Source organism: Rhinoderma darwinii, chromosome 1 (assembly GCF_050947455.1).
Source record: "Rhinoderma darwinii isolate aRhiDar2 chromosome 1, aRhiDar2.hap1, whole genome shotgun sequence".
In the NCBI taxonomy this organism is placed as follows: Eukaryota; Metazoa; Chordata; class Amphibia; order Anura; family Rhinodermatidae; genus Rhinoderma; species Rhinoderma darwinii.
In genome coordinates this window covers 24,681,187-24,742,995 of record NC_134687.1, presented here as the reverse complement: position 1 = coordinate 24,742,995, position 61,809 = coordinate 24,681,187, and the positions used below count along the sequence as shown (strand labels likewise).

At 42.2% G+C, this 61,809-nt stretch overlaps 1 protein-coding gene and 1 non-coding gene across 3 annotated transcripts; one reads left to right on the top strand and one right to left on the bottom strand.

The window, feature by feature from the left end:
• The first annotated feature begins 20,414 nt into the window (after nucleotides 1-20,414).
• On the top strand, nucleotides 20,415-34,996 carry LOC142748985 (MICOS complex subunit MIC60-like). Of its 2 annotated transcripts, XM_075856472.1 has the most exons (11): nucleotides 20,415-20,543; nucleotides 21,676-21,795; nucleotides 22,101-22,237; nucleotides 22,370-22,473; nucleotides 23,885-24,020; nucleotides 24,723-24,852; nucleotides 27,853-27,867; nucleotides 31,789-32,012; nucleotides 33,318-33,449; nucleotides 33,529-33,658; nucleotides 34,070-34,996. In XM_075856472.1, exons 3-11 carry the CDS (start codon nucleotides 22,223-22,225, stop codon nucleotides 34,675-34,677), a joined length of 1,494 nt encoding a protein of 497 aa, XP_075712587.1. In that variant the 5' UTR covers nucleotides 20,415-20,543; nucleotides 21,676-21,795; nucleotides 22,101-22,222; the 3' UTR covers nucleotides 34,678-34,996. The 2 variants fall into 2 exon arrangements, with proteins under 2 accessions (XP_075712587.1, XP_075712578.1); XM_075856463.1 differs by lacking the exons at nucleotides 20,415-20,543; nucleotides 21,676-21,795; nucleotides 27,853-27,867 and having other exon boundaries at nucleotides 22,122-22,237.
• A 20,460-nt stretch (nucleotides 34,997-55,456) lies between these two features.
• TRNAL-AAG (transfer RNA leucine (anticodon AAG)) lies at nucleotides 55,457-55,539 on the bottom strand. The gene has a single exon. It is a non-coding gene; the product is annotated as a tRNA-Leu (tRNA).
• Nucleotides 55,540-61,809: the final 6,270 nt, after the last annotated feature.

Genomic DNA, 61,809 nt, shown 5'->3' with positions numbered 1-61,809 from the left:
TGATTACAGGCACAGCCGTGTGCATGAGGCCCAAGGCTGAAGTCACACGAGCACATTACGTCCGTAATGGACGGACGTATTTCGGCCGCAAGTCCCGGACCGAAAACTGCAGGGAGCCGGGCTCCTAGCATCATAGTTATGCACGACGCTAGGAGTCCCTGCCTCGCTGCCAGACAACTGTCCCGTACTGTAACAGGGACTCCTAGCGTCGTACATAACTATGATGCTAGGAGCCCGGCTCCCTGCACTGAGTTCGGTCCGGGACTTGCGGCCGAAATATGTCCGTCCATTACGGACGTAATGTGCTCGTGTGAATCCAGCCTAAGAGTTGTCCTGTATTAGAACAACATGGCTGCTTTCTTCCATTAACAGTGCCATACCTGTCTGCAGGTTGTGTGTGGTATTGCAACTCCTCCACAATCATTTGTAGTTGGAGGCAGAGCACGGTGACAGTCTGTGATGTTACCTTACAGCTTCTGCAGGGTTGGACAGGCAGACAATCAGCTGACCCTTCTACTTTTAAAGAAAAGTTTAAAATAAACAACAAATGTGATATATATTTTGCTTATATTCTGGAAGTTTTCAGTATCGAGCAGGAAAAAGGCTCCTTCAAGATCTTATTCACAAGAGATCTAGTAGGAATTGCGCAACAACTATAATAGAACTATAAATCACCAGTGGAATTAAACCGGAATGTGGGGATTCAGCGTCCAAGCATAACCAGATCCGTAGGGAAAACACCGTAATCTAGGAAGTCAAAATGGCCGAGTGGAACTGATACATCTTACCCATCAGGAAACCTATGGGAAGGCTGGAAGTCCTTATTCACACGAGCGCTGCACATCTCGGACGTGAAAAACTGCCGTTTTTCGCATCCGTGCTCAGCGCTGCGGGACGCAATGTCACGCATCCACCATAGTTGAGTCTATGGAGGGATATGTGATGTGTGAAATGATAGGACATGTCCTATTTTCCCACGGACCCTTCACACGGTCCGTTGAAACAACGGCTGTGTTAACGGCCACATTGAATAACATAGGTCCGTGGGACGGCCAGTGTTTCAACGGCCTTCCCACGGACGTTTAACACGTTTGTGTGTATCAGGCCTTCGAGTAAGCAGGAGACAGCCATCAGAATCATGGTGGCTGTTGTGGACGACTTCCAGAGGGAGCCGAAGAGAACACAGGTAGCAGAGGAGGTTAGATCCAGCGCTTTGGTAGAGGTAAAATAGAAAAATATTTTCCAAGTTTAATTAAATAGTATTAAAAAGTCCATTTGTAGTATGGTCCCGGTGTGTGAATAGAAGGAAGGAATGATCCTATAAGCCTACGCGTTTCGGACGATGCAACGTCCTTAGACTTGGCTGTGGTGTATTTTGAAACTGGCGCTCTGGTCAATTTATACTATGTCCGGGGTGACAGCTGAGTTCTGATTGCGTTTCACGTCTTGGCGTGTCACATGGAACGCAACCCGGAAGTGAGATGGTGCCGGCGTATGGAGCGCCCACTTTGATGTCTCGTGAATTCTCGTCTCTTATTAAACAACATTCCCTGTAAAGCGATGTATATTACTTTGATAGACTATGTTATAGGTTTGTCTTGTGGAGTATAGTATTAGATTGTTGAGGACGCTTGTGGAGTAGATTATGATGTGTGGTCACGTGTGCGTTCCAGATCACATGGCTATATGGAACGCAAACAAGCTGGACGAATCAGCGACGTGTAGTCTGGACGAACAGATGTCATCCTATTTCTACTGCACATAATGGGTAAGCGTTTTAATTCTTCTGTAGTTAACAGAACTTGTATTTGGATACTGCTTTCTAGGAAATGTCAGTGTTAATATATCTATGGCTATAAATTCAGCTGGTTACCGTTCGGATCACAATTATTATAATATTGGTATGACAAAAAGTGGCCAGATTGGGACATCTTGCGCATCTAAAGTTCAAATTACATTAGTTAGAATGATTGGATCATAAGTGCACAGGTAAGGAAAGTGAAGTGCTAGTAAAAACTGAAATGTGAGAGTGTAATGCATGTCAATCAGCATATGTTATGCATGCACCACAGGGGGTGATTGTTAAAAACATGACTATATGGAAAAGTTCCTGTAGGGACAAGATATCAATATTGTTATATTAGATCATGTGATAGTTTGTTGGGACTGTATAGGGTGGGGTGATGGCATGTAGGTACCCTCACTCATCGACTTAATATTGGAACATGAGTTCCTTTCTCAAATTTAGACCATCTGGAAATCTTGTATTTAGTCTATATATCCAAAAGGCTTCTCTTAGGTGAGTTTTATTTTTTATGTCACCTCCTCTTTTCGGCAAGTGAATTTTCTCGATAGCGTAGCAACAAAAGGTTTTGGTTGTCCTGTTGTGTTTGTGTATGAAGTGTTTTGATGCGTTGGAGATGTTCACAATATTTGGATTTCTGACATAACTCAGATGTTCTAGTATTCTAGTTTTTAATTTCCGGTTAGTGCAGCCCACGTATTTCAAAAGGCACTCTGTACACTCAATAATATAGACAACAGATTCCGTGTTACAATTAATATAATTTTGAATGATGAAGGTGTCCGTTTGAGTAGAGTTGCTGAAATTTTTGGTGGGGTGTGCATAAGAGCAAACTTTACAGGGGTGTTGGCCGCACCTGTAAAAGCCTTTGGTTTCTAACCATGTGGTATTTGTTTTGTCGTGTGAACTGAAGTAGGACGGAGATAGGACGCTGCCTAGGGACGGTGCTTTACGGGCTACTATCCTAATTCCTCCTGCCAAGATGGTACGCAAACTGTCATCCTCCATGAGAATTGGTAAGTATCGATTTACTAAGTTTTTGATTTGAGAGAATTGATTACTCTGTTGGAGGATTAATGTAGGCTGGCTTTTGGTGTTTTGCTTAATGATGGTTTTCTTATGGTACTCAAGTAATTGTGTTCTGGGTTTTTTGGATATGATATCACTAGCTCTATTCAGTGTCCACTGTGGATATCCTCTTTTGGAGAGTCTTGATTTTATCTGCTCTTCTTCTAATATGAAGCGATTGTGTGAACTGCAGTTCCGTTTCGCTCGGTGCATCTCCCCTACTGGTATAGCTCGAATGGTTGGTTTGGAGTGGTTACTTGTGGCATGGAGTATGTTGTTTGATGCTGTTGGTTTGCGATGTGTTTCGGTAGATATGATCTGACCCACTTTGCCACTTAGTTTTAAATCTAGAAACATAATCTCAGTGGTATTATGGTTGTGAGTAAATTTAAGGTTGCAATCGTTATGGTTTAAACTCTCAACGAACACTGGGATGATATTAATGTCTCCTTTCCATATGAGTAAAATGTCATCAATGTATCTACCGTACCATTCAATGCAATAGCCGTATATGTTATTACTGGAAAAAATGTGCGACTGCTCCCACCATGACATGACCAAATTCGCCACTGAGGGGGAAAACTTAGCCCCCATGGATACACCCCTTAATTGAAGATAATATTTTCCATCGAACAAGAAGTAATTATTGGTCATTAGAAACACCAGAACTTCCAGTATATAGATTTGAAATTTTTTATCATAATTACTGTGTGTAAATAAGTGTTCTTCCAGGGCAGTGTAGGCTATTTGATGGGGGATTGAGGTATACAATGAGACTACGTCACAAGTGAGCCATGTGTAGTTTTCTTGCCACCGTAGGTTGCATAGTGAATTTAGGACATGTTTAGTGTCACTTAAAAAACCAGGTGTTCTTTGTACTAGAGGTTGCAGCAGTGTATCCAGCCATTCTGATAGTCTCTCTAATATGGATCCAATGCCTGAGACGATGGGTCTCATCGGTGGAGGAAAAATTTCTTTGTGTATTTTTGGAAGTGCGTGAATTATTGGAGTGATAGGTTGATCAATATATATAAAATCCAGCTGTTTTTGAGTGATGAAACCTTGTTGTAGGCCATCAGTGAGTAGTTTTTTCATGTTAATTTTGATGTTGTCCACTGGATTTTTATCTAAATTCTTATAAGTAGTTTTATCTGATAACATGGTCAGAATGGAAGATTTGTAGTCGTGTTTATTCAGGACCGTGACATTGCCGCCTTTATCTGACATCTTGATAATTACTTCTTTATTATCATGTAACGATTTGGCTGCTTTTCTCAGACCTGCTGTCATATTAGTTTGTTGTTTCTGAGATTTTGTTGTATCTGCCAATATTTGTAATTCCTTTTCTAACACCATCTGGAATTGGTCCATGGAATCTGTACGTGAACCTATTGGGTAGAACTTGGGGTTTGATGTTTCAAAGTTGGTAGCAGTCATAACTGTTTGATTAGGTTTTTCAGTGCACAAGTGGTCCAAGCATACAATGGTTGTGAGTTCACGAAACGAGAAATTGGATTGGATATGAGATATATCAACTGGTGATTCTTCAATGACGTTGGTTGTGTTTGGTGAAGATATCACGGTGTTGATGGCCTCTGTGGTATTTGCTGGTGCTAAGAAGTGTTTTTTGACCGTCAAATTGCGGATGAATTTGTTAATATCAAGTATGGTATTGAACAAGTTAAAATTATCTTTCGGGGCAAAATTGAGGCCCAGTGATAATACTTGATTTTGTTCCTTGGTTAACGGTATGGAAGATAAATTTGTAACATTCGATTCTAATAATGCTGGAATTTTCGGGGGCGGAGGCGACGATTTGGATCTTGATTTGGTCTGTTTGTGCTTCCTACCGCCCCTCCTTCCTCGTTTTTTGACTGGTGACCTGAAACATCTTGTCTGTAGGTGGAATAAGACCGTGTTCTCATATTTTCATCTTCTGAACAGCCTTCTGCTGAGTCTGGCTCAGTGGAGCTGAAGCTAACTCTGTTGGGTAAATCTTTGTATTGGTTATGTTGATAATTCCGTTTTTTGAGAATAGTTCTTGGTCTATTGTAATTTCTTTCTTTTTTATTCCAGGTGTATATTTCATTTAGTGCATAATCCTTGGTATCTCGTTTGAACTTGCTCTTTTTCGTTTCTGCTATAGATCGATCAAGTTTGTCGATCGCTGATGATGTACGTAGATGAAGAAAAGAAAAGGAAGGTGAGCTGGAAAATGCCTCTAACTGTTTCCTACTGTCTGCTATTTGTGAGTCTAATTCCAAAAGTTTCAGTTCCTCCTGTTTTGTAATCAATTTCATTAGTTTTGTGGAACAGTCAGATAACGTTTCGTTCCATTCCTTGATGAAATCTTCAGTGTAAATGAAAGTGGGTGTTTTTCTCAGTCTTAAACCTCTTGGTATCATGTCCTTTGAAATATAATTTTTGAGAGTGGTGAGGTCCCACCAAATTTTGGCCTGTTGGGCCAGTTGCTTTTCCAGACTATGGAAAAGATCCTCCATGTTGGATTCATTTTCGGTTAGGTTATTGTTGCCACCAAACACTTTCTCTGCTAACTCCGTTCGAGTTAGCTGGATCTCATTTGCCATATGGAATGGATTGTGTGTACAGTCCCGTGTGTCCAACAAGAGTCTCCAAAATGAGTAATGTAGCTGCGGTGGATTAAAATCAGATAAGCAGAAATAGCCAACGTATAATAGATATTAAGCTGTAACTTGCTGTTGAATTGAAATCCAGCGTGATCGTGGCGTCACGGGTACATTTAGAATATGCTTTTTCCTTAATTAGAGCAGACTTATGTCAGTTTCTATCACACACTGTTAGACGTAGAGGGAAATGGCAACAGTATAAACAGATATTCTGTAGAGCTCACTGTTGTTCGATTATGGACATTAATGACAGATGTGAGCACGTGAGAAACACCGATATCATAGTAGTAGAAAACAAGGGGAGAAGTTCTCCAGCTCACCTGACACGAGAATTGGGTGTCGCTGTCAGCGCCCGGATTTTTTTCGTGTCGGCACACGATGCAGAAACACAGGTAGCAGAGGAGGTTAGATCCAGTGGCAGGAGGAATTAGGATAGTAGCCCGTAAAGCACCGTCCCTAGGCAGCGTCCTATCTCCGTCCTACTTCAGTTCACACGACAAAACAAATACCACATGGTTAGAAACCAAAGGCTTTTACAGGTGCGGCCAACACCCCTGTAAAGTTTGCTCTTATGCACACCCCACCAAAAATTTCAGCAACTCTACTCAAACGGACACCTTCATCATTCAAAATTATATTAATTGTAACACGGAATCTGTTGTCTATATTATTGAGTGTACAGAGTGCCTTTTGAAATACGTGGGCTGCACTAACCGGAAATTAAAAACTAGAATACTAGAACATCTGAGTTATGTCAGAAATCCAAATATTGTGAACATCTCCAACGCATCAAAACACTTCATACACAAACACAACAGGACAACGCATCAAAACACTTCATACACAAACACAACAGGACAACCAAAACCTTTTGTTGCTACGCTATCGAGAAAATTCATATGCCGAAAAGAGGAGGTGACATAAAAAATAAAACTCACCTAAGAGAAGCCTTTTGGATATATAGACTAAAAACAAGATTTCCAGATGGTCTAAATTTGAGAAAGGAACTCATGTTCCAATATTAAGTCGATGAGTGAGGGTACCTACATGCCATCACCCCACCCTATACAGTCCCAACAAACTATCACATGATCTAATATAACAATATTGATATCTTGTCCCTACAGGAACTTTTCCATATAGTCATGTTTTTAACAATCACCCCCTGTGGTGCATGCATAACATATGCTGATTGACATGCATTACACTCTCACATTTCAGTTTTTACTAGCACTTCACTTTCCTTACCTGTACACTTATGATCCAATCATTCTAACTAATGTAATTTGAACTTTAGATGCGCAAGATGTCCCAATCTGGCCACTTTTTGTCATACCAATATTATAATAATTGTGATCCGAACGGTAACCAGCTGAATTTATAGCCATAGATATATTAACACTGACATTTCCTAGAAAGCAGTATCCAAATACAAGTTCTGTTAACTACAGAAGAATTAAAACGCTTACCCATTATGTGCAGTAGAAATAGGATGACATCTGTTCGTCCAGACTACACGTCGCTGATTCGTCCAGCTTGTTTGCGTTCCATATAGCCATGTGATCTGGAACGCACACGTGACCACACATCATAATCTACTCCACAAGCGTCCTCAACAATCTAATACTATACTCCACAAGACAAACCTATAACATAGTCTATCAAAGTAATATACATCGCTTTACAGGGAATGTTGTTTAATAAGAGACGAGAATTCACGAGACATCAAAGTGGGCGCTCCATACGCCGGCACCATCTCACTTCCGGGTTGCGTTCCATGTGACACGCCAAGACGTGAAACGCAATCAGAACTCAGCTGTCACCCCGGACATAGTATAAATTGACCAGAGCGCCAGTTTCAAAATACACCACAGCCAAGTCTAAGGACGTTGCATCGTCCGAAACGCGTAGGCTTATAGGATCATTCCTTCCTTCTATTCACACACCGGGACCATACTACAAATGGACTTTTTAATACTATTTAATTAAACTTGGAAAATATTTTTCTATTTTACCTCTACCAAAGCGCTGGATCTAACCTCCTCTGCTACCTGTGTTTCTGCATCGTGTGCCGACACGAAAAAAATCCGGCCGCTGACAGCGACACCCAATTCTCGTGTCAGGTGAGCTGGAGAACTTCTCCCCTTGTTTTCTACGAGCCGAAGAGAACTTTTGGTGTTTTTGACGTTGCCACATAGGAGAAAGTGGTGTCGGTGGCTCCATCACACGTGGAGAATGAGGTCCCGTTTTAGGTAAAAGCCTCAATTTAGCGAGGGTATTTTCTCCTCCTTGAAAAGTTGAAAACCTGTGTTTGTCTGTTGTCATACCTGAACCAGTGGCGGAAAGGACGTCATGTGAGGATAAGATTTGCAATAGTGGGCGCAATGTCCGTCTTTTCTGGATAGTAGATAGAGCTTTATCCGCAAACAGTTGGATCTCATTATTCATCAATAGAAGTCTGGGATGTTTCCTCGCCGTTTCCATCACCTCTTTAATAGAATAAAAATGAGGTTTAACAATTGTGTCCCTTGGAAGGCCATCATTGTGTATTGCTGTCAGAGATCTATGAGCACGAACAATTTCTAAGTAAGAGTCATGGACTTCTGGTATCATAGTTTTAATTCATTTTCAAGCCATGTCCAGAGCATCGGTAAAGGATTCTGGTAACCCCCTGATACGAAAATTGTACCTCCTTGAGCGTTTTTCCAAGTCCTCTATGTGTGCCGCAGCCATATCTAGCTGATCTTGCACGCATTTCAAGTTTTGATTAACTCTGCTAACTGTCTAATCCAGTTTCGATTCTGTGGCTTCCATATGTGAACCCGTTTTCTGGAGATCATGATGCACCACTGATTTAGAGCACGACGTGTCCATCTCACCTTTCAAGGTTTTGGATATGCAGGCGACAATCTTATCAGTCAGGGTTGTCTGTGGGGGCATAGGTGGTGGCAGATCTCGTGCCTGTGACGAGGAGGGTTCCAGCACAGAGTCCCCCTTATCCTCGGGTAGGGAGTGGAGCGATGAGCTGTTGGTTCGCTGGCCCGAGTCCGGAGGATCTCTGAGGGCAGCTGGAAAGTCCTCGGAGACCAGTGATAGGGTCTCCATCGGGACGGCAGCTAGGGGAGGCGGTAAAGGCGCCACTTCATTTGGCGCCAAAGTCAGAATGTCGGCTACTGAGCGTTATGCTGCTGCCTGTTTCCCTCTTTTAGGGTTTCCTCTTGCCATTTATGGTTCACCTGACCTTCCGCTGTCGTGCAGCTGTATAAAAGGCTTCAATGCCCGGCAGAGGTGCGGAGTTGAGCAGTTCTGCAACCGTCATGTCCAACTTCGTGCATGCGCCTTCTTTCAGCCGTTTTTAAAGCATGAAACTTTATTTGATCAATTTTTTTAGCTGTTTTTCTATCGACACAATGAAAAACCGCTTCAAAAACGGCTCAAGAAGTGACATGCACTTTTTACGGGGCGTTTTTTTTCAAACGACCATGTAAAAAAATGCCCCATCTCAACTAAACACAGTTTTTCCCACTGAAATCAATCGGAAGATGTTTGTAGGCGTTCAGCTTTTGTTTTTTCAGGTGTTTTTCAAGTCGTTTATGCTTTGAAAAACGCCTGAAAACGCTGCGTGTGAACATACCCTTAGGATGACTGTTTTTGCATCCAATTCTGAAAATGTACCCTTTCTCGTAGGTCAGGATGGCCAGACGACATGAGGCATCGTCGCTGGGGTTTAGAGCGTTGGTTTTGTATGTCAGGGGTTGTGAGTTGAAGTCTCACTGGGGTGTTGCTTGTTAGTGCAAACCAGGGGTGGGATCCGGCCGGTTCGCCCCGGTTCTCCCAAACCAGTTGTTAAAATGACAGCCGGTTCGCAGAACCGGGTGAAGCAGGGTTTCAGAACTGGTCCCCTGCACTCAATTGTATCCGTGTCCTTAAGACGCGGATACAATTGAGTTGACTAGCGCTGCCTTGGCGAGGCACATGACGCCTCGCAATTCAGCGCTTTAGTGATGATGCAGTCGGCGCGATGACGATGATGTCATCGCGCCTCTGCATCGTTCCGATGGAGAACTGACGTCGCTGGAGGATGGCGCGGCAACGGGACACGTAAGAAAATTTGTTTTTTTTCCTTCTACTGTGGGCACTATAGGGCACTACATAGGGGACTATACAGGGAACAAGAACTACAGAAGACTATATAGGGAACAGTAACTACAGGGGACTAATTACAGGGGACTATATAGGGAACAGTATAGGGGACAGTAACTACAGGGGACTATAGGGAACAGTAACTACAGGGGACTATATAGGGGACAGTAACTACAGGGGACTATAGAGGGGACAGTAACTACAGGGACTATAGGGAACAGTAACTACAGGGGACTATATAGGGCACAGTAACTACAGGGGACTATATAGGGAACAGTAACTACATGGGACTATATAGGGAACACTAACTACAGGGAACTATATAGGGGCCCTTATCTACAGGGAATGCCTTGAGGGCCCTTATCTACAGGGAACACCACAGGGGGCACTATCTACAGGGAATGCTACCTACAGAAGGCTCTATGGGGAGAACTATCTACATAAGTCTCTACTGGGAGCACTATCTACAGAGGGCTCTACTGGGAGCACTATCTACAGAGGGATCTACTGGGAGCACTATCTACAGAGGGCTCTACTGGGAGCACTATCTACAGAGGGCTCTAGGAGGGGCACTATCTACAGGGGCCACTGTGTCTGGTGCATTACTTTACAGTGTTTGACACAATTTTATTCAGGGTCACAGTGTATGTTACTATTATATTCAGAGGCACAGTGTGTAGCACTATTATATTCAGGGACACAGTGTATGATACTATTATATTTGGGGGCATAGAATGGGGTACCATAAGAATTTGCTCTTCGTTTATAGGTGCAGAAATGTTGAAAAAGTGAGCTTCCGAAGACTTCTGTGCAGCGAATTTACCCATTTCCGCAGAAATGGGTCATAGCCAGGATGCATCATAGAGTTCTGGACCAGATGGAAAAGTAAAGCGAACGACTAGAATCTGAGAAGTCGTCACCGGTGAGACACTAAATGTAAATGTTTATTCTCCCTGTGATTGCTCAGTACTGTAGTCACTTTATGATCTGCAGCGAGATGATGTGTGTATCGTTCTTTTTTGTGAAACAGCAACTCCCAGCATATCCTAACCATTGTTCTGGCTATACTGGGAGCTGTAGTTTTATTCTGTATAAACTTATATGGCAAGGGTTAAACTAAATTAGCAAATTATCTCTGTACTGAGCTGTATTTTTACTGGTGCTGTATATATGTACTGAGCTTTGTTCTGGTGCTGTGTATGTGTATATATATATATATATATATATATATATATGTATGTATGTATGTACTGAGCTTGGTTCTGGAGTTCTATTCATCATAACATCCAAGCTCAATACATATATACAGCACCAAAGAGAAGCTCAAAACATAAATACAGCACCACAACAAAGCTTAGTACATAAATACAGCACCAGAACAAAGCTCATACACATATAGAACACCAGAACCAAACTCAGTACAGATATACAGCACCAGAACCAAGCTCAGTACAGATATGCAACACCAGAACCAAGCTCAGTACATATATACAGCAACAGAACCAAGCTCAGAACATATATACAACTCCGAAACCAAGCTCAGTACATAAATACAGGATCAGAACCAAGCTGAGTACATAAATACAGCCCCAGAACAAAGCTCAGTACATATATACAGCAACAGCACCAAGAACAGAACATATATACAACTCCGAAACCAAGCTCAGTACATAAATACAGCACCAGAACCAAGCTAAGTACATAAATACAGCACCAGAACCAAGCTTAGTACATATATACAGCACTGGAACAAAGCTCAGTACATATATATCAGAACAACCAAGCTCAAAACACACACACATATATATATATATATATATATATATATATATATATATATATACACACTGAGATTGGTTCTGGTGCTGTATACTAGTCCTGCTCAATGAATTCAAATATCAAAAAGTAAATTTATTTCAGTAATTCAATTCAAAAAGTGAAATTTATATATTATCTAGATTCATTACTCACAGAGGGATCTATTTCCAGCATTTTTTTTCTTTTAATGTTGATGATTACAGCTAACAGTTAATGAAAACCCAAAATTTAGTGTCTCAGAAAATTTGAATATAAAATAAACCCAATTTCAAAAATTATTTTTAATACCGAAATACTTGGTCGGGGCTCCGACTCTGCATGAATTACTGCATCACTGCGGCGTGGCATGAAGGCGATCAGCCTGTGGCACTGCTGAGGTATTATCAATGCGGCGTGGCATGGATGTGATCAGCCTGTGGCACTGCTGAGGTATTATCAATGCGGCGTGGCATGGATGTGATCAGCCTGTGGCACTGCTGAGGTATTATCAATGTGGCGTGGCATGGATGTGATCAGCCTGTGGCACTGCTGAGGTATTATCAATGTGGCGTGGCATGGATGTGATCAGCCTGTGGCACTGCTGAGGTATTATCAATGCGGCGTGGCATGGATGTGATCAGCCTGTGGCACTGCTGAGGTATTATCAATGCAGCGTAGCATGGATGTGATCAGCCTGTGGCACTGCTGAGCTGTTATGGAAGCCCAGGTTGCTTCATCACGGACTGTGGAAACTTCACAAAGTAAAGTTTGCATTTCATTTGGAAATCTCGGTCCCAGAGTCTGGAGGAAGAGTGGAGAGGCATCAATCCAAGTTTCCAGAGGCCCAGTGTGAAGTTTCCACAGACAGTGATGGTTTGGGGAGCCTGGTGTTGGTACACTGTATTATATCAAGTCCAGTCAGCGCAGCGTCTAGCAGGACATTTCCAGCACTTCATGCTTCCCTCTGCTGACAAGCTTTATGGAGATGCTCATTTCATTTTCCAGCAGGACTTGGCACCTGCCCGCACTGCCAAAAGTACAAATACCTGGTGTAATAACCACAGTATCACTGCGCTTGATTGGCCAGCAAACTTGCCGACCTAAACCCCTTAAAGAATTGATAGGGTATTGTCAAGAGGAAGATGAGAGACACCAGACCCAACAATGTAGACGGGCTGAAGGCCGCTATCAAAGCAACCTGGGCTTCCATAACACCTCAGTAGTGCCACAGGCTGATCGCCTCCATGCCACGCCGCATTGATAACCCCTCAGCAGTGCCACAGGCTGATCGCCTCCACGCCGCATTGATGCAGTTATTCATGCAAAAGGAGCACCGACCAAGTATTGAGGGCAGATACTGGACATACTTTTTAGTATCTTAGACACTATGTCTCCAAGAGGTTTGAATGAATCTCAAAGCTTTGCATCCTTCTTGTAAGTATTGTTCTATGTTTTTAATTATATATTTTTTATATTCTGCTACTACTTTGACTAGATCCCATATGACTACTTCTGACCTGAGCTGAGTTTTGATGAATCGAATGATTGAGTAACCACACGTCCTGGGACATTGAAGAAGTCGAGAACAACTACAACTATGAATTTATATGTGCATGATATCTGTTTATATGAGGGTTAATACCCGCTTTTGGTGATAGCATGATAAATCATATGTCTTGATAGTCATGTAATTAACTATTTATTTGGTTTATGTATGCTTTATATTTTTTATTTTATTTATTTATCATTATTATATTATTTATTTATTATTTTTTTCATTCATATATTTTTTATTTTAGTGAGATTATGTGTAATGTATTTTTGCTTTTATTATTACTATATATATAAAATTATTTTTTATTATTATTTTCATATTTTCACATTTTTCATATATATATATATTTTATATATTTTTACTTTATTTATTTACTTATCTATTTATTTATTATATTATATATTTTATTTATAACATTTTTTATCATTATTATTTTTTCACTCATAACAATAATATTTTTTGTATTTTGTTATATAACTTGAACACAATTGATACAGTATAAAGTTATTTTACTGATCCTTACCTATTAGTGTTTTATTATACTAAGTACACATTATTCACCATTAACACTTAATATTATTTTTATATTCATCTTTATTTTATTTTATATTGGCGGGTTATTGTCTGGGTGATTGCGGGATTGGTTTAGTGTGTGGGTTGGACCCGATGTGCCTTCTTGAGTGGAGGGCCCCCGCTCGTGTGGTGCATCTGGTGTCCGCCCCGTGCTAGGCCTTTACCTGCTCTGACCTCGACACTTACCTGTTTATTATTCTAAACACATATGTGTGTGTATATGTGTATATATATATATATATATATATATATATATATATATATGTTTTTCACTTGTATGAATTATTTATAACATACAATCTATTCAATTATTAGGAATTATTTATTATTTATTTATGTATACTACATTATTATTTTATTGTTTATTTTTTATATGGGGAATTTATTTGTTCATATTTATATATATATATATATATATATATATATATATATATATATATACACGCCCTTTACACTTTATATTTTGCACAGTATATTTACACAATTTTTTGCACTGTTTATATGTATATATATGTATATATGTAAACATTATATGTGTACATATGTATACAATAAAAATCATGTTCTAGCACATTTATATTTGTGTAATGTTATGTAAATACTATTTATGAGTTGGTGTCATGAGTATATGCATCAATTTAATTTAATTTAATTTGTTTGTCATTTATTATCATCATTTTTTGTATATTTTTATATATTTTGTCTGATTGTCGTCTTTTTTCTGTATCTGTATTGAAAAACATATCTTCAATGCACCTTATAGGATGTATTGGTCATTTATCAACAATATATACTCAGTTTGTTTGTGGTGAGCCTTTTTAAATCTATGTCCGACTGGGTGTTATGGTTTGACATGAAGATTTGTCTAACTGACTAAGTCTTCATGTTGATCCATGCCGGCGTTGATGTGTTTGGGCGTTGTCATGGCTACCCGCCTGCTGTCAGGATATGCCGCATGGTCACTGATATGATTGAGGGGCGTGATTCGCCCCTCTCCAATGGGTGAACCATATAATATCAGCGGTCATGTGTTTGGGCGTTGTTATTGTTACTCGCCTGTTGTTAGGATATCCTTATGGTCACTTATGAGATCGAGAGGCGTGACCCGCTCCTTTCTTATGCGTGAACCGCATCACTCCCACGGCTGACACTCATCTTTGCGCGTCATGTTAACGGCGCGGCGCTGGTTACTTCAGTGGGAGGGGTTTTCTCCTGCTGCACACCATTGGTTATCTGCCTCTGGGTTTATAGTATTTAAACTTTGGCTGTCAAGGTAGTAGCACACCTCCTGACGAAGGTTGCGAAACGCGCGTCGAGGTGCTGTTTGTCCAGGTGTAATATCTCTCCATCATGTCCTCTGCAGGTATAGTCGACTTTTATACTCATTGTAGTTGATGTTTTTCATTGCTGACTTAGTGCTCCATGCTTTACTTATATCATTGTACTCTGTACTCTGGTATTGGAGCGACCTGTCTTTGCAGCGTTATCTATATCAGGCCCCCTGTGTTCTGATGCTGCTATTGCATGTTGATACACTATTTGGTCTCTTATCCTTTTTTAAAGGTACATGCTTTTGTGTATGAGGACTTTCCACTTGATTACATATATTTACCATTTTTTCATTATACTGCACCTGGTATATTTTATGATATTTTAATTGTCTATAGTATATACTTGGGAGGGGGGGGGGTTAAATTTTTTTGTATCTCTATTTTTGTATTTATGTGTAATAAAGTATTATGATAAATAAAATTATTTTGATAAAATAATGCATCAAGATTTATCTTTGGTTTAATGGATATGGATATATGATTTCTTGAGTATGATATATTGGCTTAGTAAATAAATATATAGGTTATAATACTTTTTGGTAGGACAACATTTCGGTATTAAAAATCATTTTTTGAAATTGGGCTTATATAATATTCAAATTTTCTGAGTGACTTACATTTTGGGTTTTCATTAACTGTTCCCATAATCATCAACATTACAAGAAAAAATGCTGGAAATAGATCCCTCTGTGTGTAATGAATCTATATAATATATGCATTTCACTTTTTGAATTGAATTACTGAAATCAATTAACTTTTCATGATATTCTAATTCATTGAGAAGGACTAGTGTATATACTGAGATTTGTTCTGGTGTATTTATGTACGGAGCTTTGTTATGGGGATGTATATATGTATTGAGCTTTGTTCTAGTGTTGTATTTATGTACTGAGCTTGGTTCTGGTGTTGTATATATGTATTGAGCTTGGTTCTGGTGTTGTATTTATGTATTGAGCTTTGTTTTGGGGATGTATATTTGTACTGAACTTGGTTCTGGTGCTGTATATATGTACTGAGCTTGTTCTGGTGCTGTATATATGTACTGAGCTTGCTTTTGGCACCATATCTGTGCATTAGCCGGGAGAGTTGTCGCGGCTTACTGTGCACGCCGCACTGTACTCCACCCTTCTCATGTACAAAGCCTAACTAAATGGGCTGAGCATGCTTTGGATATTGAATGTGCACATATAGGTCTATACATAATGGGTGAGTTTAATATAATGAGCGTCGGTAGGTAGGTATGTACGCTTATGTAATTATATACATAGTATGAAAAATCCACACTAAAGCATTCTGGACAGGGAATTTATTTAGAGTCCACTTTAATGTAGGGGGTATTGAAATATCGTAATTGTTTTATTTTATTATTAGAATCATTTCCAATGGCGCGATACACCGCAAAACACCATGACCCCCTCCCCCGCGCGTTTGTCTTTGTCCGCAAAACAGGGAACCTGTTGTTAAAAATTTTAATCCCACCCCTGGTGCAAACTAATAGGAATATCCGGACGCTTACATTCTCAAACAGTTTTCAGGATCAGGCAAGAAAAATAGACTGTCAAAGTGTCTTCTTTTCAACCCTAAACTAATAGCTACAACGTAGAAGTCCTGCACCCCATGATATCTTCAGTCCTTATCAAAAAATGCAACAAACATCTGTGTCAAGCACTGTGCCTGTTCTCACCATGTTTTCTGTAAGTGGCAGAACAACGCCAGTTTTCTGGCCCATACAGTGAAATCCGCATGGGAGGTACCCAGCAGTAGTTTAGTGGAGTTCCATTCTCTATAACATTCACATAAGTAAGCAGAGGAATCTGTATTGTTTTACATAGTTTACTTATATTTAGGGTCTGGCCAGAGATATGGGGATCATGAGAACTCAGAGTAGGTAGAGAATATGGTCAAGGTTCAAAAAGTTGTCAGAAAGGGGTTTTGTGAAAGTTGTGGTACTGAAAAGCTATCTACTGCACCTGAGTGTATGGAGTGGAGCACTTCTCTTTATCAGAATTTAGATTAAGCCGCGTAAGTGGTTGGGGCTGCAGGTGTTCGCCATGTAAAAAAAAAAGTATACAAAAACAATAGTAGAATTGCTGTTTATTAGTCACCACGCCACCTAAAAATAGAATAAAAACTGATCAAAAAGCCGCATGCACCCCAAGAAAACTACAATGGATTCCTCAAGGGGTCTAGTTTCCAAATTGGGGTCACTTTTGGGGGGTTCCCAATGTTTTGGCACCACAAGACCTCTTCAAACCGGACATGGTGCCTAATAAAAAAGAGGGCTCAAAATCCGCTAGGTGCTCCTTTGCTTCGGAGGCCGGTGCTTCAGTCCATTACCGCCCGAGGGCAACATGTGGGATATTTCTCTAAACTGCAGAATCTGGGCAATACGTATTAAGTTGCGTTTCTCTGATAAATCCTTTTGTGTTATAAAAAAAATTGTATAAAAAGAGTAAATTTCACCTCTACTTTGCTCTAAATTTCTGTGAAACACCTAAAGGGTTCATAAACTTTCTAAATGCTGTTGTGAATACTTTGAGGGGTCTAGTTTCTAAAATGGGGTATTTGATAGGGGTTTCTAATATATGGGCCCCTCAAAGCAACTTCAGAACTGAACTGGAACCTAAAAATTTTTATAAATGAGGCAATACTTCGCTTCTTACATTATACTGATAATGAGCCGTGCCCACCCCGAAATGACCCCAGTTTTGACCGTTTGTATAAACGGAGACCCCTATTAGACCGTTTCAGTGCCCGGTTTTCCCAAGCATTCACCCCCGAGAAGTGTTTTTCTATTGAGGAGTCCCTGGTACATTTTAAAGGGAGGGTTCAATTCCGCCAGTACCTGCCAGGTAAGAGGGCAAGGTATGGCGTGAAGATGTATAAGCTGTGCGAGAGTGCATCAGGGTATACCTACAGATTTAGGATATATGAAGGAAAGGCCACCCCCAAACCAGACTGCATCCTGGACTACAATAGGTACATGGGAGGGATGGACTTGTCAAATCAAGTCCTGAAGCCCTACAGCGCCATGCGGTGTGGTAGAAGAAGCTGGCCGGGCACATCATACAGATGGCTTTGTACAATGCGTACGTGCTACGTCGATGTGCAGGCCAGAGGGGAACTTTCCTGGAATTTCAAGATCTAATCTTTAGGGACCAGGAAGGGGGGGCACCCAGTACTTCTGGAAGCGAGGCCACACGCATCGTACCAGGGCAACACTTTCCAGGAGAAGTTCCCCAAACCGGTGGAAAGGGAAAGAGTCAAAAGAGGTGCAGAGTCTGCTATAAGAGCGGGATAAGGAAGAACACAATATACCAATGTGACACGTGTCCCGAAAAACCAGGGCTCTGTATAAAAGATTGTTTTAAAATGTATCATACATCCCTTGATTTTTAATTTACCCTGATGCACTCCGCACAGCTTACCCCCCTCATCTTTCCCTTCTGAGCCCTGCCGTATGCCCAGGCAGCTGATAACAGCCACATATAGGGTATTGTCGTACCCAGGAGAACCCACATTACAATTTAAGGGGTGTATATCTCCGGTGGCGCATGCTGGGCACACTATATTGGACACTGAAATGGCATATATATATATAAAATTGCAAATCTCACTCTGCACCATCTGCTGCGCATTATCTTTTACACAGTACCTGTGGGGTCAAAATGCTCACTACACCTCTAGATGAATGTCTTAAGGGGTGTAGTTTTTAAAATAGGGTCACTTCTCGGGGGTTTCAACTGTACTGGTACCTCAGGGGCTTCTGCATACATGACTTAGCACCAGAAAAGTTCCAGTAGGCCAAATGGTGGTCCTTTTCTTCTGAGCCCTCCCATGGGCCCAAACGGCAGTTTATCACCACAAATGGGGTATTGCCGCACTAAGGACAAATTGGGCAACAAAATGGGGTATGTTGTTCCCTGTGAAAATAAGAAATTTTGATCAAAAATGACATCTTATTGGAAAAAATATCATTTTTTTCATTTCACAGCCCAATTCAAATAGGTTCTGTGAAAAAACTGTGCGGTCAAAATGATAACAAAAACCATCAATGAATTCCTTGAGGGGTGTAGTTTCCAAAATGGGGTCACTTCTGGTGGGTTTCCATTGCTTTGATACCTCTGGGCCTCTGCAAATGCGACATGGCACCCGAAAACCAATCCAGCAAAATCTGGACTCCAACAAACACATAGCGTTCCTTTCCGTCTGAGCCCTCCCATGGGCCCAAACGGCAGTTTATCACCACAAATGGGGTATTGCCGCACTAAGGACAAATTGGGCAACAAAATGGGGTATGTTGTTCCCTGTGAAAATAAGAAATTTTGATCAAAAATGACATCTTATTGGAAAAAATATCATTTTTTTCATTTCACAGCCCAATTCAAATAGGTTCTGTGAAAAAACTGTGCGGTCAAAATGATAACAAAAACCATCAATGAATTCCTTGAGGGGTGTAATTTCCAAAATGGGGTCACTTCTGGTGGGTTTCCATTGTTTTGATACCTCAACACCTCTTCAAACCTGGCATGCTGCCTAAAATATATTCTAATAAAAAAGAGGCCTCAAAATGCACTAGGTGCTTCTTTGCTTCTAGGGCTTGTGTTTTAGTCCACGAGCGCAGTAGAGCCACATGTGGGACATTTCTAAAAACTGCAGAATCTGGACAATACATATTTAGTAGTATTTCTCTGCTAAAACCTTCTCTGTTACTAAAAAAAAATTGAATAAAATTGAAATTCAGCAGAAAAAATGAAATTTGCAAATTTCATTTCCACTTTGCTTTAATTCCTGTGAAATGCCTGAAGGGTTAATAAGCTTTCTAACTGCTGTTTTGAATACTTTGAGGGGTCTAGTTTTTAAAATGGGGTGTTTTATGGGGGTTTCTAATACATAGGCCACTCGAATCCACTTCAGAACTGAACTGGCACCTTCAAAAAAAGGCTTTTTAAATTTTCTTAAGAATATGAGAAATTGCTGTTTATGTTCTAAGCCTTGTAACGTCCAAGAAAAATAAAATAATCAAAAAACGATGCCAATCTAAAGTAGACATATGGGAAATGTGAACTAGTAACTATTTTGGGTGGTATAACCGTCTGTTTTTCAAGCAGATGCATTTAAATTCTGAAAAATGCTATTTTTTGTAAATTTTCTCTAAATTTTGCAATTTTTCACAAATAAAGACTGAATATATCGACCAAATTTTACCACGAACATGAAGCCCAAAGTGTCACGAGAAAACAATCTCAGAATCGCTTGGATAGGTTTAAGCATTCCGACGTTATTACCACATAAAGTGAAATATGTCAGATTTGAAAAATGGGCTCTGAGCCTTAAGGCCCAAACTAGGCTGCGTCCTTAAGGGGTTAAGGGGTAGGAAATTCCACAATGTTATTGAAATCCTTCCCTTGACATATTCGGAACTGTGAGGAGTTCAGGAAGTTTTTGTTTTGTGCTTTTTTTTCACTTCAGATTTTCTTGTTGTCTTGTAGCGTCATCACATGTAGCTCAGATCATTTCTGCCACTGGGGATGTACTTTCAGTCCCAGCTTCAGTGGTGCATGAAGAGGTTCCCAAGGTGGCCGAAACAGGAGAGCAAAAGCCGAAACATCCAGCAAGTTCAGGTAAATGCACAACATCTGGACTGATAATTGACATAGTACGAGTAGGAACTTCCCAAAATCAGTCACCCAGCAGCAGCTATGTCATTCAGTGTTACCCGCCAGTGTCGCTCCAAGGACAGCTCCAGAAACCTGAATATCATGGGTTAAAGGGGGTGTCCAGAAATCAGAACAACATGGTAAGGCCTTGTTCGCACAGATTTTTGCAGGCAGAAAAAAATCAGCCTCAAACAGTGTGCAAAACAAGCGTCCGAGGTGGAAACTACTCAAAAAAGTATTATATTTTTTTTCTCCCCGCAAGCGGCCAAAATCCACCAGGGGAAAACCACCTCCTCTGCCTCCTATTGAAATCAATGAGGGGCGATTTGGGCTGTTTTTTTGGCGCTTATTTGACGTGGAAAGCGCGTCGGAAATCAGCACCAAAAAACTGTGTGAACTGAACCTAAGGATATGTGCACAGTGTTTCTTGCCAAACAGGAGAAAATCTGCCTCAAAATTCCGTTGAATGTTTTTTGATAGTTTATTTTCGTGGGGCGTTTTTAATGAAACAAATGCAAAAGCTGCGGGCGGTTGTTGGTCAAAAATTGCGTCCAAAAATCTGCCTTCCATTGATTTCAAACCATACAGGAGAAAAATGCCTCTACCTCCGATTGAAATCAACGGAGGGCAGTTTATGCCACGCCTGTTCTCAGGTTGTATTTGGCATTGCAGCTCCGCTCTAGTCACTTAAATGGCACAACCCATGCACAGGTGAAGGTGCAAGACACTAGATCCTGTATATGAAGCCAACCTCCCCTGGCCAAAGGTCGTACTATAGAGGCATCTCATGAGGCCTGTAAAAAAAAGAGGGCCCCGGCACAGGCTAGTCAGAAACTCCTGAGCTCCATCTACAAAATCACAGTAACATTAGATGTGAGACAGGAAAATGAAACGAGCCATCAGGCCGTGCCGTCCTCTCCTACAAGCAATATGAATGGGGTGGGGGAGGCCAACAAGTACCAGACCATGCCTTCCCAAAATGCTAGGGTGGGCTCGATTTTTGATTATTATTTTTTTTTGCTGGATGTCCATTAATTGTAGTGTTCTGAATTGCCCGCCTGACTTTTCGCTCTTGTTTGCTTTCTCCACCTGGTAGAAGCCGAGCACTGTAAGGAGTGTGAGCATGAGGAGTCTCACCACCTGAAGGAACGTCCCGCAGAGGAGGTAGCCGCGCGCCTCGTACAGCAGGAGAAAGAAGAGAGAGAAAAGATTGAATGTAGGTCATGACTGAGGGAAGTCGTACAATTTAGGGTTTATCTGGAGGGTAGGACTACACTGGTCCCGCTGCAGAATGTTTGTGGGAATTAATGTGTCTGTGACATCACTCCTAGTTATTTCTATAAGATACGTGAGGTTTTTTTTTGTCTGCACGTGTCAATACCTCCCTCAACCCCCATTCTCCCGTTCACCGGTCCACTGTTTACTTTACTGTAGTGACGTGATGTCCATGAACCCAATGTATCCTGCACTAGGCACATGTTGGACGAGTACATTGTATTTATATCAGCCTTTTTTCCACAGCTATAGCAGTGGTACTAGAGGAAGCACTCGGCAATACTGCCCGCGTCACACTCCAGGCCATCACCTCGCAGGAGTCCGCTGTGCAAGCTGTGAACTTCCATGCTCAGAAGTTACGTGAAGCAATGGATGACACGCAAGTGAGCAGATACCCAGCTCTGTCCCACATAAAAGCTTGTGGGACTTGCATATGAAGAGCAACCCTATGTTTTAAATCATAGATTTGACGTTCTGTTCCTGACTGGTGGTCGTAACTCCCTACTGTCTCTTAGATCTCCGCTGAACCGAAGTCCTTGCAGTGGCGGGATTTGGAGGATGCCTTGAAGGTGCGCAGCAAAGCTGTGGATGAGGCAGCTGATGCTCTACTCAAAGCAAAGTTCGTATTATCGTGTGTTCTGTGTGAGCTTCTCGCGTCTTGCCGTCCTGGCTGCATCTATCTAGACATACAGTAGTAAACGGTTACCTGCATGATCTGTATGATTTGCCGATCTGTTAGATGGCAGGCTTTACATTGCATTACCGTTTTAAAGAGGCTTTGACAACTGTTTATAACTGCGCCATCTCCTACCTAATCTAATAGGCGCTTTAATGTAGATAACAACTTTTGTGGGGGGGGGGTTTAAACACGTTTATTTTTGACCAAGTTATGATTTTTAATTTTATGAAAATTTGTTCTAAATGCCCAACTGGGTGTTTTTTTGTTTTTTTTTACTTTTCAACAAGTGGGCGTTGTAAAGAAAAGTGTTTGCTGCTGCTGACGACCAATCAGCGTCATACGCTTCTCTTCATTCGTGGCCAGCTTTATTCACAGCACCGCGTGATCTCGCGAGATCACGCTGTGACGTCACTTACTCCCGCAGTTCCTTCACCGGAGCGACGGGAGAATGACCAGACATCACCTCCAGCCGTGCCAGGACGATTAACCTCCTCAGCAGCAGTCCTGGCACGGCTGGAGGCCATGCTACCTTAAGGGGGCCCATGGAGGGCACTATTACCTTGTGGGGGGCACATATGACAATTATTACCTTGTGGGAACACACAGGGTTCACCATTACCTTGAAGGGGCACAAAGGTAGCACTATTAACTTGTGGGAACACAATTGGGACGCTATTACTTTGCAGGGGGGCACACGGGGCTTATTAATATAGGGCACAAAAGGGGATTATTAATATGAGGGCATAATGAGGGTATAATCACTTCATGGGGGCACTAAAGTGGGCATTATTACTTTGTGGTTGGCGTAAAGGGGGAATCTTTACAGTGTCAGAGTAGCGGGCAAGCTCTCACAGCACGCTGTGAATAAAGCTGGCCATGAATGAAGAGAAGTGTATGATGCTGATTGGTCAGCGCCTTACACTTCTCTTTACAAAGCCCACTTGGTCAAAAGTTAAAAAAAATGCTCAGTTGGGCATTTAGAACAAATCCGCATAAAACTAAAAATGATCGTAACTTGGTCAAAAATAAATGTTTGAAACCCCCCCCCCCCCCCATAAAAAGCAGTATTTATCTACATTAAAGCGCCTATTAGATTAGGTAGGAGATAGGGAAGTATTAAACTGGTGACAGCCTCTTTAAAGAGGCTCTGTCAGATTTTGCAACCCCTATCTGCTACCTAATAAAAACGTTACTGTAATCTACATTGCAGCGCCGATCTGCTGCAATAGCAGATGGGGGTTGCAAAATCTGGTGACAGAGCCTCTTTAAGAACAATTTCTATTTGCTATTTAGACCAGCAAGCTCGCCCCCTGCTGGCAGTGACCGTGACTACATCTCTGTTTTGCTTCAGGGAGGAGCTGGAGCGTATGCGGGGTGTTATTGATGACACCAAGAAGAACTCCATCAATGGCGCCAAACCTCATATCATGTCAGCTGAAGAAAATTTGCATCGTATGATCGTGGACCTGGATAACATTGTTAAAAAGGTAAAACGTGGTATATATATCAAATGTTTATAACCAGAATATTTAATCAAATCTTAGTATCCCAGCAACCTGTCCTAACTCAATGGCCAAACCTCGAAAAAGGCCTTAATGACCAGCAAAAATTTTTTCGTTGTTTCCTCATTTATTTATTTCTGTTACTTTATAAAGCGCCAACATATTCCACAGCGCTGTACAGAGGATTTCCTTACTTATTCCCCATTGGGGCTCACAGACTTTCAGCAGCCATAGGTCCCCAGTGCTGACTGCAGAGGGTTCCCTAAGTCTCCTATCGCGTCAGTGTTTTTGAAAACTCGATCGAAAAGGGAAGTCCCCTTTTGGTCATGGACTGCGGCGATCAAGGGATTAAACAGCTGGGGTCGTAATTTTTCTACATACCAGATGTACTCCAAAGGCTTCCTTAAGTTCAGCAGCTCCTGCTTACAGAATGAGCGCTCACTGGAACACTCATAAGTCTTTTCTACAGCGACACCAAAAGATGTCGCTGTAGACTGGGGACCTGCACCACCCTCCGTCAAAAGGCAGCAGGTATCTGAGTGACGTGACTAAAAGGGGTTTACGTGTTCAGCATCTGTATAATAGATTCCTATAATTCCACAACATTATACGCACCCCATATTACTATTATAGTAACTGATCTGGTGCAGTGAATGTTTAGGTTGATGATCTGTCCTGTTATTGTAGGTGCAATCTGCTCAATCAGAAGCCAAGATCGTGGCTCAGTACCATGAGCTGGTGGCCGTCGCCCGAGAGGATTTTCAGAAGGAGCTCGACAGTGTTACACCAGAGGTGCAACCTGGCTGGAAGGGGTTAAGTAAGTGTCTGCAGGTTTCCAGTATATGGCGGAGGGTGCACCCCAGTTTATAATTTATTAGACGTATTTCATTTCTTCTGTCATGTGTATGATGGTAAAATCATGTCCGTGCTGTGTGTCTTACTAAAACTAAAGTAAAGCCGCTTCTGTCGTGTGGCGTGAACGGAACGGTACGCTGAAATATGTGACATGCGTTGGCATCATAGAAATGTGTGACATGCGTTGGCATCATAGAAATGTGTGACATGGAGCAAGAAGCCCTTCTGGGAAGTGTCACTGTTTGCGATCGCAGTATGCTACAACTAAGAATTATATGGGCAGCAATTGGGAGTCGTGTCTCTTACTGTTCTTTTAACCCCTTGAAACCTCACAATCAATTTTGATTTTGTTAGGTAATCGTGAAACTCAGTGCAGCGATAGCCACTGAAAAAACAGCCTTTTCTTAAAAATTTGCATAGTTGTTCCACTGTTGTTCCTCTTGGAAATGTATGACTAAGTTGACAACTGTCGGTTGCCTTGTCAATGGGGTATGTCCCCACACACTCTTGTGTCACACTGTGCCTCGTGCTCCTTACTAGGGAGCTGTACGGCCTCCACGTTCTGTTTACAGGCTCCGTGTATACGGCTCTGCTGTGTGCATGGGTCCCAAGATCCAGCCTGGGTGCTCAATGGGTTAAACATTAAAATCTCTCCATATCTGACACGTCTGAATTTCTGTGATGCCTCCTGTCAGTCCTGATCATGCTTGGGGAGAGGTCCGGAGACTGGTGGTGTGTTGGCCGCGCGTGCACTTCTCTATTATTTAGTGGCTTTGAGCTTCTGCTGGGTGTGATTGGTGGCTGCCGGCCTGTAGACGTTCGATTTCTGGATGGATCTATGGGGGGTGCCAGACCGACTCCTGATACCGGCTGTTGAGAGCATCAGGATGGGTGTTTAACCTGTCTGATTTCCCCAGAGATAGGCGGCACCAGTGGTATCTGGCCGCCGCTCCTCTTCATTCCCTCCGCTGCAATATCCCATACATTAAGGGGGTTGTTGAGAATCCGAAAAACATGGCTGCTTTCTTTCCATTTAGTGGAAATCCACGCCAGCTCCTAGCTTCACTCTATGTGGCGTAGCAAAACAAATTCTGCTCCCTGCACCCCTTTTTTCCTCCGGGACCCCTCATCTCTCCAGCGCGGCTCATTAAGATCCTGATGCCGGGCATCGGCAGGACATTGTGTGTGACGCAGCACTAATGACGTTAAAGTGTTGCGTTGCATATAAGGGCCCGACGCTGCTCGCTGTCAGGACCTTGTACGAGCGGCGCTGGAGTGAGGAGGGGTCCCAGAGGGGAGAAGAGCACGGAGGTTAATAAATGTGTCACAGTTTACTTCAACTTTTCTTACGATTACTGAAACGCCAGTCTTAATGAATTGCCCCGTTGTATTTTACAGCATTCTTCAGTGTATTATTTCTCTTGCATATGACGCAGTAAGTTAAATTATATCCAGTGCAGGGAAACCGGTCATAACCCAGAGCGATAGAAAATAATCATTCCATCTGCTTCATGGTGGAGAATTACCGGTGCTCTCCGTTATGACTTGTATATAAGACAACGCATCATGAAAATCTCATCTGCATCCAGTTCACTCCCCAGCAGCGTCTACTCTATATAGATACAGCTGAGGCTAGAGGGAGACAGTTCCTCTATTCACCTTGTGGTGTCACCGTTTGAGGTGTGGCGGCGGCACGGTATGTATGAGGTGTGGCGGCGGCACGGTATGAATGAGGTGTGGCGGCGGCACGGTATGTATGAGGTGTGGCGGCGGCACGGTATGTATGAGGTGTGGCGGCGGCACGGTATGTATGAGGTGTGGCGGCGGCACGGTATGTATGAGGTGTGGCGGCGGCACGGTATGTATGAGGTGTGGCGGCGGCACGGTATGTATGAGGTGTGGCGGCGGCACGGTATGTATGAGGTGTGGCGGCGGCACGGTATGTATGAGGTGTGGCGGCGGCACGGTATGTATGAGGTGTGGCGGCGGCGGCACGGTATGTATGAGGTGTGGCGGCGGCGGCGCGGTATGTATGAGGTGTGGCGGCGGCGGCGCGGTATGTATGAGGTGTGGCGGCGGCGGCGCGGTATGTATGAGGTGTGGCGGCGGCGGCGCGGTATCTATGAGGTGTGGCGGCGGCGGCGCGGTATCTGAGGTGTGATGTACTGCATGTCTTGTACAGCGCTCTCCTTTGCATGCGCTGCTTTATGGCTTCAGACCATGATGGCAGCAAATAGATGTTACTTGTGTAGATCACCCCTCCTGCTGAGGAGGAACTAGTGGGGTTAGGGTTGTTTTGGGATCGCCAAAGTTTTTTTGTTTTTTTTATTCCCATTCACCTTACCTCTATATTGGTGGACTTCTCATTGTTTGTTACAAAAACTCGTGGGCGTCACTGAGGCCGGACCTGTCAGAGCTTCTCACGTGTCTCAGTAAATACTTGTATTCCAATAAACTAAGAATTCTGAAAACTATTCTTAAGACTGTGTTGTGACGTTCCTCTGTTATTCCTCCTGGAAATTTATGGATAACTGTGTTGCCATTACCTTGGCGATAGGGAATGTCCCTACATACTCTGACACTGTTTAGTGGGTACTGACTGGGTAGTAACACGCCTCATTAACTAGGGACTGGAAACACCATTTATTTGTAGATTTCCTGGAGGAATAACTGAGGAGACGGCACAGCAAAGTATTTGAAAAAAGTTGCTTCAATATTATTGTATTATGGAGAATACCAGTATCTACTAATAGACGTGTCAGGAGGGCCCGGTCCTTTGTTAATGTGACCGTGTTTAGTATAACATTTGTATTGTCCTTTCAGGGATCGGTATACTGGCTTCTTGTCGGTCGGTGGTTTCTGTTCTTGTTTGGGGGTTATGGCTTTTCTGCATGTAGAGTCCTGTAAGTCGCCTGCGGACCGGCGTTAACCTCTCCAAACCTTCATTTTTTTTCTGTTTCAGAGATTTCCGATGTAGGTGAGTTCTGCTCCTGTCTCCCTTCTAACACTGACACCTTCCTGTACTCTGCCTGTGTAGCCTGTACTCTGCATGTCTGTCTGCGTCACCCCCGTATAATAAAGCGGCTGTGATGAGTAAGTAATGGAGTCCCCTGCAGGTATTGCTGCAGACAGACCAGATCCCATGTTGTGTCTTCCTCCAAAATGATTTCTATTATAGGGCGCCCTCTGCAGCTGCAAATAGGACATTACTTCACAATGGATCAGATTCTTTAACCCTTTAAAGACCAGGCCAGTTTAAGGTTTTCGTTTTTAGTTTTCTCCTCCTCGCCTTCCAAAAGCCATAACTTTTCTATTTCTTCGTCGGCATAGTCATATGAGGTCTTGTTTTTTGCGGGACAAGTTTGTTGTTTTTCATGGCACCGTTTATTGTACCGCATAACGTACTGGGAATCTGGCAAAAAATTATTTGTGGGGTGAAATCGGTAAAAAAACAGCGGTTACACAATTATTATTTTTTGGGGAGGTTTGTTTTTACCGTGTCAATCAGGCGGTAAAAACGACATATTCACCTTATTCTACAGGTCGATAAGATTACGGCAACACCAAATTTGTTTTGTTTTTTTATGTTTTACCACTTTTTAAAAAAAAGAAAATAAAAATACAATTTTGTGTCGCCATATTCTGAAAACCATAGCTTTTTTTATTTTTCCAATTTAGTGATGTGAGGGCTTAAATTTTGCAGGGTGAGCTGTAGTTTTCACCAATACCATTTTTGGGGTACATGTGACTTTTTGATCACTTTTTATCCTTTTTTTTTTTTTTTTTTTTTTTTTTTTGGAGAGCTAAGGTGACCAAAAACCCGCAATTTACATGTTTTCATATATATATTTTTTTCACGTAGTTCACTGAGCAAGTTAAACAACGCTATATTGTGATAGTTCAGACTTTTACGGACGCGGCGATACCAGTTATGTTCACTTTTATTTCTTTTAACATTGCTTTAGTGAAAAGGGAGGTTTAGTGAACTTGTAATTGTTTTTTGTTTTTGTTTTTTTGGAAGATTCAAAAAATCGTAACTTTTTTTTTTTTTTTTTTATTAGTCCCCCTAGGGGACTTGAAGCAGCGATCGTTGGATCGCTTGCATGATCTACTACAATACTAATGTATTGCAGTATATCGTCATTCTGACCAAAGTAGTGCAGACCTGGGGACCTTTATTAGGCCCTTAGGCTGCCGTTACAACCACTGTAAACGGCCGATCGTGGGGCGCCAGGGGGTGCGATCGTGTGTTTGAGGGGGCGGCCCCTGATTCTAACAACTTAATTTCCGTCGTCGCGATTGACTCCAGCCTTTAAGGATATTAAACGGGCGAAATCAAAGTGATCTTTGATTCCGCCCGTTGCAGGGAGGTGTCGGCTGTGTAACCCCGCTGTCAACCGCTGTATATGGAGCGTGCTCAGCCCGTGAGCACGCTCCATACTTCCCCTTAACGGCTGCCGCGTACCAGTAAGTGACCTGTCGTTAAGGGGTTAAAGGCCATGTTCACCTTTGCAACAAATTTTTTATTTTTTTTTTTTTTTTTTTTAAATATCTTCTCCAGTTTCGTGTCTACAGCTCCTAAGCAGATCGGTGTCTCCATGGTTACAGACTACAAACAAACTGTGTAGTCTGAATCTGCAGTCTTCTTGCTATCCACTTGTCCCCTGTTTCTTGTAACCACCCGAATGTATATTAGCAACAAGTAAGGGATGGCAATATGACTGCAGGATCCGACTACACAGGGTTTGTTTGTAGTCTGTAACCATGGAGACACACAGGTCTGTACAGGACACCAAACAATCGAATATTTTTAGTTAAGATTAATTATCCCTCAGTGTAGAGATCACGTGGCCGCATCCAGAGCAACATGGCCTCCGTGGATGCAGTACTTTTTAGATAGAAAATTAGCCAAACTCAAATGTATCTATCAGGGCGTTTAGCAGATGCCAAATGTAAAGATGTCTAACATTATGGCACACACTCTCCAATCCCCTGCCGCCGCAGCTATTTTTCGTGTTTTTGTTTTTTCCGTATGAGGGCTTGTTTTTTGTGTGGCGAGGTTGTCATTTTTGATAGCATAATTTAATGTACCATATAATGTGCTGGGAAAAATTGTTCTCTTGTGGGGAGGAATAATAAAAAAAAAGTGATTCCTCAATTGCTTTCTGGGTGTCGCTTTTACGGCGTTCACCATGCGGTAAGAACTACATGTAACTTCTATTCTGCGACCCTGTTAGATTACGGCAATATTTTTGTTAGAAACAAACTATTTTGTCGCCAAAGTCTGAAAAACATAGCTTTTATGTTCCCGTTGATGGAGCATGTGAGGTCTTGTTTTTTGCAGAATAAGGTCTTATTTACACGAGCGCTGCGCATCTGACGTGAAAAACGGCAGTTTTTCACGCCCGAGGTGCATCCGTGCTCTGCGCGACGCGATATCCCGCATCCCCCAGAGTTGAGTCTATGGAGGGATGCGTGAAAAGATAGAACATTTTCTATTTTCTCACGGACCCTTCACACAGTCCGTTGAAACAACGACAATGTGAACGGCCCCCTTAAATTAGAGGTCCGTGGGACGGCCGTTGAAACCACACACTTGTGTAAATAAGGCCTAAGCCGTTGCTTTTATTGGTATAATTTTGGGGTACGTATGACTTTTTGATCACTTCTATTTCTATTTTTTGAGCGACGAGGTGACCAAGAGACAGCAATTCTGGTGGTTTTATCTTTGGTTTGTTTTTTTATGGCGTCACCCTGCAGATTACATAATGTTATATTAGAATAGTTTAGACTTATACAGGTATGGCGATATTAATTTATTTTTTACTTTGGTTTAGGGGAAAAACCGTAATAGGGTGTTTTGTTTTTTTTTTTGTTCAATCTCACGGAGGGGGTGGGGGCTTGATCAGATGATGGTGGGCTATTGACCATGGCATCTAAGTGGTTAAACAGGCAGGGTCGGAGTTATCTCCAATCCCGGCCGTTCTAGTAAAGTGCTGAGTATGGAGGCGGCTCCGTGCCCCCCCTTCTCGACCATGAGGTGCAGTTACATCAAATGTCGGGAAGGGGTCAAAGTTTTTTTCCCTCCGTGACTAGCCTATCCTTAGGATCAGTGGGGGTCTGATTCCCGGCACTTCTGCTCATAAGCTGAATGAAGGGGCCACGATGCTCCAGCCAGCTCTGTGTACCCTTCATTGCTTACCTTAGGCACAGCGCCATATATTTGGTTGTGGTTGTGCCTGGTACTGCAGCTCAGTCCCATTAAATTGAACAGCCACAACCAAATGTACAGCAAACAATGACCCCTTTATTTGTCTGATCATCAGGAGTACTGGGAGTCTGATCCCTCACCGACCACATATTGATGGCCTATCCGTGTTCAATATTGCCATCTTGGAAAACCCCTCTAATCTGAGTTATATCATGTCTTCTCCATTCACATCCAGAGCTGCGTTTACAATCCTACTAGTTTTCTATCACTCAAGCTGCCTGTCCGATCTTCCTGCCAGTTTAGTGTCTATGCAGAACGTACTTTGCTTATTTGAATTCTGGGAAATGATGGTGTTCACTAGCACTACAGCATACGATAGTCTACAGGGTAACGCATCTTGTACAATGTGTTGTGGACGATCTCCCAAAATATTGAGGGTATTCCGATCGACACAGTACTGACTAATTTCAAGCACAAAAAAAATAAAAAAATCTGAATACAGCTCTGGATGCGACTAGAGGACCAATATCAATAAAATGTGGGTAAAGCAAAGTATTTACCAAGTTACTTATGAAGCTTTGCAGAAACTCCTGTAGTGTCCTGTAAGATACGAGCGAGGCCTGCAATGTGGTGAAGGCCGACCACGTTCCTGTTTGTATATATTGTAATTGTCCCTGTCCTGTGCAGCCGGCAAGCTGAGCACTGAAGACCTGAACTCTCTGATTGCCCATGCCCACCGCCGCATTGACCAGTTACACAAGCAGCTGGCAGACTACCGGGTGCGGGAGCAGCAGCACATTGAAGCCGCACTAGAGAAACAGAAACTGGAGGATAAGAAGGCGCTGGAAACTGCCGTGTCCAAAGCCCTGGAGCATTACCGTGCCGAGATCCGACTGGAGCAGGACAAGAAGGTACCAGGAGCGTCTCCTATATCAGCCATTTATAATGCAGCACATTGCGCCATGATGCCAGCTGATGCAGATGTTTTAAACTGTTATTTAAAAGATTGGCCAATGTAGGAGGGATGCAAAAAATAAGAGCCATTACTCACCTCACAGATCCCTGTCGTTCCTTCCCGCTGCCGTTTTTTGCCATAGCAGCAGCGATGATGTGCCTGTATACCCACGTGATCACTGCAGCCAAGCACTGGCCTCCCCGATCCTGTGCCGTATACCCACTGAGTCCAGTGATTGGCTGCAGCGATCACGAGGGTATACAAGGACATCATCGCTGCAGCTATGTCATCACACAGCGGCGGGGAGGACCGCAGCGGCGACACTGGTGTGACGGGGATCTGGGAGTTGAGCAATAGCTCTTTGGTTACGTTACATCTTTTTCAGTCCTGCCTAGTGATGCAGTCAAATTTATGCTGGCTACCCTTTGGACAAAGGGGTAGCCCCGAAAACCGGGGTTGTCCGATTTTTAAGAAATGAATGTTTTTTTTAATATAATAGTTGTACAATTTTCCAATATACTTTCTGTGTTATTTACTCATGGTTTTCAAGACCTCTGCTTGCTGTTATACAGTAGGAAACTTCATAGTTACTTCCAGTGGATAAAATTCTGTCCTGGTCATGTGATGGACCCACAGGTGTCACGTCTCGTTACAGTATGTGTATCAGGGCTATGTCTACTAATGATCCCAGCACCTGTGTCCATCACATGACCCTGCATGAGCCGTGGTGGTCTGACATCAGTGGCCCCACACTTGCTGAGAACGAAGGGCCCCCAAATACACGTTCTTGGCCTACGAGCAGGATGAGCATTAGAGATAAATGGGAGTTTTGGAATCCACTGAATGCACTCGCCTGTTTCCATCGCCCCCATTTACTATGAATGGGACGATTGGAAAAGGCCGAATGAGCCCCTCGTTCCTTGCAACAGTGGGGGGTGACTGAGGTAGCGCGACCATTTTATGATTGTTTTAATCCTACAACTAGCGTGGTGACCGTGTAGGGGAGTGATGAGGAGTATAAAGCTTATTGAACACTTACTACGGTCTGGCAGACCCCCTTATTCTAGACTGTAACAGCCTTAGAGGTCAATGACAACACCCGGTCATGGTCACTAAGCTTCCGGCAGGATAGAGGTGCTGTCTCTCCATTTACGATCACATGTATTTCTGGGAAGGAGAGGCTGCTGCATCCGGAGTCTGGACAAGGTTACACCGCATGTTAAAGAAGAGGTCTAGTAAAGCCTAAACTGATCCATTGCAGGTGGAAGAAGTGCGGGAGGTGATGGAGGCGGAGATGAGGACTCAGATGCGTAGACAAGCGGCAGCGCACACTGACCACCTGCGGGATGTCCTCGGAGTCCAGGAGCAGGAGATGAAGGCCGAATTCCAGCAGGTGAGCTTGACGCCTGGCACTGGTTGGGGACTGGCCGGCTTTAGCAGGACGCGACTGACGTTGTGTTTCTTATTTCCAGTCCCTGTCTGAGAAACTGTCAGAACAAGAGATGCAGTTCAGACGTCTCTCTCAGGAGCAGCTCGATGGCTTCACGCTGGATATTAACACTGCCTATGCCAGGCTGAAGGGCATTGAGGAGGCTGTTGAAGGTAAGGATCTTGGAAGCTTTCATCTCTCGTTTACTGTTATGTGGTCTGGAGGACGTCACGTAATCACAAGGAATTCTAGAGCTCCCTATTGTCTTCATATCGTTGCCTATTTCCTCTCCCAGTCTCCCAGCGCCGTCCCTATAAATCCTACTGATTATGCGCTTAGCAAAATTGTAGAATATACCGTATTCTGTTAAAGCGCTCCAAATCCACTGCTTCCCTTTAAAGGGGTTGTCAAAAAATCAAAGTATCACCTACCATGCAAATCTGTGTATGCCAGAGGGTTATGGGCACATTCTCTTCTGTTGGTGCAGACTCTCCGTCCATTACTGATCAGCACAGACCAGTAGGGCCTCAACTATAAGATGAATGTGTTTTGAATGTCTTGGTGACCTTGTTGTTCTTGCGCAGGTCATGCCGTCGCCGAAGAAGAAGCCAGAAAAGCCCATCACTTATGGCTCTCCATTGAAGCTTTAAAATTTACATTGAGATCGGCTTCAGGTGAACACCCCACCAAACCCCTGGATAGTGCCGTCCAGGGAATAAGAGCAAGCTGCTCCAACAACGAATTCACGGAAGCTCTGACCACCGCTCTGCCCGAAGAGTCCCTGCAGCGCGGTGTATACAGCGAGGAGGCACTGAGAACCCGTTTTCATACCGTCCGTAATCTCGCCCGCCGGGTGGCACTGATTGATGAAACCAGAAACAGTCTCTACCAATACTTTCTCTCTTACATACAGTCCATTCTCATGTTTGAACCTAAACAACTACAACCCCCCAGCGAGCTGACCTCCGAGGACCTGGACACATTTAAACTGCTTTCTTTTGCCTCGTATTGCATCGAACATGGCGACCTGGAGCTGGCAGCAAAGCTTGTCAACCAGTTGAGAGGAGAGTCTAGACGGGTGGCACATGACTGGCTAACCGAGGCCCGACTCACCCTAGAAACCAAGCAAGTCATCGACATCCTGTCCGCCTATGCCAGCGCTGTCGGTTTGGGTACGACGCAAGTGCAGTGACCTGGAGGAAAGTGCGGAGCGGTTCTCGAGTTGTTGCAGAATTTGTTCCCCTTTGTCACACACAAAGAAACCTAATTTAAGTTCTGTTTTTTTGGCGTTCTGTAAACGACACATTGACAGTAGAGATTTGTTGCACTTTGATAACGTCTCCAATACGGCAGCACTCCCCTTTATCATGTCTGCAAACTCCAGGAGTGTCACGTCCTGTACCCTGTATTACGTTTTTAAGTATTTCAGGTTTTACTGATCCAACCAAAATACGAATAATTCTAATCATTTACTGTTTAGGCCTCCTCCTGAATAAATCGGATTTACTGCATTTTGTGTTCTTTGTCAAGTCCTCAATCCGCACCTACTACCCACAATGCACCCTGATCCACATGTATTACACGGACAATGCCATCGTGTGTCTCTAGCTGGGAGCCTTAAATGGGGTCTGATCTGGAGCCTAAATTAGTAGCCAATGCTCCAATGGGGGTCGCTCTGGTTTAAAGGGATTGTCTGGTTTAGAATTCTCTTATAAGGGATCTTAAAAAAAGGATTTCTTAATTCATAAAGAGGAAATGTTCAAAGCAGCGGAAAGGGGTTGTTGGGACCAAAGATTACTAGCATTGTACGTACTGTAGCGGGTGAGTACGCTCGCTAATATACAATCTGGTCCCCTGTCGCGCTGATTCTGAGACTTTCCATGATTTTTATATCGCTGCCGGGGGGGGGGGGGGGGGGTCGGTAGTCTAGTTGTGCAGCCTTCTCTGATGATATGACACTTCGTCATGTGACCGACCCCGCTGTACTCTATGTAAAAGCAGGAGCAGTAGAACAGCGATTACATACAGTACAGCCGGGTCTGTCACGAGACAAAGAGTCGTATCGTATCAAAGAAGGCGGCGCAACTAGACTACCGGTCCCCTGGCAGCGCATTGAAAATCTCGGAATCCGTGAGATGGGGGACCGGATTGTATATTAGTGATTGTACCACATACTGCAGGGACTACACTGATGATGATTTTTGGTTAATGTTATGAAGTGGCATGAAATGGAGCACCTCTATCTAGTAAAGGCAGATCTTAGGCAAAACATAAGCCCACAAGATCTATGTAAGTTCCTCTCCTTATTTTTACTAATCGTTTTGTTGATCGGCCATAGGTCAATAATAGTGAACAATCGTGCCCTAGATGTCGACAGCATGACACAATTATTCCCACAGCTCTTTTGGTATACTGGTTAGGCTCCACCCACTTGTGTCTCAAAAATTTGTATAGAACATTCTTCCTCCTACTTAGACCCCTCCTTGCTGCCTTGTCACTCATGATACATCCGCCATTGTTAGTGTGGCAGGAGCCAAGTAACTTTACCCTTTCACCTATGACCGCACCCCTGGAGGGACATCCCATTCGCTGGACAGGAAGCCTGAGGATTAAAAAAAGGACACCCCTCTCCACACACCTTAGAGGTTCAGATATCCGCATTAAGTTCTGATTTCAAATTAGTGGAACACCCCTGGGTTAGGAGGTTCCTGGCAGCCTCCTCTAGGCTTAAACCCCAGATTAGATCCCCAGTTCCTCCATGGGACTTAAATATCGTTCTCCAGGCCATGACAAATCCACTAGACTCTAGAACCCTAAAGATGCTGACACTCAAAATGACATTCTTGTGAGCCATTACGTCGGCCCGTAGGGTAAGTGAGATACAGGCCCTCTGCCTTTCCCCCTTATACCTTACTATTAGGTGATGGTCATCGTGAAGACCTTACCGAGTTTTCTTCCTAAGGTGGTCTCTCCTTTCTTCTAGACCAAGAGATTATTCTCCCCTCCTGTGATTCCCCTAAAAATCCAAGGGAGCAGCAGTTTAACTGCCTGGATGTAAGAAGATGCCTGGTCCAGTACCTAAAAATCACTAAAGATTTATGAACCTCAGAAAACTTGTTTATTCAGTTGTAGGGTTATAACAAAGGTTCGGCAGCCGGTAGATCCACTATAGTGAGATGGGTTACACAGGCCATACACTTAGCCTATGTAAATAAGAATCTCCAGAGTTCTTCGGGGGTCACTACGCCGGAGCGGTGTCCACTTCCTGGGCTGAGAGAGCAGAGGCCTCCCTAGATCATATATGCAAGGCTGCTACATGGAGCTCTCCTCACACCTTCCTCAAGCATTACTGATTACAACTGCATACAGCCTCTGTAGTACCTTTCTACCAAAGACCAAGTCAAGCTGTGGTCCCACCCTAAATACCGATTTCCATTGTACATTTCCGGGCGTGCTGTCATAGGTGAAATGGTAAAAGATTGAGGTGGTGGTGGTAATTCCACTTGGTTGGCACACAAGAAAAACTAAACTAATTCTCATCTGGAGTTCTTCCTAAGACTGGGTGTGTGGAGAGGTGTCCTTTTTTTATATCCTCACGCTTCCTGTCCAGCGAATGGGATGTCTCTCCAGAGGTGCTGTCGCAGGTTCATGAAAATCCGACTACCAGTAAGTAATCAAACTTTTTTGGTCCTGCTTTCTAGGCAGAGCCTAAGGGTATGATTTCAGGCGTATTACGGGGGCGTAAACGCCTCGAAATATGCCTGAAAAAACGGTAGCTAAACACCTATAAACATCTGCCGATTGAATTCAATGGGAAAAATTGTGTTCATACGGGGTGTTTTTTTTACACCGCCATTTTAAAAAAACGGCGTGCAAAAAAGCGCCAGTTAAAAAGGAGCATGTCACTTCTTGAGCCGTTTTTGGAGCGGTTTTTCATTGTGCCAGTGGTAAATCCGCTCCAGAAACGTCTAAAAAAAATAATAATAAAAAAAATATATTAAAAAAAAAAAAAGCCGCAAATCGTTTTCAGCTTCAAAAACGGCTGAAAATCAGAGGCTGTTTTATCTGAAAACCACTCTGCAATACGGTCCGTAATTACGGACCCGCCCAGTTCTATTAACTGCGGACACCTTTCTGTATCGCTATGGAAGGGTGTCCGTGCCGTAGAACTGTGCCAGGAAATATGGAACATGTCCTACTTTTTTTTTTTTTTGCAGGCCATGGTCCCATACTTTGTATGGGAGCATGGCACGAAAATGCGTCACGCGGGTGTCGGCGGTTGGCCGTGCCAGCAATCGTGGACGGTGATTACAGGCACAGCCGTGTGCATGAGGCCCAAGGCTGAAGTCACACGAGCACATTACGTCCGTAATGGACGGACGTATTTCGGCCGCAAGTCCCGGACCGAAAACTGCAGGGAGCCGGGCTCCTAGCATCATAGTTATGCACGACGCTAGGAGTCCCTGCCTGGCTGCCAGACAACTGTCCCGTACTGTAACAGGGACTCCTAGCGTCGTACATAACTATGATGCTAGGAGCCCGGCTCCCTGCACTGAGTTCGGTCCGGGACTTGCGGCCGAAATATGTCCGTCCATTACGGACGTAATGTGCTCGTGTGAATCCAGCCTAAGAGTTGTCCTGTATTAGAACAACATGGCTGCTTTCTTCCATTAACAGTGCCATACCTGTCTGCAGGTTGTGTGTGGTATTGCAACTCCTCCACAATCATTTGTAGTTGGAGGCAGAGCACGGTGACAGTCTGTGATGTTACCTTACAGCTTCTGCAGGGTTGGACAGGCAGACAATCAGCTGACCCTTCTACTTTTAAAGAAAAGTTTAAAATAAACAACAAATGTGATATATATTTTGCTTATATTCTGGAAGTTTTCAGTATCGAGCAGGAAAAAGGCTCCTTCAAGATCTTATTCACAAGAGATCTAGTAGGAATTGCGCAACAACTATAATAGAACTATAAATCACCAGTGGAATTAAACCGGAATGTGGGGATTCAGCGTCCAAGCATAACCAGATCCGTAGGGAAAACACCGTAATCTAGGAAGTCAAAATGGCCGAGTGGAACTGATACATCTTACCCATCAGGAAACCTATGGGAAGGCTGGAAGTCCTTATTCACACGAGCGCTGCACATCTCGGACGTGAAAAACTGCAGTTTTTCGCATCCGTGCTCAGCGCTGCGGGACGCAATGTCACGCATCCACCATAGTTGAGTCTATGGAGGGATATGTGATGTGTGAAAAGATAGGACATGTCCTATTTTCCCACGGACCCTTCACACGGTCCGTTGAAACAACGGCTGTGTTAACGGCCACATTGAATAACATAGGTCCGTGGGACGGCCAGTGTTTCAACGGCCTTCCCACGGACGTTTAACACGTTTGTGTGTATCAGGCCTTCGAGTAAGCAGGAGACAGCCATCAGAATCATGGTGGCTGTTGTGGACGACTTCCAGAGGGAGCCGAAGAGAACACAGGTAGCAGAGGAGGTTAGATCCAGCGCTTTGGTAGAGGTAAAATAGAAAAATATTTTCCAAGTTTAATTAAATAGTATTAAAAAGTCCATTTGTAGTATGGTCCCGGTGTGTGAATAGAAGGAAGGAATGATCCTATAAGCCTACGCGTTTCGGACGATGCAACGTCCTTAGACTTGGCTGTGGTGTATTTTGAAACTGGCGCTCTGGTCAATTTATACTATGTCCGGGGTGACAGCTGAGTTCTGATTGCGTTTCACGTCTTGGCGTGTCACATGGAACGCAACCCGGAAGTGAGATGGTGCCGGCGTATGGAGCGCCCACTTTGATGTCTCGTGAATTCTCGTCTCTTATTAAACAACATTCCCTGTAAAGCGATGTATATTACTTTGATAGACTATGTTATAGGTTTGTCTTGTGGAGTATAGTATTAGATTGTTGAGGACGCTTGTGGAGTAGATTATGATGTGTGGTCACGTGTGCGTTCCAGATCACATGGCTATATGGAACGCAAACAAGCTGGACGAATCAGCGACGTGTAGTCTGGACGAACAGATGTCATCCTATTTCTACTGCACATAATGGGTAAGCGTTTTAATTCTTCTGTAGTTAACAGAACTTGTATTTGGATACTGCTTTCTAGGAAATGTCAGTGTTAATATATCTATGGCTATAAATTCAGCTGGTTACCGTTCGGATCACAATTATTATAATATTGGTATGACAAAAAGTGGCCAGATTGGGACATCTTGCGCATCTAAAGTTCAAATTACATTAGTTAGAATGATTGGATCATAAGTGCACAGGTAAGGAAAGTGAAGTGCTAGTAAAAACTGAAATGTGAGAGTGTAATGCATGTCAATCAGCATATGTTATGCATGCACCACAGGGGGTGATTGTTAAAAACATGACTATATGGAAAAGTTCCTGTAGGGACAAGATATCAATATTGTTATATTAGATCATGTGATAGTTTGTTGGGACTGTATAGGGTGGGGTGATGGCATGTAGGTACCCTCACTCATCGACTTAATATTGGAACATGAGTTCCTTTCTCAAATTTAGACCATCTGGAAATCTTGTATTTAGTCTATATATCCAAAAGGCTTCTCTTAGGTGAGTTTTATTTTTTATGTCACCTCCTCTTTTCGGCATATGAATTTTCTCGATAGCGTAGCAACAAAAGGTTTTGGTTGTCCTGTTGTGTTTGTGTATGAAGTGTTTTGATGCGTTGGAGATGTTCACAATATTTGGATTTCTGACATAACTCAGATGTTCCAGTATTCTAGTTTTTAATTTCCGGTTAGTGCAGCCCACGTATTTCAAAAGGCACTCTGTACACTCAATAATATAGACAACAGATTCCGTGTTACAATTAATATAATTTTGAATGATGAAGGTGTCCGTTTGAGTAGAGTTGCTGAAATTTTTGGTGGGGTGTGCATAAGAGCAAACTTTACAGGGGTGTTGGCCGCACCTGTAAAAGCCTTTGGTTTCTAACCATGTGGTATTTGTTTTGTCGTGTGAACTGAAGTAGGACGGAGATAGGACGCTGCCTAGGGACGGTGCTTTACGGGCTACTATCCTAATTCCTCCTGCCAAGATGGTACGCAAACTGTCATCCTCCATGAGAATTGGTAAGTATCGATTTACTAAGTTTTTGATTTGAGAGAATTGATTACTCTGTTGGAGGATTAATGTAGGCTGGCTTTTGGTGTTTTGCTTAATGATGGTTTTCTTATGGTACTCAAGTAATTGTGTTCTGGGTTTTTTGGATATGATATCACTAGCTCTATTCAGTGTCCACTGTGGATATCCTCTTTTGGAGAGTCTTGATTTTATCTGCTCTTCTTCTAATATGAAGCGATTGTGTGAACTGCAGTTCCGTTTCGCTCGGTGCATCTCCCCTACTGGTATAGCTCGAATGGTTGGTTTGGAGTGGTTACTTGTGGCATGGAGTATGTTGTTTGATGCTGTTGGTTTGCGATGTGTTTCGGTAGATATGATCTGACCCACTTTGCCACTTAGTTTTAAATCTAGAAACATAATCTCAGTGGTATTATGGTTGTGAGTAAATTTAAGGTTGCAATCGTTATGGTTTAAACTCTCAACGAACACTGGGATGATATTAATGTCTCCTTTCCATATGAGTAAAATGTCATCAATGTATCTACCGTACCATTCAATGCAATAGCCGTATATGTTATTACTGGAAAAAATGTGCGACTGCTCCCACCATGACATGACCAAATTCGCCACTGAGGGGGAAAACTTAGCCCCCATGGATACACCCCTTAATTGAAGATAATATTTTCCATCGAACAAGAAGTAATTATTGGTCATTAGAAACACCAGAACTTCCAGTATATAGATTTGAAATTTTTTATCATAATTACTGTGTGTAAATAAGTGTTCTTCCAGGGCAGTGTAGGCTATTTGATGGGGGATTGAGGTATACAATGAGACTACGTCACAAGTGAGCCATGTGTAGTTTTCTTGCCACCGTAGGTTGCATAGTGAATTTAGGACATGTTTAGTGTCACTTAAAAAACCAGGTGTTCTTTGTACTAGAGGTTGCAGCAGTGTATCCAGCCATTCTGATAGTCTCTCTAATATGGATCCAATGCCTGAGACGATGGGTCTCATCGGTGGAGGAAAAATTTCTTTGTGTATTTTTGGAAGTGCGTGAATTATTGGAGTGATAGGTTGATCAATATATATAAAATCCAGCTGTTTTTGAGTGATGAAACCTTGTTGTAGGCCATCAGTGAGTAGTTTTTTCATGTTAATTTTGATGTTGTCCACTGGATTTTTATCTAAATTCTTATAAGTAGTTTTATCTGATAACATGGTCAGAATGGAAGATTTGTAGTCGTGTTTATTCAGGACCGTGACATTGCCGCCTTTATCTGACATCTTGATAATTACTTCTTTATTATCATGTAACGATTTGGCTGCTTTTCTCAGACCTGCTGTCATATTAGTTTGTTGTTTCTGAGATTTTGTTGTATCTGCCAATATTTGTAATTCCTTTTCTAACACCATCTGGAATTGGTCCATGGAATCTGTACGTGAACCTATTGGGTAGAACTTGGGGTTTGATGTTTCAAAGTTGGTAGCAGTCATAACTGTTTGATTAGGTTTTTCAGTGCACAAGTGGTCCAAGCATACAATGGTTGTGAGTTCACGAAACGAGAAATTGGATTGGATATGAGATATATCAACTGGTGATTCTTCAATGACGTTGGTTGTGTTTGGTGAAGATATCACGGTGTTGATGGCCTCTGTGGTATTTGCTGGTGCTAAGAAGTGTTTTTTGACCGTCAAATTGCGGATGAATTTGTTAATATCAAGTATGGTATTGAACAAGTTAAAATTATCTTTCGGGGCAAAATTGAGGCCCAGTGATAATACTTGATTTTGTTCCTTGGTTAACGGTATGGAAGATAAATTTGTAACATTCGATTCTAATAATGCTGGAATTTTCGGGGGCGGAGGCGACGATTTGGATCTTGATTTGGTCTGTTTGTGCTTCCTACCGCCCCTCCTTCCTCGTTTTTTGACTGGTGACCTGAAACATCTTGTCTGTAGGTGGAATAAGACCGTGTTCTCATATTTTCATCTTCTGAACAGCCTTCTGCTGAGTCTGGCTCAGTGGAGCTGAAGCTAACTCTGTTGGGTAAATCTTTGTATTGGTTATGTTGATAATTCCGTTTTTTGAGAATAGTTCTTGGTCTATTGTAATTTCTTTCTTTTTTATTCCAGGTGTATATTTCATTTAGTGCATAATCCTTGGTATCTCGTTTGAACTTGCTCTTTTTCGTTTCTGCTATAGATCGATCAAGTTTGTCGATCGCTGATGATGTACGTAGATGAAGAAAAGAAAAGGAAGGTGAGCTGGAAAATGCCTCTAACTGTTTCCTACTGTCTGCTATTTGTGAGTCTAATTCCAAAAGTTTCAGTTCCTCCTGTTTTGTAATCAATTTCATTAGTTTTGTGGAACAGTCAGATAACGTTTCGTTCCATTCCTTGATGAAATCTTCAGTGTAAATGAAAGTGGGTGTTTTTCTCAGTCTTAAACCTCTTGGTATCATGTCCTTTGAAATATAATTTTTGAGAGTGGTGAGGTCCCACCAAATTTTGGCCTGTTGGGCCAGTTGCTTTTCCAGACTATGGAAAAGATCCTCCATGTTGGATTCATTTTCGGTTAGGTTATTGTTGCCACCAAACACTTTCTCTGCTAACTCCGTTCGAGTTAGCTGGATCTCATTTGCCATATGGAATGGATTGTGTGTACAGTCCCGTGTGTCCAACAAGAGTCTCCAAAATGAGTAATGTAGCTGCGGTGGATTAAAATCAGATAAGCAGAAATAGCCAACGTATAATAGATATTAAGCTGTAACTTGCTGTTGAATTGAAATCCAGCGTGATCGTGGCGTCACGGGTACATTTAGAATATGCTTTTTCCTTAATTAGAGCAGACTTATGTCAGTTTCTATCACACACTGTTAGACGTAGAGGGAAATGGCAACAGTATAAACAGATATTCTGTAGAGCTCACTGTTGTTCGATTATGGACATTAATGACAGATGTGAGCACGTGAGAAACACCGATATCATAGTAGTAGAAAACAAGGGGAGAAGTTCTCCAGCTCACCTGACACGAGAATTGGGTGTCGCTGTCAGCGCCCGGATTTTTTTCGTGTCGGCACACGATGCAGAAACACAGGTAGCAGAGGAGGTTAGATCCAGTGGCAGGAGGAATTAGGATAGTAGCCCGTAAAGCACCGTCCCTAGGCAGCGTCCTATCTCCGTCCTACTTCAGTTCACACGACAAAACAAATACCACATGGTTAGAAACCAAAGGCTTTTACAGGTGCGGCCAACACCCCTGTAAAGTTTGCTCTTATGCACACCCCACCAAAAATTTCAGCAACTCTACTCAAACGGACACCTTCATCATTCAAAATTATATTAATTGTAACACGGAATCTGTTGTCTATATTATTGAGTGTACAGAGTGCCTTTTGAAATACGTGGGCTGCACTAACCGGAAATTAAAAACTAGAATACTAGAACATCTGAGTTATGTCAGAAATCCAAATATTGTGAACATCTCCAACGCATCAAAACACTTCATACACAAACACAACAGGACAACGCATCAAAACACTTCATACACAAACACAACAGGACAACCAAAACCTTTTGTTGCTACGCTATCGAGAAAATTCATATGCCGAAAAGAGGAGGTGACATAAAAAATAAAACTCACCTAAGAGAAGCCTTTTGGATATATAGACTAAAAACAAGATTTCCAGATGGTCTAAATTTGAGAAAGGAACTCATGTTCCAATATTAAGTCGATGAGTGAGGGTACCTACATGCCATCACCCCACCCTATACAGTCCCAACAAACTATCACATGATCTAATATAACAATATTGATATCTTGTCCCTACAGGAACTTTTCCATATAGTCATGTTTTTAACAATCACCCCCTGTGGTGCATGCATAACATATGCTGATTGACATGCATTACACTCTCACATTTCAGTTTTTACTAGCACTTCACTTTCCTTACCTGTACACTTATGATCCAATCATTCTAACTAATGTAATTTGAACTTTAGATGCGCAAGATGTCCCAATCTGGCCACTTTTTGTCATACCAATATTATAATAATTGTGATCCGAACGGTAACCAGCTGAATTTATAGCCATAGATATATTAACACTGACATTTCCTAGAAAGCAGTATCCAAATACAAGTTCTGTTAACTACAGAAGAATTAAAACGCTTACCCATTATGTGCAGTAGAAATAGGATGACATCTGTTCGTCCAGACTACACGTCGCTGATTCGTCCAGCTTGTTTGCGTTCCATATAGCCATGTGATCTGGAACGCACACGTGACCACACATCATAATCTACTCCACAAGCGTCCTCAACAATCTAATACTATACTCCACAAGACAAACCTATAACATAGTCTATCAAAGTAATATACATCGCTTTACAGGGAATGTTGTTTAATAAGAGACGAGAATTCACGAGACATCAAAGTGGGCGCTCCATACGCCGGCACCATCTCACTTCCGGGTTGCGTTCCATGTGACACGCCAAGACGTGAAACGCAATCAGAACTCAGCTGTCACCCCGGACATAGTATAAATTGACCAGAGCGCCAGTTTCAAAATACACCACAGCCAAGTCTAAGGACGTTGCATCGTCCGAAACGCGTAGGCTTATAGGATCATTCCTTCCTTCTATTCACACACCGGGACCATACTACAAATGGACTTTTTAATACTATTTAATTAAACTTGGAAAATATTTTTCTATTTTACCTCTACCAAAGCGCTGGATCTAACCTCCTCTGCTACCTGTGTTTCTGCATCGTGTGCCGACACGAAAAAAATCCGGGCGCTGACAGCGACACCCAATTCTCGTGTCAGGTGAGCTGGAGAACTTCTCCCCTTGTTTTCTACGAGCCGAAGAGAACTTTTGGTGTTTTTGACGTTGCCACATAGGAGAAAGTGGTGTCGGTGGCTCCATCACACGTGGAGAATGAGGTCCCGTTTTAGGTAAAAGCCTCAATTTAGCGAGGGTATTTTCTCCTCCTTGAAAAGTTGAAAACCTGTGTTTGTCTGTTGTCATACCTGAACCAGTGGCGGAAAGGACGTCATGTGAGGATAAGATTTGCAATAGTGGGCGCAATGTCCGTCTTTTCTGGATAGTAGATAGAGCTTTATCCGCAAACAGTTGGATCTCATTATTCATCAATAGAAGTCTGGGATGTTTCCTCGCCGTTTCCATCACCTCTTTAATAGAATAAAAATGAGGTTTAACAATTGTGTCCCTTGGAAGGCCATCATTGTGTATTGCTGTCAGAGATCTATGAGCACGAACAATTTCTAAGTAAGAGTCATGGACTTCTGGTATCATAGTTTTAATTCATTTTCAAGCCATGTCCAGAGCATCGGTAAAGGATTCTGGTAACCCCCTGATACGAAAATTGTACCTCCTTGAGCGTTTTTCCAAGTCCTCTATGTGTGCCGCAGCCATATCTAGCTGATCTTGCACGCATTTCAAGTTTTGATTAACTCTGCTAACTGTCTAATCCAGTTTCGATTCTGTGGCTTCCATATGTGAACCCGTTTTCTGGAGATCATGATGCACCACTGATTTAGAGCACGACGTGTCCATCTCACCTTTCAAGGTTTTGGATATGCAGGCGACAATCTTATCAGTCAGGGTTGTCTGTGGGGGCATAGGTGGTGGCAGATCTCGTGCCTGTGACGAGGAGGGTTCCAGCACAGAGTCCCCCTTATCCTCGGGTAGGGAGTGGAGCGATGAGCTGTTGGTTCGCTGGCCCGAGTCCGGAGGATCTCTGAGGGCAGCTGGAAAGTCCTCGGAGACCAGTGATAGGGTCTCCATCGGGACGGCAGCTAGGGGAGGCGGTAAAGGCGCCACTTCATTTGGCGCCAAAGTCAGAATGTCGGCTACTGAGCGTTATGCTGCTGCCTGTTTCCCTCTTTTAGGGTTTCCTCTTGCCATTTATGGTTCACCTGACCTTCCGCTGTCGTGCAGCTGTATAAAAGGCTTCAATGCCCGGCAGAGGTGCGGAGTTGAGCAGTTCTGCAACCGTCATGTCCAACTTCGTGCATGCGCCTTCTTTCAGCCGTTTTTAAAGCATGAAACTTTATTTGATCAATTTTTTTAGCTGTTTTTCTATCGACACAATGAAAAACCGCTTCAAAAACGGCTCAAGAAGTGACATGCACTTTTTACGGGGCGTTTTTTTTCAAACGACCATGTAAAAAAATGCCCCATCTCAACTAAACACAGTTTTTCCCACTGAAATCAATCGGAAGATGTTTGTAGGCGTTCAGCTTTTGTTTTTTCAGGTGTTTTTCAAGTCGTTTATGCTTTGAAAAACGCCTGAAAACGCTGCGTGTGAACATACCCTTAGGATGACTGTTTTTGCATCCAATTCTGAAAATGTACCCTTTCTCGTAGGTCAGGATGGCCAGACGACATGAGGCATCGTCGCTGGGGTTTAGAGCGTTGGTTTTGTATGTCAGGGGTTGTGAGTTGAAGTCTCACTGGGGTGTTGCTTGTTAGTGCAAACCAGGGGTGGGATCCGGCCGGTTCGCCCCGGTTCTCCCAAACCAGTTGTTAAAATGACAGCCGGTTCGCAGAACCGGGTGAAGCAGGGTTTCAGAACTGGTCCCCTGCACTCAATTGTATCCGTGTCCTTAAGACGCGGATACAATTGAGTTGACTAGCGCTGCCTTGGCGAGGCACATGACGCCTCGCAATTCAGCGCTTTAGTGATGATGCAGTCGGCGCGATGACGATGATGTCATCGCGCTTCTGCATCGTTCCGATGGAGAACTGACGTCGCTGGAGGATGGCGCGGCAACGGGACACGTAAGAAAATTTGTTTTTTTTCCTTCTACTGTGGGCACTATAGGGCACTACATAGGGGACTATACAGGGAACAAGAACTACAGAAGACTATATAGGGAACAGTAACTACAGGGGACTAATTACAGGGGACTATATAGGGAACAGTATAGGGGACAGTAACTACAGGGGACTATAGGGAACAGTAACTACAGGGGACTATATAGGGGACAGTAACTACAGGGGACTATAGAGGGGACAGTAACTACAGGGACTATAGGGAACAGTAACTACAGGGGACTATATAGGGCACAGTAACTACAGGGGACTATATAGGGAACAGTAACTACATGGGACTATATAGGGAACACTAACTACAGGGAACTATATAGGGGCCCTTATCTACAGGGAATGCCTTGAGGGCCCTTATCTACAGGGAACACCACAGGGGGCACTATCTACAGGGAATGCTACCTACAGAAGGCTCTATGGGGAGAACTATCTACATAAGTCTCTACTGGGAGCACTATCTACAGAGGGCTCTACTGGGAGCACTATCTACAGAGGGATCTACTGGGAGCACTATCTACAGAGGGCTCTACTGGGAGCACTATCTACAGAGGGCTCTAGGAGGGGCACTATCTACAGGGGCCACTGTGTCTGGTGCATTACTTTACAGTGTTTGACACAATTTTATTCAGGGTCACAGTGTATGTTACTATTATATTCAGAGGCACAGTGTGTAGCACTATTATATTCAGGGACACAGTGTATGATACTATTATATTTGGGGGCATAGAATGGGGTACCATAAGAATTTGCTCTTCGTTTATAGGTGCAGAAATGTTGAAAAAGTGAGCTTCCGAAGACTTCTGTGCAGCGAATTTACCCATTTCCGCAGAAATGGGTCATAGCCAGGATGCATCATAGAGTTCTGGACCAGATGGAAAAGTAAAGCGAACGACTAGAATCTGAGAAGTCGTCACCGGTGAGACACTAAATGTAAATGTTTATTCTCCCTGTGATTGCTCAGTACTGTAGTCACTTTATGATCTGCAGCGAGATGATGTGTGTATCGTTCTTTTTTGTGAAACAGCAACTCCCAGCATATCCTAACCATTGTTCTGGCTATACTGGGAGCTGTAGTTTTATTCTGTATAAACTTATATGGCAAGGGTTAAACTAAATTAGCAAATTATCTCTGTACTGAGCTGTATTTTTACTGGTGCTGTATATATGTACTGAGCTTTGTTCTGGTGCTGTGTATGTGTATATATATATATATATATATATATATATATATATATATATATATATATATATGTATGTATGTATGTATGTACTGAGCTTGGTTCTGGAGTTCTATTCATCATAACATCCAAGCTCAATACATATATACAGCACCAAAGAGAAGCTCAAAACATAAATACAGCACCACAACAAAGCTTAGTACATAAATACAGCACCAGAACAAAGCTCATACACATATAGAACACCAGAACCAAACTCAGTACAGATATACAGCACCAGAACCAAGCTCAGTACAGATATGCAACACCAGAACCAAGCTCAGTACATATATACAGCAACAGAACCAAGCTCAGAACATATATACAACTCCGAAACCAAGCTCAGTACATAAATACAGGATCAGAACCAAGCTGAGTACATAAATACAGCCCCAGAACAAAGCTCAGTACATATATACAGCAACAGCACCAAGAACAGAACATATATACAACTCCGAAACCAAGCTCAGTACATAAATACAGCACCAGAACCAAGCTAAGTACATAAATACAGCACCAGAACCAAGCTTAGTACATATATACAGCACTGGAACAAAGCTCAGTACATATATATCAGAACAACCAAGCTCAAAACACACACACATATATATATATATATATATATATATATATATATATATATATATATATACACACTGAGATTGGTTCTGGTGCTGTATACTAGTCCTGCTCAATGAATTCAAATATCAAAAAGTAAATTTATTTCAGTAATTCAATTCAAAAAGTGAAATTTATATATTATCTAGATTCATTACTCACAGAGGGATCTATTTCCAGCATTTTTTTTCTTTTAATGTTGATGATTACAGCTAACAGTTAATGAAAACCCAAAATTTAGTGTCTCAGAAAATTTGAATATAAAATAAACCCAATTTCAAAAATTATTTTTAATACCGAAATACTTGGTCGGGGCTCCGACTCTGCATGAATTACTGCATCACTGCGGCGTGGCATGAAGGCGATCAGCCTGTGGCACTGCTGAGGTATTATCAATGCGTCGTGGCATGGATGTGATCAGCCTGTGGCACTGCTGAGGTATTATCAATGCGGCGTGGCATGGATGTGATCAGCCTGTGGCACTGCTGAGGTATTATCAATGTGGCGTGGCATGGATGTGATCAGCCTGTGGCACTGCTGAGGTATTATCAATGTGGCGTGGCATGGATGTGATCAGCCTGTGGCACTGCTGAGGTATTATCAATGCGGCGTGGCATGGATGTGATCAGCCTGTGGCACTGCTGAGGTATTATCAATGCAGCGTAGCATGGATGTGATCAGCCTGTGGCACTGCTGAGCTGTTATGGAAGCCCAGGTTGCTTCATCACGGACTGTGGAAACTTCACAAAGTAAAGTTTGCATTTCATTTGGAAATCTCGGTCCCAGAGTCTGGAGGAAGAGTGGAGAGGCATCAATCCAAGTTTCCAGAGGCCCAGTGTGAAGTTTCCACAGACAGTGATGGTTTGGGGAGCCTGGTGTTGGTACACTGTATTATATCAAGTCCAGTCAGCGCAGCGTCTAGCAGGACATTTCCAGCACTTCATGCTTCCCTCTGCTGACAAGCTTTATGGAGATGCTCATTTCATTTTCCAGCAGGACTTGGCACCTGCCCGCACTGCCAAAAGTACAAATACCTGGTGTAATAACCACAGTATCACTGCGCTTGATTGGCCAGCAAACTTGCCGACCTAAACCCCTTAAAGAATTGATAGGGTATTGTCAAGAGGAAGATGAGAGACACCAGACCCAACAATGTAGACGGGCTGAAGGCCGCTATCAAAGCAACCTGGGCTTCCATAACACCTCAGTAGTGCCACAGGCTGATCGCCTCCATGCCACGCCGCATTGATAACCCCTCAGCAGTGCCACAGGCTGATCGCCTCCACGCCGCATTGATGCAGTTATTCATGCAAAAGGAGCACCGACCAAGTATTGAGGGCAGATACTGGACATACTTTTTAGTATCTTAGACACTATGTCTCCAAGAGGTTTGAATGAATCTCAAAGCTTTGCATCCTTCTTGTAAGTATTGTTCTATGTTTTTAATTATATATTTTTTATATTCTGCTACTACTTTGACTAGATCCCATATGACTACTTCTGACCTGAGCTGAGTTTTGATGAATCGAATGATTGAGTAACCACACGTCCTGGGACATTGAAGAAGTCGAGAACAACTACAACTATGAATTTATATGTGCATGATATCTGTTTATATGAGGGTTAATACCCGCTTTTGGTGATAGCATGATAAATCATATGTCTTGATAGTCATGTAATTAACTATTTATTTGGTTTATGTATGCTTTATATTTTTTATTTTATTTATTTATCATTATTATATTATTTATTTATTATTTTTTTCATTCATATATTTTTTATTTTAGTGAGATTATGTGTAATGTATTTTTGCTTTTATTATTACTATATATATAAAATTATTTTTTATTATTATTTTCATATTTTCACATTTTTCATATATATATATATTTTATATATTTTTACTTTATTTATTTACTTATCTATTTATTTATTATATTATATATTTTATTTATAACATTTTTTATCATTATTATTTTTTCACTCATAACAATAATATTTTTTGTATTTTGTTATATAACTTGAACACAATTGATACAGTATAAAGTTATTTTACTGATCCTTACCTATTAGTGTTTTATTATACTAAGTACACATTATTCACCATTAACACTTAATATTATTTTTATATTCATCTTTATTTTATTTTATATTGGCGGGTTATTGTCTGGGTGATTGCGGGATTGGTTTAGTGTGTGGGTTGGACCCGATGTGCCTTCTTGAGTGGAGGGCCCCCGCTCGTGTGGTGCATCTGGTGTCCGCCCCGTGCTAGGCCTTTACCTGCTCTGACCTCGACACTTACCTGTTTATTATTCTAAACACATATGTGTGTGTATATGTGTATATATATATATATATATATATATATATATATATATATATATATGTTTTTCACTTGTATGAATTATTTATAACATACAATCTATTCAATTATTAGGAATTATTTATTATTTATTTATGTATACTACATTATTATTTTATTGTTTATTTTTTATATGGGGAATGTATTTGTTCATATTTATATATATATATATATATATATATATATATATATATATATATACACGCCCTTTACACTTTATATTTTGCACAGTATATTTACACAATTTTTTGCACTGTTTATATGTATATATATGTATATATGTAAACATTATATGTGTACATATGTATACAATAAAAATCATGTTCTAGCACATTTATATTTGTGTAATGTTATGTAAATACTATTTATGAGTTGGTGTCATGAGTATATGCATCAATTTAATTTAATTTAATTTGTTTGTCATTTATTATCATCATTTTTTGTATATTTTTATATATTTTGTCTGATTGTCGTCTTTTTTCTGTATCTGTATTGAAAAACATATCTTCAATGCACCTTATAGGATGTATTGGTCATTTATCAACAATATATACTCAGTTTGTTTGTGGTGAGCCTTTTTAAATCTATGTCCGACTGGGTGTTATGGTTTGACATGAAGATTTGTCTAACTGACTAAGTCTTCATGTTGATCCATGCCGGCGTTGATGTGTTTGGGCGTTGTCATGGCTACCCGCCTGCTGTCAGGATATGCCGCATGGTCACTGATATGATTGAGGGGCGTGATTCGCCCCTCTCCAATGGGTGAACCATATAATATCAGCGGTCATGTGTTTGGGCGTTGTTATTGTTACTCGCCTGTTGTTAGGATATCCTTATGGTCACTTATGAGATCGAGAGGCGTGACCCGCTCCTTTCTTATGCGTGAACCGCATCACTCCCACGGCTGACACTCATCTTTGCGCGTCATGTTAACGGCGCGGCGCTGGTTACTTCAGTGGGAGGGGTTTTCTCCTGCTGCACACCATTGGTTATCTGCCTCTGGGTTTATAGTATTTAAACTTTGGCTGTCAAGGTAGTAGCACACCTCCTGACGAAGGTTGCGAAACGCGCGTCGAGGTGCTGTTTGTCCAGGTGTAATATCTCTCCATCATGTCCTCTGCAGGTATAGTCGACTTTTATACTCATTGTAGTTGATGTTTTTCATTGCTGACTTAGTGCTCCATGCTTTACTTATATCATTGTACTCTGTACTCTGGTATTGGAGCGACCTGTCTTTGCAGCGTTATCTATATCAGGCCCCCTGTGTTCTGATGCTGCTATTGCATGTTGATACACTATTTGGTCTCTTATCCTTTTTTAAAGGTACATGCTTTTGTGTATGAGGACTTTCCACTTGATTACATATATTTACCATTTTTTCATTATACTGCACCTGGTATATTTTATGATATTTTAATTGTCTATAGTATATACTTGGGAGGGGGGGGGGTTAAATTTTTTTGTATCTCTATTTTTGTATTTATGTGTAATAAAGTATTATGATAAATAAAATTATTTTGATAAAATAATGCATCAAGATTTATCTTTGGTTTAATGGATATGGATATATGATTTCTTGAGTATGATATATTGGCTTAGTAAATAAATATATAGGTTATAATACTTTTTGGTAGGACAACATTTCGGTATTAAAAATCATTTTTTGAAATTGGGCTTATATAATATTCAAATTTTCTGAGTGACTTACATTTTGGGTTTTCATTAACTGTTCCCATAATCATCAACATTACAAGAAAAAATGCTGGAAATAGATCCCTCTGTGTGTAATGAATCTATATAATATATGCATTTCACTTTTTGAATTGAATTACTGAAATCAATTAACTTTTCATGATATTCTAATTCATTGAGAAGGACTAGTGTATATACTGAGATTTGTTCTGGTGTATTTATGTACGGAGCTTTGTTATGGGGATGTATATATGTATTGAGCTTTGTTCTAGTGTTGTATTTATGTACTGAGCTTGGTTCTGGTGTTGTATATATGTATTGAGCTTGGTTCTGGTGTTGTATTTATGTATTGAGCTTTGTTTTGGGGATGTATATTTGTACTGAACTTGGTTCTGGTGCTGTATATATGTACTGAGCTTGTTCTGGTGCTGTATATATGTACTGAGCTTGCTTTTGGCACCATATCTGTGCATTAGCCGGGAGAGTTGTCGCGGCTTACTGTGCACGCCGCACTGTACTCCACCCTTCTCATGTACAAAGCCTAACTAAATGGGCTGAGCATGCTTTGGATATTGAATGTGCACATATAGGTCTATACATAATGGGTGAGTTTAATATAATGAGCGTCGGTAGGTAGGTATGTACGCTTATGTAATTATATACATAGTATGAAAAATCCACACTAAAGCATTCTGGACAGGGAATTTATTTAGAGTCCACTTTAATGTAGGGGGTATTGAAATATCGTAATTGTTTTATTTTATTATTAGAATCATTTCCAATGGCGCGATACACCGCAAAACACCATGACCCCCTCCCCCGCGCGTTTGTCTTTGTCCGCAAAACAGGGAACCTGTTGTTAAAAATTTTAATCCCACCCCTGGTGCAAACTAATAGGAATATCCGGACGCTTACATTCTCAAACAGTTTTCAGGATCAGGCAAGAAAAATAGACTGTCAAAGTGTCTTCTTTTCAACCCTAAACTAATAGCTACAACGTAGAAGTCCTGCACCCCATGATATCTTCAGTCCTTATCAAAAAATGCAACAAACATCTGTGTCAAGCACTGTGCCTGTTCTCACCATGTTTTCTGTAAGTGGCAGAACAACGCCAGTTTTCTGGCCCATACAGTGAAATCCGCATGGGAGGTACCCAGCAGTAGTTTAGTGGAGTTCCATTCTCTATAACATTCACATAAGTAAGCAGAGGAATCTGTATTGTTTTACATAGTTTACTTATATTTAGGGTCTGGCCAGAGATATGGGGATCATGAGAACTCAGAGTAGGTAGAGAATATGGTCAAGGTTCAAAAAGTTGTCAGAAAGGGGTTTTGTGAAAGTTGTGGTACTGAAAAGCTATCTACTGCACCTGAGTGTATGGAGTGGAGCACTTCTCTTTATCAGAATTTAGATTAAGCCGCGTAAGTGGTTGGGGCTGCAGGTGTTCGCCATGTAGGGGTTTCTCTGACAGTTTTACAAGGGGTAGAATTTCTTTGGCTCCAAACTCATCTGATACAAAGCCACATGTATATAAGTGGCTCGGGCTGGTCTCTTGCGGCTATAGAGTGCACAATAGTGGAGCTTGGCCCAGGATGTGGCCGTGTGTCTTGAATATTGCTACTACTTCACATGGTTGCAGCGGCTTAATGCTATCAGTAATAGAACTCCTCCGTTTGTCGTGCTCAGCTGCATAGAAGTTGGTGGGACTGCTTTGCTGCACTATCACTCATTGTACTGGATGCAGACTTGTCTCAAGGTCTGGTGGTGAGTCTGTAGATGTCTTTACAGGCAGTTGGCCAGAATTCTACTGGGATAGCAGAGGAGCTCAAGGAGAATGACTCATTACTGCATGAGTGAAAGGTCTCACATTTAAATATGCTAAATAAAATATGAGTGTTCAAAAGTGGGATTTAAATCCACGCCTTCACGAGAGACTGCTCGGTCACCCTATCCTACACAAAAGCTAAATTTTTCAAGATTGAATGCCAAGCCAGTCATCTGAAGAGTCTAACATTTTGGGGCGCTTTTCGGCATTGTAGTTTTTTTTTTACTATATTTTCAGCAGTGCTGACGGAATGACATTGAAGCATGTTTAAGTAAAGATGTGTTGTCAGAAGTGGGATTTGAACCCACGCCTCCAGGGGAGACTGCGACCTTAACGCAGCACCTTAGACCGCTCGGCCATCCTGACTTATAGAAAAAGACAAACCTTTCAGAAACGGAAGCAAAAACAGTCATGCTGAGAGTCCAGTTTTTGGGAATTCATAATAGAAAGATTAGAACTGTTCCTTGTCCATTTCCATCTTGTAGTTATTGGTTTATGATTAACAGTGCTGTAAAAAAGAGGTCCTGAAGGACCCTTTTTCTTGCTTTAACCTGAAAATACAGAAAAACTACCCTGGGAGGTACCCAGCAGTAGTTTAGTGGAGTTCCATTCTCTATAACATTCACTCAAGTAAGCAGAGGAATCTGTATTGTTTTACATAGTTTACTTATATTTAGGGTCTGGCCAGAGATATGGGGATCATGAGAACTCAGAGTAGGTAGAGAATATGGTCAAGGTTAAAAAAGTTGGCAGAAAGGGGTTTTGTGAAAGTTGTGGTACTGAAAAGCTATCTACTGCACCTGAGTGTATGGAGTGGAGCACTTCTCTTTATCTGGTTGCCAATTTAGCCACATGACTGGTGGGGGCTGCAGGTGTTGTCAGGGAAGAGGTTTACCTGACAATGTCACAAGGGGTAGAATTTATTTAGCTCCAAACTCCCACTTATACAACGCCACATTACTTTTGGAGAGCAAATTTTCCAAAGCTGGTTTGCTGATTACCGCGAGATACCAGACAATTTTTTCTGTGGTAGGTGATGGGAGGAACAAAACATTATTTTTTTTTTCAGAGTGCTGATATTTCCTAAAGTAACCCAATTATTGTTGTAACATCAAAATGCTTCCTTGTCTTTGTTCTTTGGGGTCCTCCCACTACCTTCTATACAGAGCACCAAAGAAGTAAATAACTATTGAATAAATGGATTGTCATGTTGAGAATTAATAACACGTTAGGCCCCAACTCACGACACATGGTTTACGGGACCAGTTTTTTCTCCATTGCCATTATGTTTTACAAAAAAAGAAAAATGTTGGGAAAATCAGTCTGGAAAAAAGCACTGAACATTCTAAGTCCATTAGGCACGGCAATCCAAAATGGTACATGGTAGACACTCTTGGAAATCCGCAGGAAGGATGATAATGATTAAGAGGGATCAGTAAGGGATCTGGTAGAAGGATAACTCAATGCAAAGCTGTATACTGTATGTGGTGCAGAAAATGTAGTCATAAGTCCGACAGTCCTGTAAGTAAAGTAACACGAGAAAAAGGATGATGAGCATGGTCTATAGCTGTATATGAATAAGGCCTAAGAGTAAATTTTTTTTACTCGGAAACATTTGTATTTGCTTTTCTCCTTTAAAGGAATATGATCTCAAGTTTCCAAATGATAGAGAGGTATCCGCTATATTCAATGTTTGCACATTATGTTGATTTTACCAGCCCAATAAATGACTGGAGAACGGCCTGTTCACATCTACGTTGGAGGCTGCGTTAGGGGTTACCGTCACAGATCCGTTCCCAAATGCCGGAAACAATAGAGCAGCATGCTGCGCTATTATTTCCAGTAAAACGACCAACACCTTGACTTAACCCATTAAAGTTAATGGGTTCCATCATGTGCCAATGGTATCTGTCATGCAACGGATCTGGCGATTCTGGCATTTTCGTTGCTCTGCTTAACGGGAAACACTGAACAGAGTCATTGGGTTCCGTTGGGCCCCAGAGCTATAAATCATGGAATGGATCTAGCATTTACAGTATTTTTGGTAGTCATGTTCTTAGTGGAAACACTGAATGCAGATGTGAACCCAATCTTAAGGGGTTAAAGTAAATAACAAGTAAGGTGAGATTTGAACCCACAACCCACGGTTTTTAGATGATAGTGACCCTTTAGATCCAACTGCTTACAACACATTTTTTTCTAAAAAAAAAAAAAAAAAAAGGTGGCTAGAAGTAATTGGAAAAAAAACCCCCATCATAGTAATGAAGAAAAAAAGGGTCTGGGTAGCTGAAAACATTCTTCAAGACCATTGTTTATACCCTGAGCTATGAAGAATGTTTTCAGCTACCTAGCCCCTTTTTTTCTTCATTACTATGATGTTTTATTTTTTTCCCAATTATTTCTAGGCACTGTTTCAGAAAAAATGGTTTGTAAGAAGTTGGATTTAAAAAAAATCTAACTCTAAAGGTAAAAAAAACACTCACTGGGCGTGGTTTGCGCATGGTGCTGCGAAGCAGCTTGTCTTCTCCTGGCCCAACGGCCACTGAAAGCTCTTAGACCACGTGACGTCCTCTGCCGAGTGCATTTCTTCAGAGAAAGTGAAGAAGCTTGGTGTCATGGACCGGTGGACTTTAATGGCTTCTCTATCGTCCTCCTACCAGATGTCTGTAGACGTACGCTGGCTATGCGTAGGATGCTGAAAGCGGTGCCGGCATCATACAACAGGCTCGAGCCACATACAGATGGGGGTCGCCCTTTCCATCTTATTGTGCGGAGGAATGGTTCCTCCTTCTCAAATCACTTGCCTGATAAAGAAGCCGACCTGTGCCACTTTCTTGAAGTACCAGTCCTCTCACTACCAGATTGGCTCCAATTTCCAATGCCTCAACAAGCCTCTCTACCTCCTCATCCTGCCAGACGCAGACTTCCATAACGGGAGCTCAGATCCGTCTCCCCCACCAAGATTCCCATGAAGTTTCCAGGGTGATGCTTCGCCAATAGCACTGGAGGCCTGATCTTCTTCAGCTGAATTCTAGATTTTTTGATTATTTTCTAAATGTCAGCCATTGGAGTGCCTCACTGAATATTTGCATATCTGTCTTCGGTCTCTTAGTTACTGTTTTCAATGGCTGGGGGTTGGCACCCCATTGACGGCCCCCTATTACAGCTTGTTGAATTATTTGTTTCATTAACATATTTTCATCTTCAGGTGGCTTTAGATCCTGATCACTACGGTTTTTCTCCACTATGTCATTGCTACTTTTCAGATTTAATTACTACTCCTAGCAACTGCTCTTTTTTTTATTTTTATCTATTAGTGATTTGTCCGGGTCAGATCCCGGCACCAGTTCTTCCACCTATCCCAACTAGGTTGCAGCTCCGAGGTGTGTATTCACCAATCTGAACCTGCCATAGAGAGTTTTCTCTCCATTTCTGTGGTTTGACTAGCAAACTGTGGTGTTTACTTGTTCTGTGGGTGACTCCTCTCTTTTTTTAATATTTTTATTTTTCCTGCTCTTTATTTTTCTCTCAGAAGTACCCCCTTTTTTCTCTCCCTCTCTTTCTTCTCGACTTAGATCTTGCATATGGGTGACATTTCCTTTGCCTCGCTCAACAGTCAAGGCCTCAACACCCCTGAGAAACGTTCTGCACTACTGCATCTCCTCTGGAGAAAGAAGATCCAGATGGCCTTTCTACAAGAGACCAACTTGCGCTGTGATGCAGTGCCTTCCCTGAAATCCAACAGATATCCTGATATTTATCATGGCTGCTACTCGAGCTCCTAGTCTCGGGGAGTAAGCATTCCCATTTCCAGCCAGGTACCTTGAGAACAAGACTCGGTCTGCGTGGACACAGAGAGCAGGTATGTTTTTGTAAAGGGCAAACTTGCCTCCCACACATACACCCTTGCTATCATTTATCTCCCTAACTCCAATCAGCTGAGTTGTCTAGACAATGTCCTATCTCAGCTTGAGGGCTTTACAGAGGGTACCCGTTTAGTTGGAGGCGACTTTAACCTTGCTTTAAACCCCTTATTAGATGTCTCGAGAGGGTCTTCCCATTTAGCCTATTCCTACCTAAGTCACATTAAAAGTCTTCTCCATTCCGAACCATCTTATTGATAGTTGGCGTTCTGCACACCCAGACACTAGGGACTACTCTTTCTATTCCACTTTCTACGACACATATTCTCGACTAGACTACTTTTTAATTCGACACTCTGACCTTCCCCTCTTGAGATCAGCAGAAATAGATGTCATCACCTTCTTGGATCATGCGATGCTCCTTGTTTCACTAGCTTCCCCTACCTCTCGACCCCGTTCAAGGTACGAGCACCTCAATGATGCCCTATTACGGGACGGGAGTATGTGAAGAAATCAGGATGGACTTGTCTAGATACTTTGTTGAGAACATGTGCCCTGAAATGCATAAATGTGTAATCTGTGGCCTTCTGGTGAAACACGGCGCACGCTTGAAGAAAGAGCGTGTTGCCAGGGCCGGTCCTAGGACAGATGGCGCCCTGTGCGAAATGATCTTTCGGCGCCACACCCAATCATTAAAAAAAAGTGCCCCATAAAAAAATTATAATGCACGTTTGGTGCCCCCATAAAGTATAATAATAATATTTAACCGGTTAAGGACTAGGCTGTTTTACAGCTAAATGACCAGAGCAAATTTCACAATTTTGCTATGCGCTTCTTTAGATGACTATAACTCAGCAGGTGAATAAAGTTCATCTTTGAATTTTACACTCTTTTTAAAGGACAGATAGGGCTTTGTTTTAGTGGCATTTGTCAGTATATATCATTTTTATTTTTTTCTCTAAAGTGGGCAAAATTGGAAAAAAATTCAAGAATTTAGCAATTGCGCCAGTTTATGCTAGCATTTTTCACACACGGTATGGACCACGGACAAAATTAATCTCCTTTCACATTCTTCCACTTCTCCCGTGCATGGGGATACCAAATATGTGTGCCTTATTCACTGTGCGGGCATGTGCCAGGGCTTGGCATAAAAGGAGGCTTTTCGGTCCAGGAATTTTGCATTTGATTTTATAGCCGCATACTGTTTTCTGGGGGGCCTAATGCTGCTGAAACATTAGAATCACCCCATAAATGACTTCATTCACACAAGTAGACCCCACAAGGTTTTCTTCAAGGGGTTTATCATATTTTTAGACAGTCCAGTTTTCTTCTGAAAGTTTCTTGAATAAGATGGATCAAAATAAAATTAGCAATTTTTTAGCAAATGCGTCAGTTTATACCAGCATTTTTCACACACGGCATAGACCACGGCCAAAATTCATCTCCTTTCACATTCTTCCACTTCTCCTGAGCATGGGGATACCAAATATGTGGTCTTATTTATCACATAGAGAAGTAGGAGGGCGGACGATAGAAGAAGCTTATTTCACAAATCGCTTTTTTTCAAAGCTGGTTTTACAAAACTCAACAGAGTTTCTATAACACTTCCAAAATATCTGCTCTTGAAGTAGAAATCCCAAAATATTCATCTAGGGGTATAATGGGAATTTATTTTTTGGGGTTTTCTAAAATAAGAAATTGCAGGTTTATGCAAATGGAGCCCTCCAGCAGATGAACTTTAGAGAATATGCAAACATGACATCCACCCCCCACCCACCCATTCCCTCCCTCACCGTTGGAGTAAAATCAGGGGAAAAATAAAAACGTAATGTAGGGCAAATATATTTTCAACGAATTAACTAAAATCTAATAATTCAGAACAGTGTGGTATTTTTTAAAACATGGCTCAATGCACAGGCCTGGTTGTGAGGGACATGAGGGACAGAAATATCGGGAATCTTTGCGGTGCCCGTCTTTTCTGCAGACGCGGCACTTTTTCTGGGGGTTGCTTCTGGTTGGTGTTGGGGGAATCCGACTGATGAAGTGTCTTTCAGTCAGTCGCGTGACATCCTCAGACTGGGGGCATTCTCTGGTGTCCTGAACATCAAAAATGAGGCCTTCAATAATTTTTTCCTGGAAATCCAGGTATGTGTCTCTGCCTCTGTTTTTTTTGTAGAGCACAAATGAGTTGTGGATGGCCACCTGTAACAAATAAATGGCCACTTTTTTGTACCAGGTTTTAGTTTTGCGTTTTACTAAATAGGGCTGTAAAACCTGGTCGCTTAAATCCACCCCCCCCCCCATGTACTTGTTATATTCGGACACGCTCACTGGTTTGTGCTTGTCCGATGTTGCCCCCCTTTCCCTCACTGCCACTGTTCCTGCGGTATGAATCGTGCTTAGCACATACACGTCTTTGAGATCCCTGAACTTGACCGCCAGCAATTCTTCAGATGCATAAGCACAGGAGTCCCCCTTTACCATGCGCTTCCCCACTAATTGCTGTGGAAAACCAATTCTGTTTTTGCGCATGGTACCACATGCCCCAGTCCTTGCAGCATGCAAATGCCTAAACAGGGGCACACTGGAATAAAAATGATCGCAGTACAGGTGGTACCCCTTGTGAAGCAGAGGCTGCATTATCTCCCACACGATCTTACTGCTGGTGGAAAGATCAGGGGGGCATCCAGGAACATTTATTGTGCGGTCCCGCCCTTCATAAATCCTGAAGGCGGTGGTATATCCTGACCCGCTTTCACACAATTTGTAGAGC

Bases quoted from the DNA above. Each gene is read 5' to 3' on its own strand.
- LOC142748985 (XM_075856472.1), top strand. The intron at 32,013-33,317 runs GTACCAGGAGCG...GATCCATTGCAG, and splicing joins GACTGGAGCAGGACAAGAAG to GTGGAAGAAGTGCGGGAGGT. The intron at 33,450-33,528 runs GTGAGCTTGACG...TCTTATTTCCAG, and splicing joins TGAAGGCCGAATTCCAGCAG to TCCCTGTCTGAGAAACTGTC.